This window comes from Bidens hawaiensis, unplaced genomic scaffold (assembly GCF_021521415.1).
Source record: "Bidens hawaiensis isolate Kalapana, Puna unplaced genomic scaffold, B.hawaiensis_p1.1 tig00018953_1, whole genome shotgun sequence".
NCBI lineage: Eukaryota > Viridiplantae > Streptophyta > Magnoliopsida > Asterales > Asteraceae > Bidens > Bidens hawaiensis.
Window position 1 is genome coordinate 87057 of NW_027492877.1, and position 72089 is coordinate 159145.

General features: G+C 36.1%; 2 protein-coding genes across 2 annotated transcripts; both read left to right on the plus strand.

Annotated features, from left to right (window-relative positions):
- Window positions 1–5891: 5891 nt before the first annotated feature.
- On the plus strand, window positions 5892–8229 carry LOC143557392 (serine/threonine-protein kinase STY13-like). Its single transcript, XM_077046476.1, has 3 exons — window positions 5892–5999; window positions 6293–7308; window positions 7544–8229. The coding sequence occupies exons 2-3, from the start codon at window positions 6404–6406 to the stop codon at window positions 7881–7883; spliced, it is 1245 nt and encodes a 414-aa protein (XP_076902591.1). The 5' UTR covers window positions 5892–5999; window positions 6293–6403; the 3' UTR covers window positions 7884–8229.
- A 14394-nt stretch (window positions 8230–22623) lies between these two features.
- Window positions 22624–51945, plus strand: LOC143557393 (lupeol synthase-like). Its single transcript, XM_077046477.1, has 19 exons — window positions 22624–22696; window positions 23033–23240; window positions 37806–37991; window positions 38099–38188; window positions 38279–38479; window positions 38608–38696; window positions 39534–39699; window positions 39789–39977; window positions 40057–40170; window positions 40266–40385; window positions 40468–40590; window positions 40676–40774; window positions 40873–40929; window positions 41039–41085; window positions 41187–41330; window positions 46350–46527; window positions 46609–46689; window positions 51054–51137; window positions 51247–51945. Exons 2-19 carry the CDS (start codon window positions 23040–23042, stop codon window positions 51355–51357), a joined length of 2280 nt encoding a protein of 759 aa, XP_076902592.1. The 5' UTR covers window positions 22624–22696; window positions 23033–23039; the 3' UTR covers window positions 51358–51945.
- Window positions 51946–72089: the final 20144 nt, after the last annotated feature.

Consider the following 72089-nt stretch of genomic DNA (forward strand, 5'->3'; position numbering starts at 1 on the left):
ATCATGTGTGCACCGTAAGGCAGAAAGTGAAGCCCGTAGGCTACGATTGGGTCTGACGGGAATTCTTATTTTCTTGGTTTTTCTTCCATATTTAAGCCCGTAAAACCTTAAAGTCGATCATCCTCCGTATTCTTTCATCTTGGGGCGATTTGGGAGCCGCCACACACCATCCTAACACCTACCAATCACCACAATCATCTATGATGTCATCCTCTCAAACAAGAATCAAGACATTCATGATGAGCATGCAAGGCTGCTCTCGTGGCCAACTCTAGGTGTAGGGTTGTCTTGTAATTTGGCTTTTTGGTATTTTAAACCTTATTACTGTATTTGAAATTGGTTAATCATTCGGTTAGTTGAATCTTTGCATTTGTTTGTGTGGTTAAACAATTTTTCGTAATCGAATGCATTGAGGTTTATCAGTTAATTGATTTGAGGTCATCAACTTTAAGGATTATGTTCTTAGAGTCATTGGCCTATCTATCTTTAACAATATTTATTTCATTTATCAAAACCTAAAACTAATAATCAATTAGATCATTATTTAGCTATGCCAATCGTTTGGATTAAGTTTTGACAATCAACATAGCCAAATATTTAGTTTTTTGGTTTATTTATTCAAACAAAGATATTTCCAATTAGGCTTAATCATTTGTCCAACATGCTTTACAACCCGGAGTTTGGTTATTTTTTCTCAATTGTTTTACAATCAAATTAATTTTCAAATTGCTTGGCATCGTCTGTTCTCTAGCATAATTATTTTTTTGGTATTGAATTTGATTAGAGCATTCCACTGATTTCATGAGGATTCGACACCTTACTTGCCATTGCTAGTAAAGGTATTCTATAAATGCTTTTGATTGAATTTGATTAGCACTTTCCACTGATTCTCTGTGAAAAATTAAATGTTTTTATTGACCTTTCGACATTGATCAGCGGCACCACCTATTCTAGGGTTTTGTGAGACTTCTATCTCGTATCGCGATGGGATGGTTTTTAGTCCATGGCGTAGCGCGATGATTCTAAAAAACCAAAATTTTCATTCCCAGTCTTTGTTCTTTTATAACTTGATTAAATTAGCCTGAAAGTTTTGAAATATTACATTCTCTCACCTTAGAATGAAACTCCTCCTCGAGATTTGTTAAAACAGGTGTGTGTATATCTTTCTCATTTATGACTCTAACTCCCATGTGTATTCTAGACCTTTTCATGAGTTCCATATTATTTTGACTAACTTCAGCTTTCCTCTTTTAAGTTTCTTTATTTTGAAATTTTCTATATGTGGAGGTTGTTCAACAATTTTATGATTTTAGTTGATTTTAACGTCTCTTAGAGGCATGGCTAAAGTTTCGTTTTCAGACATTTATACAGATTAGAAACATGAAATACACTGTGTATTCCATTCATCTCTTCTGGCAACAATAAACGATAGACTACTGTATTGATTCGTTCAAGAATTTCAAATGGTCTAACGAAACAAGGACTTAACTTTCCTTTTTTGTCGAATTGTACAACACCTTTCCAAGGCGATACTTTAAATAGCACTTTGTCGCCCACTTGAAATTCTAACGGCTTAAGATGAACGTCTGCATAACTCTTTTGTATATCGGTCTTAAGTCGCTCAAGAAGTTGTAATATTTTCTCTGTTGTTACTAGGACTATCACTAGTCCAGATATTTGATTATCTCATGTTTCAAACCAACATGCTGGTGTTTTGCACTTATGCCTGTATAATGCTTCGAATATTGTGGCCTGAATACTTTTCTAATAATGTTATTGTATGAGAATTCCATAAGAGGGAGATGGTTATCCCAACTTCCTCCTATGTCTATCACACATGCTCAGAGCATATCCTCTAGGGTTTGATTTGTTCTTTTGTTCTGCCCATCCGTTTGTGGATGATAAGCAGTCTTAAGGTTTAATTGCGTACCTAGAGCATTTTGGAAACTTTTCTAGAAATGAGACGTAAATCTACTCCCTCGATCGGATATGATAAATAGTGACACACCATGTAATGTTACAATATTGTCCATGTATATATGTCCATTTATCCATAGATAGCTTCATCTTTATATTAAAAATTAATATTAAATTAATTTTAAAAATCTATATTAAAAATCAATATTTATAACAAAAATAAAAGAATTAAAAAAACCTAGATAACAAGCCTTATTCATCACCTTCTCCCCCACCCTTTTAACCTGATCCAGCCACCACCGCTTTATTTCTAGCCGCCACAGTCGGCTTCTACCTCCAACCCATCGACTTTTTTCCTCCCAAAATCAAACAACCATCCCCTCTTTGTCACACCCCAACCTACGGCGAAAATACCGGGGCGTGGACTGATTAGTCACTGCTCGTAAGGTTACTATCATGCAAATATTTAAAATTCAAATATCTATTTATTTAATTCAAATAACACCATTATTCATTACAAAAAGAAATCCAAGTAAACAAAACATCAAAAAATTAAAATGAACATTTAAAGTCTCAAAATAAACTCTTCTAGCATAAGTCCTTAAACAGTTCTTCTAAGTCCACACTTCATATCAAACGGTGACCTGCATATGCGTTGAAAATAATATAGTTTGTCAACACGAGGTTGAGTGAGCAACACACCAGTTCAGTTATACATACAATATATGATAAAATACGTAGCTGCAACGCATCAAATGAGATTAACAAATCAACCAATGAGCAAATAAAATGAGATGTCGAAAAGCACAAGGCTAAATCGACTAGCGTATGATCATACTATTTTTTGAGATTACGCTGGACCTCTCCGAATGCGGTTCACATTGAGCACATAAAACATATAGCAAGTAAGGCATGAGATTAGTTAACACATAAGACAACCATTGCAGTTTTGTGTATAGATAAAGTGCGAAAATATACTAAGTTACGCATATGTCCCTAAAACAGTATGAAAACGAGAAAAATGGAGGGGAATGTGGTACTTACCTCAAGATGAACGAGGATGATTAAAGTAGCAGGAATGAGACAAAGAGGATCACGCGCGAACGTTAATGCCTAAGAGAGGGAGGATGTGATTAAAATAAGGATCTTAATTACGACGCTAGTTAAACAATAACTAATTAATATAATAATATTATATTTATAAGGGTTTATTATTAACTATTATTTTTTATTTAAGAAAACATAATAAAATATTATTTTTAGTTTTATAACGAAAACTACTTGATTTATACATATATATTTATTAAAATGTTAATTTTTAAGTTATAATCTTTTGTATAGATATATGTACCTTTATATATATATGAAAACGTGAATTAACGGGTATTGTAAGGTCGGTTTTTAAATGAAATAATCTTGTTTAATCGTTATTATTATTAATATACTTAGTTGTTAGTTAAAAAGAATAAAATGATGGATTTTCCAAAAATAACGGGGTGAAGGAGGGTCAAACTCGCGACCTCCGCCCCCAAACATACATGAGTTAACCAGCTGGCTGTCTAGCGACGTGCATCAAAATACCAGTTTCCATATTTAAATGCTAAAATAGTTTATCCCAAAAATGATTGAACAAACCCTAGAATCGGGTTTGATTCATTAAGATATAGTTGATCAAATTGATTATGGGGTTAATGATGAACATCAGTTCGCGATTCAAACCATATATTTAATTACCTTAAAACGCAAGCAGAAGAGGAGTAATGACGCTTACAGTGGCCGGCGGCTAACAGTTCATGGACGGGTAATCAAATGATGATTATAATGTAATTATATATGGGGCTTAGGACGGTTAGGGTGAGGGAATCATATCTTGTTAATTAATTGAAATAATATTGAGTATTTCGTGTTCAACAAGATCCACGAGTGTCGGTTTCGATAAAAATGGAAAATCAGATGTTGTTTAGGGTGTCGGTTAAGCCGCGATAGAGATATGTAAACGATTTCCTAGATCAAACTTGATTATAAAAGGATTTGTTAGCATTAATTTGGTGATTATTAGAGTCGGGTACAAGAAAACTTGAATGTGGGTCGGGTCTGGAAATGGATACCCACTATAAGAAATGGATTATAACAAAATTTACATACAGACCTCTCAAGTTTGAAGATGGATAAAGAAATGGAGAGAACTTTATATTTTGGGTTTAAAACGTCAAAGTTAAAAAAAATAATTAGATACTATAACTCAATAAGTGCGGGATTTTATTAATTTTAGAGCCCGGACCCGTAAATGGGTCGGGTAACGGTTACAAATGATAAAGTGAGAAAAAAACCCGAATTGTTACACTCTTCCTCCAAAGCTCCGACAGTACTATCAGAAATAAAAAAATAAAAGAAAAATTATTAAAAGAGAGAGAGATGGGAATGACACGTGGCCCTTCTCACACAAACCCGGTCACGCGTGACCGAATGAGTGGGGTGCTTCACGTAGCTCACAGAAGCCATCCCAGATTACCCCTTGGCAACGTCGGACGCCGTGTGAGAGCCCTTGAGCCACATCATTTAGCCTAATAACAGTGATGACACAATAAATAGATATCAGAGTTTTTTAATGGTGAGCGCTTTTAAGAAATCTGAAGTGTATTTTCTGAGATGATAGTTAACTTTTTTTTATAAAATCACTCAACTTTTATGAAGTGTTTCAATTTGATTTTTTTATATAAATGTTAAGAAAAGTTAAGATTAAGTGAAACAATTAAAATTTATATGAACCTTTATTATAGTTTATTAATTATTTTTCTTTAACTTGTCACACATAATAAAAAAAACAAACTTTTATAGAAGTTTATATAACTTAGAAAGTAACTAAAGTGAGTTTTTTTTATAATAATCTTAACAAAAATTATCATTACCTTGAGGGTGCAAACGAGCTGAGTTGCTCGCGAGTTAATTAAGATTAGCTCTTGAAAAAACTTGATCAAGCTGAGTTTAAAGAAGTGTAAGCTCAAGCTTAAGTTTAAAAGTAAGCTTGTTTGATAAACGAGCCTGAGCTGGCTCGGGATCCTAAGCGAGTCCGTCATTTATATAAATTTTAATATGTATATATAACAATAATTATATATTAATTAATTATGATTAAATAATATATACGATGATAAGAAAAATAACTTAATAATACATATATGTTTAATAAAAGTTTATATATATCAATCAATCATACCCAGTGAAGTCCCATCAACAGCAAAGCTATAGGTAGGGTCTGGGGAGGGTGGGATGTAGGCACACCGTACCTCTATCCAAAGGGATAAAGAGGTGGCTTCCAGAGAGACCCTCAACTCTAAAATACATATGTATGAAGCAATATAAAGAAAATCAAAGTTCAACAGTAATAATAATAATAGTAATGAAAATAATAATAATAATAATAATAATAATATATGGAAAGAATATACTAATATTATATATATGAGAAGAATAATACTAATAATAATACTAATACCTAAGAATAAAAGTTTATATAGCTGAAAAACATATAGAAATAATAATAAATATATCTGAAATAATTAATAAATATACGTGATAGTAAACTAGCCGAATCCGACCCAAGCTCAAACCTGAAAATTTACTCACGAATCAAATTCAAGATTTAAAAATATAGATGGAAACACGAAAAGCTCAAGACATTGTGTAAATTGAATTAGCGAGTCCAGCTCGGCTCGACTCGAACCATTTGCACGCTAGATTACTCCCATATACAAATGATATTTAATATCATGTGATTAATGTCTAATAATAATAATTGACACATAAGATTTTCATTTTTTCAGACAAGAAATTTGGTTAAATAAAAGTGAGAGAAGACCAATTCTTTGTTTCGTTACTCGTCTTCTCTCTGTCTCTCTCTCATTCATCTTATTATTATTATTATTATTATTATTATTATTACTTTCTCTCTCTCTCTATCCCGTCACCGTGTTTCGTCGGCGACAACACTAACCCTTCTCCACAATCCTCTCCGTACAGCCCCGTAATCGCAATCACAATCGCAGAAGCTACAAATACCCTCCCTTTATTGATCATCATCTGTAAGTCCTTTATTATTTCATGGCTCACTCTTTAAGTTCTAACTAGTAGCTCTTCACCTTTCAAATTTCATTCATTTTATCTGTTAAACTATTTAGCATCTGTTTAGGTTGTATCGGATAGCTTTAATTTGGGGATTTAGTGTTTTTCAGAGTTAATTGATGTAGTGATTGAATTGGAATGCGATTAAGGGTTAGATTAGCTCAAATTCATAATTAGGGTTTACTTGATACCTGATTTTGTTCCATTCGAATCGATTCAAAACTGGTAATAATATGATATGCTTTTGATGCAGCTATTCAATTTGAGGGCTTTGAATATTACGGTTCGTAATAAATGAAGCGTTAATATTGAAGGTGGTTCTATAATTCTATAGTTCTGTTGTTGTGACTTATTAGATAAAAAGATGTTGGAGGGTCAAAAGTTTCCGGGTATGATGGGCGGTGTAAATAATGGGAATGATAACTTTGTTGACCTTGGAAATGTCTTCTACCATAAGCTCGGTGAAGGCTCAAACATGTCAATCGACAGCTTCAACAGTTTGCAGATGAGCAATGGTGGCGGGTCGGTCGCAATGTCTGTTGACAATAGTAGTGTGGGTTCGAACGACTCACACACGCGCATATTAAACCACCAAGGTTTAAAGCGTGTAAAAACTAATTACATTGACGCGCAGAGTGTGAATAAGGTAAGAGTATCGCAAGGTTTAAGTGATGATGCGTTGGCTCAGGCTCTGTTAGATGCACGTTTCCCGACGCAAGGGCTTGAGAACTTTGATGAGTGGACGATTGATCTAAGGAAACTTAGCATGGGACCCGCGTTTGCACAGGGTGCGTTTGGTAAGCTTTATAAAGGTAGTTACAACGGTGTGGATGTTGCTATTAAGCTTTTGGAGAGACCGGAGAATGATTTAGAACGGGCCCACTTGATGGAGCAGCAGTTTCAGCAGGAGGTTATGATGCTTGCAACATTAAAGCATCCAAACATTGTTCGGTTTATTGGTGCATGTCGTAAGCCTATGGTGTGGTGTATTATAACAGAGTATGCGAAAGGTGGTTCTGTTAGGCAGTTTTTGACTAAAAGACAAAACAGATCCGTGCCTTTGAAATTGGCGGTTAAACAAGCGCTTGATGTTGCACGGGGAATGGAGTATGTGCATGGACTCGGGTTGATTCATAGGGATTTGAAGTCGGATAATCTTTTAATATCTGCTGATAGATCTATTAAGATTGCTGATTTTGGTGTTGCTAGGATTGAAGTGCAGACTGAAGGAATGACACCCGAGACCGGGACCTACCGTTGGATGGCCCCGTAAGTTTTCAGTTTAGCTGGAATGCAAGTTTTGTAACCAGAAAATTGCACAATTGGTTCCTGTGTTTGTTTGACTATATTACAAGTTTTGTTCCAAAATATAAAAAAGTTGCATGGTCTAAGTTTGCAAATTTTAAAATCCGGGGGTCAAATCTGCAATATGGTGAAACTACAGGGACCATTTGTGAAATTTTCTGTTTCATTAATGAAACTAATAGTGTTATTGCTACTGCAGGGAAATGATACAGCATAGGCCGTATACACAGAAGGTGGATGTTTATAGTTTTGGTATTGTTTTGTGGGAACTTATTACAGGGATGCTTCCATTCCAGAACATGACGGCTGTCCAGGCCGCGTTTGCAGTTGTTAATAAAGGAGTCCGACCCATTATCCCAAATGACTGTCTTCCGGTTCTGAGTGAAATAATGACTCGTTGCTGGGACGGGAACTCAGATGTCAGACCGTCGTTTACCGAGGTGGTCAGAATGCTTGAACATGCTGAGACTGAGGTCATGACCACGGTCCGTAAGGCTCGGTTTAGGTGCTGCATGAGCCAGCCAATGACTACTGATTGATGCGCGTGGAACCGTAAAAAGGCTAGAATTGGAACTGAAAAAGAGCGTGTATCTTCTACTATGGTAATATTTGAAGGGTGAAAAGAGGAAGAAAATTGTGATATGATATTAACTGCTGGTTTTGTTTGTTGGATTATCTTTGTTTTTATGGATTGTTTTGCTGAATTAGTAGTAATGGAGGAGATTTTATGTATTTATAATTGATATACCTATAAAATGCTTTTCCTATACTGGTCAAGTTCATTAGCACTTTTAGGGTATTTTGGTCATTTAAATGGTCTATTATTTTGTTGATTTTACCTACTGTAGAGTGGGGATGAATTTGGTATCGTGGTTGTTACAAAGTGCTTGTCTCAATATGATATTGGTAAAAAAAATACCGATACTAGATTTATGAAAAAAGTGAGTACGGTATCGCTACTTGGTATCAAATAATCATCCCTGGTGTAGAGAGGCTTATTGGCATTGAAAAACACGGATACCAAATTTCACGTAAAGTGGCCATTGGTACGGTACCGGTACTTGATACCAAATATCATTCGTGGTTGGTGACTTGGTGTAGAGAGGCCTGCTTAACGATTCAAAATGATTCAACCTAGATCTACGAGATCTCCTAGTTTAAAACCACTTATTGTAGACCAAAAGTCCAATAGATTAAACCTAATCCATGTAAGTACCATCTTGGCAAGCCCAAGTCGAAGGTGGTCCATTAGAGGCAAACCCATGGCCATCATATACCTGTTTTTCTCAACATTCAGCAGATTGTTTTCCTCCCAATACTTGTATATGTACTATTACATACATATAAACAAAGGCCGAAATACCATACTCACTTGAGTATCAAATGGTGGTCTAGAGACTTCGGTCTTTGACCCATTTGAACGAGTGCTTTGCGGTCTTGCAGATTTGAAACGAGACAGAGATGATGAGTGATGCTGCTACAATTGTTGTCTTGCTATGATTATTATGTTGTTTGAAATGATCATCTAGACGAGACTAGACTTTCTAGGAAGATGATTAAAATAACTGCAAAACTGGGAACATGCGTAAAGTGGGAAATGAAAATACACGAAATGATGAACTTGTTTGATGAAGAGGGAAGAGCAAGATTTTAGTGGCATATTATCAATAATAAATGGATTCATTAACTAATATATGTTGTATGGAACAATCTATCCATAAATTAAAGTGTTACTCTTTTCAATTTTTCATTTCAGCATCTGGCTACTTGGTAATCATTTTAGTGTAATTAATTATTTTGAATTTTAATTAAAATTCACGGGCAAGACCAAATATCACTACAAACAGGACAACTAGATCATGAACAAACATGTTTAGCTTCAAAAGTCAAAACCACATCAACTGTTTGTAAAGAATGCTAAAGAGAAAATGTGTAGTTTTGTGTACAGCATTCATTTGTTTGCAAGTATTCGTATGTTCAAAATAAGCATACTATTCATTTGTTTGCAGATATTCGTATGTTCAAAATAAGCATTACTAATTAAAAAATAACACCAACAAATGTCTCGTAACAAATGAGTGAATCGCTTTCGTTAGGTGTAGTTTCTATAAACACATTATTTCTTGTTTGGTGAGGGTCGCAGCTTTAATCAATGAGACTGTCGAGGGACTATTGTTGCAAAAGAGTAAACTTAGTCGGTATTTTGTAACTAACTATTTTTTTTTTGAAAGGCCAACGAGTCCTCTGAATGGCCACATCGGGATACACTCGTCTTTTGATCCAGGAAAAACCCTCGACTGCCTAAGGCCAACACCCGTGAACACCCGCCCGAAGGCACGATAGTGCAGTGAAATAAAACATGATCAGTTCTAGAACCAAACTAGTGAAAACCACCTACTCGTCTAGTCTCTCATCATCACTTTGATGCCTCTGAAACTAAATGCTGAGAACAAAAATCGAACCTGAATCACACAAAAAACACCAAATTCCTCCATTACCACTTCATCACTGACAAATGTTGAGTCGAATTGGAATGCTAGCCGCTTTTTATATTATTTTTATTATTTTTTACCAATTAGCTAGTTTCTCAGTACTTGCACTTATTTAACTTTGTTTTTAAGATTGTGGTTGGTTTCCCTTCATTTTTTTTAAGGCTCATGTCAAATTTTGGTTAGATTCTTAATTTATGTTACGGGAGCCAAAGAACTTGAAAATCTTGATGGAGTTTGTCTAAACTAACAGTTAACCAAGCCGTCAATGGATACATGAAAGAGGTTATGCAAGACACGCTTGGGTAAACGATTTTGTTCAGTCGATGAAGAACCGTCTTCATCTTCATTTAGTTTCATTTATGTCTACATCTTCATCAATCTATTGACATAAATTGTACGGCGGATATTATCGATTGACCATTTTTTAGAAGAACCATTTGTAGAATAATAATAAAGGGATGTGATCTTCATACACCACCCCAATTGTCATTGTACAGGCTTATATGCGTGACTGACAATTGTACGAAGGGAAAAAAATCTTTTTGCAGCCTATGCGGCCTGTATAGCATATACGAACCGTAAAAGACTTCAACAGCTCGAATAGAGTCTGACAAAAACGGACATAAACTGACACAACTAAGGTCTTATACGGCCCGTATAGCCTTATACGAGCCGTATAGATGAAAAGTGGTGTGCGAAGATCCATGGTGGTGTATGAATATCCTATGCTATAATAAAATACACTTTTTATTAACATGAAAAGAAATAAGCGGTGTATTACAATATTCGGAAAGAAAATTACAACTGAAATAAATAAGTACAAGGAAATATATAAAATAAATAGTAAATGGGGTTGAGGATTCGTGTTCAACACGGGTCCCTTAATACAAATTGCAGGTCTCCCAAGAGAATCCGTCTATTTCCCGGGATACAACAACCAAAGTAGTTAGTATTGTCTGGGAGGACCAATCACTCGAATTAGAACTTGCAACATAAAGAAAGGAGTAGAAAAAGGTTGAACACGTTCTAGTCCTTGTATTTTTCTTCAAGATGGTGTAGTGCCAAGTATTTTTATCAAGAATCGGGTAATAATCAATCTCCAGATCTATGTTTTTAATGTTCTTGATTATGGGGTTTTTTTGCACCTTATATGAAGTTACGGTTTCATCTAATGATCCAACTGTTACATATGTTTCATAGATCTAATCTTTTGGATGTTAAACACAAGTTTTGGACGCTAAAATTTGGATTTTGGGATGAAAACGGGGTTGTTTGATTTAAAGTCATTGAGAAACTAGGGTGCTTATCCTGCAAATAGGACGTTCATCCTACGAAACTATGATTTTTCTGCGAAACTTTTGCTAAGGTAACTGGGAATGAAATTACCCCTCGCGGATGCATTATTTCCCCTCCAAATCCCGACACTGGAGTGTGGATGGGTTTCAATCTTTCTTTATCTTCTTCGTCAAGCTGTGCAAAGCATTGTTCATACAAGCCACTCCTCGGGAGTTAGCTGTCCTCTAGATTTGGAACTACGTTGATGAGACCTTGCCATGTCAGAGTCACCTGAATCATCTTCCAGATCCAACATTGACCGCTTTCGGCGAGTTTCTTCCGTAATTCGTCTGATGATACCCAGATTTGAACCTTCTGGTGCCGAGCCACGTCCCATATATGTGGGAGTGGGACAGGTTGGTGTTGTAACATTCTCTAGGGTAAAACCCCCAGGTGTTACATTGGTGATTCTTGACCCCGGAGTTGTGACACGCTCAAGAGTACGGCCACTTGGAGTCGTAATACGTGCAAAAACACTAAGACCCGAAGGTGCTTCTGTGTTAGTTACATGTGAATCAGGTGCAAGGGTTTCCGTCGGCCCTTCAGGAAGTTTACTCATATCAAACGAACCAAAAAACCAACGAAAACTATTGCTGTTCTAAGACGTCCCACGGATGGCGCCAATGAAGAAACACAGATCCATTCCCCTAGTAAGAATCATGAACCTCCTTCTAGAGAGTACTTGAGTGGTGACAGCTGTCCCGCTGGCACTGTCTTCCGGATGTTTAAGCTAACAGATGTCTTTTCCTGCGGATGACTTTTGAGGATGCCAGGATGTTTCCGCGTGTGTTGTGAGGATGTTCCTCCTCAATCGCGATATGCGGGTGATCCATGTGTCCCGCGGGTGTCCTACAAGAGGATTTTTTATGACCCGCGGGTAGTACTTAAGAGTATTTGGTTCTTTTGGGTACCCTACCTCTACACATGCGAAATCATCTCTTATTCAAGCAAATTAGATGAAATGAACCATAGAATAGTTAATCTCTATCACCTTGAAACCATTTACCAAATTCAAATGAAATAAAAAATTACAGCAACCTCTGATCCATTTATTGATTCCTCCAAATCAACATAAGCCTCCCATCTCAGAGTCACCGATTCACTAAACCAAGAGGCCATCAACATCGGTGTTAAACTATCGATGAACAATTCAGAGTTAAGTTCAACAAGAAACATTGTAGTCAAGTGGTTCAGATGCATTGAAAGAGGTGTGTCTTGTCTGGGTCCCATCCCCTCCGACCAGTCCGGTTATGACAAGCTATGCTTCAAACTCCTGTTGGATTTGTGATATTAGTTACAATCAACATTAAAAATTATCAATTCGAAATGAAGGCTGATTCAAGCACGCTCTTTTCACTCACTTTCTCTATTTATTGTCGAAGCCATCATTAATTAATTCTGAAGTAAGAGTTTCAAATGCATTATTTAAGTTTCGTTTTCTTAAATCCCAAGAATTTACTTAATTTAGAAATTTATATAACTTTCCCATGTATAGTTAACTTTTATTAATTTTTTTTAACTTTCCCAAAAATGTCCTTCATTTTTGCGAGTTTTCATATTTGTCCCTAACCTATCTTGTCGCCGATGACGTGTTCGATATTCCTGACGACGTGTTAGACATTCCTGAAGACGTTTCAGCCATGAGTTTTGCCCCTTGGACCCTGCTACCAGGGGGCTTTGCCCCTTTGGAATCCCCGTAGCTTACGGGTTACTAACAGAATTATAAATTATAATAAGATCATATAATTATGCACCATGTACCCAACTTAAGTAGATTAATGTTACAGTTAACTTGATCAACAAATTAATCTACTACACTAAAATCTCTAATAGAAGGTCTTCTTAAACTTGTTTAGATTGAGTTTGGAAAATGCTTATTGGCTTACTAGTGATTTCAAAAAGCCAATAATATAAAATGTGTTTGGCATTCTCGAAAATCCTTTTTATTTTAGCTTTTTGAAATAGTTAAAAGACAATTTTCTAAAAGCACCAAATATTGGCTTTTCATTTTGAAAAAGCCAGTAAACAATAAACATTTTTCAAACTCAATCTCAAACATTAGTCTCTAGATTGTTGTGGTAGATTAGTAAAGGTTTTTGAGATATAAAAATTAGAAGGCAGTACTCCCTAATGATCAATTACTTAAAAAAAGTTTAATTTTAATGAACATCAAGCTCAATCTTTTGTAAATACCATTAAAACCATAAGTTTTTACACTTCAATATCACAAATTTTGTCTATAAAGGTTTGTGAGAAATAAAAAAAGAAATCAATTCTCCGTCATAATATAGTCGTAACAGTCACAACCTAGGTTTTAACTGATAAAGTTGCAAGTTCACATTCAAAGACAAGTTGAATCGCTTTAAGTAGAGATTGTGAACTTTAACTGCAACTAATTACTCTGTATTTTCTTCGTAACCTCCTGTTGACTTTTGTGACACATCCAATAATTGCTTCAAGAAAACCACCATCGACTTTCTTGCCCCTTGGTAAGGCTATGTCTTCTGGTCAAAAGTCCATGTTATGCCTGGATTCATCGTATCATATTGTGTCACATAACACCTACTGGATCTGGTCCTTCACCCGTGATTGCTAACGCCCTATTTTTACCTCTAAGTTACAACCTTGTGACTTATAGAAGTTTTTCACTCACGCATTAAACAATCTCAAACACCTTTTTAACTTTTCAATAAGTTATAAGTTATAAAGAGGCAAAAATAAAGAATCCCAAACACCCCTTCACTTGAGGCTATTGTGGTAAGTTAGCCACACACGCCCCTTAAACTCACCCATCACTCCCATTATAGCAACCATGAGCCCATTAGAGCCACCCACTCGCGCCCCTGTTATCGATCCTATGTTATGGTGTTTGTGATCTACGTAGCCTGCGCCACCCGTCAGCGCTCCCCAATATAGGCCAAAAACACATGTCTAATAAAAAACCAAAAAAAAAAACAAACAAAGAACAAGGAAAACCGGAAAGCTATCATCCTCGAAATATCAATCTCTCGCAAGAAACAATCGGAAATTTCTATTGCAAAAAAAAAAAACTATCAAAAGAATAAGCTTGTTCTCCAAATCGCCGCCTCGACTCGTTTTGATCTTTTGGTATCCATAATCGATTTTCGCCTGAAATACGGTTATGGTTATGCGACAAAGAAAGTATAACTCACCTACAAATCACCGAGAAGAAATCTGTTGTTTCGACTACCCTTGATCTCGGAGAGAAAAACAAGCCCTAGTGACATGCCTTCTGTAACATCCCCAAAATTTCGATCCAAATTTGACAACTTAGGAAAGTTGAGGGATCAAAAATAATATCAAGACAAGTCATGAGAAAATATTAAATAAGGAAATATAAGAAAAATAAGGAAATAAAAATATTTTCTAAGCTAAGTATTCTTACATAAAGGAAATAATAAAAAGGAAACTCCATCTCACATGGAAGGATGTAAGAAAGTGGAAGCACTTTACTTGAGTATAAATAAGGAATATAAATTTCATCCCACATGGAAAGTGGTAAAGAAATTGAAGCTCTTTATAAGGAAGAGATTTTCCATAGTACTATTCTTTTATGGATATCATGCACCAAGTGGTTCTAGCGGAGGGTGCGTAGCACCCGACGCGCACACGCTCGGGCTCGGGCGAGGTCGATGGCGATGGCGCACTTCGCACGCTCGCATCGCCGCGATCCGCTTTGAGAGCCGCCTTAGTATTTTTGGACAACGAGAGTTAGACCCAGATATGACAAGCTACTAAAACAAAGGAACCAAATGAAAAATAATATTCAGGGACCCATCGCGATACGCGATGAGTCCAAGAAAAAGGGCATCGCGTATCGCAATGACCCGTGATGACTCAGGGACACGTGTCACACCACCCAGGTGACACGTGGCATACGTGTCAGGCCACGTGGCGAGATCTTAGAAAAGTAGGCGTCGCGATACGCGACGCTGCTGAAGAAGGGGCCCATCGCGTATCGCGATGGGACCAGAAATCAGCTATAAATATGAGGGGCTACGACTCATTCTCACACACACTCCCATACCCTCTCTCTAGAATTTCACACTCTTTCTCTACCTCGTTTTACGTAACGAACACCGTTTTGCGTGCCACCGACCCGACAAATATTACCTCGTAATCCGTGCCAAAACCCGACGTTTCCTCGAAGTACGTGCACAACCCGGCAACCCCGGATTTCGCCTCGATTTGCGTGCCAGTCTCGTAGTACGTGCCAAGCTCCGAAGTTCTGACGGTTTATGCTTAATACGCGATATAGAGTAGAAGTGATGCCCGTATAAACTTAGGAATATCTAACTCCGAATACCCGTGCGAGGTAGAGGTCCTGCCTAAGTTATTATTTTATTATTGTAAATAGCTTAGACCATAATCGGGGGTATAGCCCGAACCTTGAATACGATTAAGAATAATATAACTTTTCTTAAGCAAATGTTATACTTAAAATAGTATTTCTTTATGATTAAGAAATATAATATTCTTATAAAAAGAACAAAGATAAACTAATGTTTCTTCTTGAAAGAAGAAACATAACATATAATTGGTAAATAAAAAAAGGGACTAAATGTCCAAATGTTTTATATAAACAAATGTTTTTATCAAGGTTAAAGCTATACAAAATGGACTAAATGCCTGAAGCTAGATCGATGATCTAGTTATTTATACAAAATGTTATTCTCGTACTATAGGTTCGAGGTAACAAAACAAGAAGCAGAATCAGAAAACAGGAATCAGTATCAGAAACTGATTATAAACAGAAAAGGTGAATACGCACAAAACCTTTTATATTGAGTCAGAATGTTTGCATAGGATTTACGAATCCTTAAAACTTTGTGTTACATTAATAAGAAACGGACACTTTGATTAAGAGTATACATGTGTCTGGATCCATTCATACATGGTGACTCGGCATTTCCCCGAGGCCATGCATATCATCAACATGACTCTGAAGGTCTACGGGGAATGTTCAGAGAAATGATATTGTGTATATAGTTAATTGTACATGGTACTTAGAGTAATTTGATCCCAATTTAGTTGGGTGCCTAATGAGTAGTCACAAAGGTATTATTGTTGGTTTCACAAAGGTATTGAAAAGATATTTTTAGAGTCAGCGTTATTCACCAGTTGTGTGCTGACGTATTTTCCAACCCATTTTACAGGAAAACAAGAAAGGTTAGAACAGACAAGAAGGAATAGAAGATTGGAGTTATAGTCATTAGATGCTATATGGTGGCTCAGATATTTTATTTCAATGTATTATAAAGAATTATGTTTTTCAAAGAAATGTATTTGAAATATCAAACGGGTATTTTAACCCGAGAGTTAAATAAGTTTTCAATATAATAATAATGTTTTAAAGACTTCCCCTATACACCGCAACTCTGATTTATTTACAAAACAAGTACCAACATGTGGTCACACGCCTAGGCCCTAAGATGGGGGTGTGACACCTTTCGAGTGTCGACCCACTTGACATTCTTGGTCGTCGATTGGAATTTCAGAACTATCAAATCTTGATCAACTGACTTGTTGATCACCTTAGTTTGATTGAATCGACGATTGAACTTGGCTCCGATGCAAATTCAAGTCCCAATCGCTAATCAAACACGAATTACAGAAGGAGAATATTTGGCACAACTTAACAATTTTATTAATCGAGAAAATAACTCAAAACTTGATTAATTCTCCATCAACCCTGATATGAATTATTTAGGGTTATATAGAGACTCGATTACAATTGAAAATGAATACAAACTCTTAGGTAGCATTTGGTATGCAAGAATGATAGGAGAATGGAATGATTTATTGCATGAGAATGAAAAAATGGTGTTTTGTTGCTCAATTGAATGGAATCATCTATTACACATTTTCATTCCATCAAAATCATTTCTTTCCACGTCCTTTTTTTTTCATTTCATTTCTTTTTCACCATACTTTCTCAACATCACCCGATAACAACAGCCACCACCATTACCATCGCCACCATCACCACATGATCGCCACCGTCGACACCACTACCAATTCTACCACCGCCGCCACTATTGTCGTCGTAACCACCGCAACCATTGTTACAGCTCCCGCTTAACCATCACTACCACCACCACCGCTATCTGACCACCACCACGTAACCGCCACTACCGTCGCTGTCACACCCCGACCAAAGATGACTGAACATGCCGGGGCGTAACGTGTTGATTGGACAGTAGCTCAAAAGACACTAATTAAAGCGACAATAATTAATTAATTTCATTAACATTAAACAAGTACACAAATTCAATAATCAGAACAAATACATCAAAATTTTGTATTTTAAAGTAAATATCCTAAGGTAAAACTAATGTCTTCGATCTTGAACAATATCAACTACTTGTACTTGTAACATGTATAAAAATATGGTTTGTCAACAATACATAAGTTTAGTTGAGATATATATAGATAAAAAAACACAATTCGTATGTCAATGATAGCATTACAATTTTTATGAAAAAGTAAACAATAAAATATATGTGCATCTGTTCCTATTGATACAGAACGAACGTACTTGGGTAAATGTATGATCATACTATATGAGGATGATAGACCAAACCACCAAACAATAAAATAAACATTTAAGCACATAGAGCATAATCATAGAGCATGCAACAATCACACATAAACATAAATTGAATTGTGTTTTGAATAGATGTGGAAGTAAAACTCGAATAATACATAAGATATACATGCTACCCCCAAAATATATAAAAGATGAAAAATGGGTATGTAAACTCACATGAAACATGTAGAGGGCGGTAACAAATGGTCGGTTTGAGCGAGTTGAGTGGTCACGTGGCAAATTCCAACGGATTGTCCTAAGTTAAAAATACGCTTGAAGTAAATATCTTACATTGATAAGAGTAAGAATGATACTAGGGGATTCTAGGGATTATACCGGATTTGGGATCGTTGGGGTTTTATGTAAAATTTAGTTGATTTCAACTTTTTATTAATAAAAATAATATAAGTAAATTAACCGGTTATTTTCTTGAAATAAAGAGGTACTTAGTTTAAGCTAAGAAGAAAAAAGAACATTTAGTGCCGAGATATTTATAATTAAAAGTTTTAGCGGTGTTTGGTTTAATAAAAAATGTCACAATTCTTATTAATAGTTGTAAGTTTATTAAGTTTATTATTATTATTATTATTATTATTAAAAAAGCCTAAATAAGAAGAAATAAACCGAGAATTAAAAACACAAAAATAAGCAACCCAGGGCGAACTCGGGTCCCTGGGAGGCTCACTGATTTAACACGACACACACAAGCCAACTAGGCTGATGTAATAACTTGATAATGGGATGAAACAAATAGTAATTAAACAAAAACTCCAATTAACCCCAAATCCGTAACAAACCCTAATCAAATGAAACCCAAATTGAAGATCGATTGTCCTCTGTCAATTGAAATTGACAGAGGGCTTTAATTACTGGTATAAAACCTATCAAGAACTGAGTATCAATTACCTGGTTTGATAGTGAAATGAACGAGTTCTGGAACTTAGAAATTTGGTCAAGAACACAGAATCAAAGTCGATACTACGCTGCTTCTGAGTCACAATTGAGACCCAGTTTAGCGTTGATGTAAAGAGTGTGCAGGTCCATTTAATTGCATTATAGTCATGCATTGATAGGGGTTTGAGGTTAATACCAGCTCGTGTATAGAGTTAACGAAAATTTATTTGATTCAAAGGAATTCTGTCAACTGATCAATCTTACCATATGGATGATTAACGTGTTGGACAAGACGCGAGTAAACAGGTCCAATTCCGTGTTTTACGAGACCTAGATTGTGGATCGTAATCAAGTTTTTTTTGTGTGTGGGTGTGGGGGGGGGGGGGGATGGGGGATATGCTGATGAGGATGGGGAGGATGGATAATTAAGTTATTTGCAATATTGGTCCTTGGGGTTTCTGCTGTGTTCAAAAGAGGGAAATAATATAGTTGAGGGGTGAATTTTGCACATTTTGATAGTTCTAATAATTTATTAAATAAACGAAACAAATAACGAATGTTACAGTCGCCTCCACCCTACCATCGCCATCACTATCAATGTTATCACCTCTTAACCACCGCCACTCCCACCACTGTCGCCACCGCCACCACCATTTTCATCGCCGAAGCTACCACCACCACTGTCGCAATTGCAAAAAAAAATGGTATTTTTTTTAGATTGGTGTGGTTTTATTATTTCTATTTTATTTATAATTTTTTTCATGAATACCAAACAACATAAAGTAATAATTCATTTTATTCTTGTAGGTTATCCAAACAAGATAAAGGAATTGCAATAATCCATTCCATTTCATTGTCCATTTAACTATCTCTTCATCTTATTACCTCCAACCAAACATACCCTTATTTCTCTATTAAAATAAAAATTCATATCTGTCTAATAAATAAAATAAATAATTATCTCTAATTACACTGATTGACTAATGAGATGGATCCATTAACTTGAATTGACACCACCTTCTCGATCATAAATCGGTGTCAAGAATTAACTCCAAAAGGCATTAATATATCTAGCGATTTGTATATATGATGAAAACAATATTTAACCGTTTTTCGTCGTATAAGAAATTGATGGGGTGCCAAAAGAAGCTAATACTTAACCAGAATAATGATCAAATACAAAAAGGTATCCCAACCCTACTCAACAATTATGTAATAAGGAAACGCATTACAAACTTTTCTATTCTACGTAGGTGTTTTTGTCAATTTTAAGTGATTCGTATATTAGTTATATTCATTATTATTTACATCAAAAAAATTTAGAAATGATGAGAAATGGAGAATGAGAATGATACGCATTTCAAAGGTTACAACTTAGAAGATGAAGAATGCATAGGCTTGTAAACGAACTAAGTGAACACAAATAAATATATGTTCATGTTCGTTCATTTAACTTTAAATGAACACTTAATCGAACATATACTTGGTGTTCATGTTCTTTTGCTTAAAAATGAATATGCCCGTGTTCGTTTATTTAAAATCTAAACGAACAATTCACGAATATAAACAAAAATAAATTAACATAATTGAACATAGTAAAACAAAAATAATTGAACATACTTAAATGAGCACAAATAAACATAAATGAACATATACGAACAAACATAAACGAACATGTATAAACGGACATATATGAACGTTACGAACAAAAATGAACAAACGAAACAGGGGGTCATGTTCGTTCGTTTAATTAAACAAACACAACCTTTTTTTCCATCTTCGTGCATTTATTAAATAAACGAACTTCGTGCCGAACGATTCACGAACAACTTACTGAACGTTCGATTCATTTACATACCTACGAATGCATATAGAATGATCTGATGCCGATATAAGATATGAAAAAATAGAGAATTGCGAGTATATTGAATAACCATATACAGTATAATATGTAATAGCATTAATTAAGGAGGCATATTTAATAATCATCCCAGCTATATTTTAAAAACCAAAGTCTGTGTCTTTTAAATTAGGGATATTGGATTTTAATAATTTAAAGTTTGACCTATTAGTCAATATTAATCATAATTTAAGAAATTTTTTTTACATTAATCTCATCTTTCACTCTATTTGCTTTCACTAAGTTTTTTTATTAACGGGAACTAATCTGGTTAATTTTAAAGCAAAATATATCATTTCTTCAAGTTGAGGGAGACAAAAAAATGCAATTAAACTTAAAAACTCACCACCGCCGCCGCCATCGACATCTCCACCACCATCGCCACCTCGACCTCCGCCGCCACCACGCGACCGCGGCCCCTAACACCGCCATCTCCACCGCTGCCACCACCACCACATCCGTAGCCGCCACCACCTGTTTTTGAAGTGAGGGTTTGAAAAGGTATATAATTATTATTGCCGACCAAAAGAACAAAGTTTGGATTATTAAAATCCAATATCCCATTTTCTAACTCTCCTTTCATAAAAAGGTGGTGGTGCTAGTGACAGAGGTGGTGGCGGGTAGCGGTGGTGGCAACGGTGTTAGTGGCGGCGGCGGCGGTGGTGGTGATGTTGGCAGCGACATCTTGGTGGCGGCGGCGGCAGTCGCGGTGTCGGCAGTGGCGGGGGCCGTGGTGGTGGTGGTGGCGGCAACCGTGGTTGTGAGTTTTTAAGTTAAATTAGATATTTCATTTGTCACCCTTAACTTGGAGAAATAACATATTTTGCTCTAAAACTAACTGGGTTAGTTCTCGCTAAGAAAAGCCTCAGTAAAAACTAATAAAGTGAAAATAGAGATTAATGTAGGAAATTTCTTAAGTCAGAATTAATATTGGCTAATAAACTAAATTTTAAATTATTAAAATTCAATATCTCTTTAAATTAATAATAACAAAATTTAATAATAATTATATAAAAGGATAAACTTTGATTATATAACCTCTCAATTGTTCCATAATCTCGTCTTCATATTGTAACAAAATTCCTCAAAAAATAATAACTCACCTTTTCAAATCCCCTATCTCTGTACTACATTTTTAGAGGAAAACAAACACATCGTTCACCCCCATATCTATTTTTTAAAATTGTGGGATGTGAACAAATGGGAAAGGAAAAAATAACTAAAAAAGAAATAAAAATGTATTGTTTAATTGAATATGAATAGAGGGTGAGATGAAAGATGTTTTTAATAAAATAAGAGATATATTAAAAAACCGACATGTTTTAATTAAAATATAGAGATGGGAAGGAGATGGACTATGAGTGCTCTTATGCGTTCGCAAACCATTGATCTCCATCGGAAACTAAATTTGATTCGCAACCCCCTCGAAAACCCATTGATCTTAAATGAAACTCACCCATAGCGGTTAGGGTTTTGGTTCGCAATGGACGACTGCTGGTGTTGCGATTTTCAGGGATTCGATTCTAGCAGTGGTGGTGGTAGTTTGGTTGCTAATTAAGGTGAGGTTGGGTAGGTGATGATTTGATGAAGATTATGAACTAGGGTTGGGCGTAATTGTTAAAAAACTATTTGGATAAAAGTCGTTAAAGTGAGCAAACCTTAGAGATGATTTTGACAATTTACTCTGTTTAAAAAATAATAAGTTATTCAACAAACTAAAAAGACGGGTTTACCCTTAAGTCAACGATAAAAGTTAACGAAGTTAACTATTTGAACGATATTGGCAACAACCGGGAAACCTTAAAAGTTCAAAAGTAATAAACAAATTGGCTATACCTCGTGAACGATTGACAAATCACTCTCTAATGATTCATATGTATTTAAAACACAAATGATTGTACATTAGTAATCAATAATCATCCCAACCATATATTAAATGCCGAAGTCCTCGCGTACGCCTTTTGAAAATATAATGATAAATATTAAACGTTTATATAAATTGATAAAACTTCAATGATATAAACCTTTCCTACATAACCCATTGCTTATATGTGTTTTCTATATAAACGGTGCATTCTGCCTTGCTCTCCACCATTCATATCAGAGCCCACTAAGTACTAGGTATTTTCCCAAAAGATACCTACCTACCAGTACCACTTAATTATTCTCCCTCAATGTATGTATTTATGGTTGTGCAAGTAATATCAGGGTATTTGCATGCAATAGGTTGACAATCAAGACAATCAAAGTGCATGTACCATCGATATCAAGATGTGTAGAAAATGTGTCATTTCTTATGTGATTGAGAGTTTGAGTCTAGTGGTAAACAAGAGACTAAATTTAGAAGTACAATTACCGAGTTCGCGTTAGCTATTCAAAAAAAATTATACGTGTAATAGGTTAAACAAATCGTTGTTTCTCTTCTATTGGTAACAAAACTGTTGATGAATTTTGAAGTAGGAACATGTGGAAGTTGAAGATAGCAGAAGGAGGTGGTGAAGAGTGGCTAACCACCACCAACAATCATGTCGGCCGCCAACACTGGGAGTTCGACCCGGATTCAGGAACTGAAGAGGAACTAGCTGAAATCGACAAGATTCGTAATAACTTCAAAACTAATCGGTTCGAGAACAAACAAAGCGCTGATCTGTTAATGCGGATGCAAGTAAGTTAATCATGGTAATTCATTTAAGCAAATCCGGCCACTAGATACGAATTACGAAAGTTAACATAAGTAGAGTAAATAGAAAGTCGATTATAAGGGGGAAAACAGTATATATTATTAAATTGTTGACATGATGTTACTGATGCATCTGCTTCACAGACCGATGGACGGTCTATTTAATGTGCGCTGACTAGGTGTACGAGTATGGTGCTTCATGATAAGAATATAAGTACTGTTGCAACCGTTTTATAGATCTTTATCTAATTCGTATATTTATTGCTTGAGCGATGGTAGTAGAGGACTAGGGATAAGGTTCCTTTTTGTCCTTAAAAGTAGTTACCAAATCAATCAATTGTATCCAGTGAAGTCCCATCAATATTAAAGTTATAAGTAGTTAAGGTCTGAAGAGGGTGGGATGTAGGCACACCATACCTTTATCCAATGGGATACAGAGGTGACTTCCAGAGACCTCCAGCTCTAAAAAATGTATGTATGAGAAAATATAAGAGGAAATTAAAGTTCAAATATATATATGTTTAAATATATAAATGTTTTACTTTATAAATGAATACAAACCATTTAGAACTAGTGTATTATACAAATTTATAAAACTACGAATTATATATAATAATGGTAAACTAGTTTTACTTTATAAATAAATACAAACCATTTAGAACTAGTGTAATATACAAATTTATAAAACTACGAATTATATATAATAATGATAAACTAGTTTTAAATAATCCCTACTATGTCATATTATAACAGTTTCAATTTGACACTTCGTTAGTGGTGGTCCAAACTAAATGTGTATTTGTTTTCAACGGCCCGCTACTAATATATAATTAACTTCATTAGTCTCTGATGCTTACGTGACACACTTTGTTGTCAAAAACTTGATTACATGGCATTTGTCTCACCACAACCAAAAACCACCATCACCACCCAACCTTCTTCTCCTACCACACCTTGTCGGAAAATCTGCATACCTGTACCACGGAGACGGACGACCAAGTGTAGAGTGGACTCTTATTAGATATTTTAGTCGGCAAAGTTCGGACATCTTCAAGTTTTTTATACCGGCAAAGATCAACCTCCGCTAGTCCGATGGGATTCCTTCCTTGTCTTGGATCTTGGCATTGACATTATTGATAGTGCCAGAGCTTTGGACCTTAAGATTTATGGTCTTGCTTGTTAGGCTTTTAACAAAGATTGCGTATGTTCAATTTCAAATCAAAACGGTTGTTAAGAACAAATTGATAGTATTTGACCACAAAATTAGACAACTACACATCAATCATGAAATTAAGATCAATAAACAAAAACGCCTAACTTTACAAATCAAACCCTAAACCTAATTTCAAGAATAGTATAATCCATCGATTTGTGAATTCAATAGGAAAATCTAATAAGAAACATTGAAATCCAGATCGATAAAACTGATAAAATAAAGATCAATAAACAGATTCGCCTCAATTAACGAATCAAATCCTATAACCTAATATCAACAGCTCTAGGTTCTACCGATTCACAAATTCGTTGAAATTAAAATTGAAAGAAGAATTATTCATCTAACACTTTGAATCAAAACAAAACACTATTGAAAAACGAGTGTGCTGATTATTAGGTCAAAACAAAACAAAACTGTAGGTCCCTTGACCGGATCTAACAACACACTAACTATTACTAGTTATCTTGGATCAACCTCTACACTAGTTGACGGAATCAGCTAGTTAGGACCGAGATCTTGGATCTTGTTTGTTGGTTATTTAGGCTGAGAACAAGAAGAAAGAAAGAGAGAGTTTATGGGTGTGAGATAATATTATGGCAAAAGGTTGTGTTATGTTTAAGATACACACACATTATATAGTGTGTGTATTCTCATGCACACATTTATTTATAATCGACCCAATGGGCTTTAAGTACATGTGGCCTTGTGCCCAAGCATACATAAGTAAACAAACATACAACATAAACGAAACATAAGTTACAAATACGAAAGATTTAACAAGAAAAGGGCCCAACAATCTCCCTCTAGTCTTTGATATTTGCTTTATTTACTTCCATCACCACTCGCACTCCGACTCGTAATCGAAGATATCGTCTGGCTCTTCAAATGGTTGCTTTTCAACAAGTAGATTGACGAACTTGTTGAATTTTCCGACGATCGCGTCTGTGTTGTCACGACGGATATCTTCTACAGTACAGAGAGGCGACTTCACAAGCTTCTTCAAGTCGCTGAGTCTAAAACCTGAAAGTTCATGCTCATCAAAGAAACACAGGTCGTGAGTACAGGTGCAATGAATGATGACCTCGCCATGCACGTTGTCAAACTCCCAGGCGATGAAGTCATAGATAAAGTCGTATTCGAAGGGCATCCCATGGAAGATTGGTTCACCATGATCTTCAGGCATTTTGTATCTTCTACCCTTGGACGGCTTGTTGGTGAAGGGGTTGATCTTCTTTGACTTGTACGATCTACCCGGATTGACCGCAAATTTCGGGTAGTACTTCCTCCACTCTCTCCTCAAGAACCTGTTCTTGAACCATGATTACGTGGTGTCTTTTCTATCGTCTCGAGCTATGGTCTTTCGAAAGTAGTTCATGTCGAGTACGGATAACGTGTGCATATATCTATATGTGAGATATGTCAGTTCCCCATTGGCACGTCGGATAGCCCAACTTTTGCTATCTTTGTGCCATTTTACGTATAGAATAGGATCAGAATCATGGTATGGCTTTGACCTCCATCTTAAGCTTCCCATCCTGCTCACACTGTAGTATTTGGTGCCATTTCTTGACTTTCTTCGAGCAGGATTAGCAGCTGGAGTGACAACTGGCTCTTCAGCAGCCGGCTCAACGTTCTCTCTGACCGGTGTGTCGGGGTCAGGGGAATAGTTGATGCCATCATCACTGTCTTCTTTATTTTATTCCACGGCTTTCTTAACTGAAGGTTTGGTACCTGCAAAAGAACACACGTTAAAATAAATAGGCGATTTCAGCCTCCACCGCAGCGTCCGTCTACTTAGTTTTCTCAGCATCTCCACTACCACTACCACTACCATCACCACTATCATCACCGTTTCCACCACGAGGTTCATCGTAACTGTCATACTCGTGGTCATCATCCTCGTCATCCTTCTTCTTATAACCATTATCATCATCATCATTATTCTCATCATCCGACTCATCATCGTTACCATCGTCATCACCATCATCACCGTCGTCACCTTGAGTTTCTTGTTGTGGACCAGCATAAAAAATCAAGGAATTTGTAACCATGGTACTTACTTGTGCACTAGTTGTGGGCGCAAAAAGTGGTGAGTTTGTAGAACTGTCCTGCCCAGATAAAGCAGCAGTAGTTACTACAGGCTTAGTACCCACGACGGTTCCAACAACAACTGCAGGCTCATTATCAGCAGCCTTAGCACCAGAACCTCCTTCACCTCCATCCTTTCTAGGTTCTCTTGTGTAGATGAAACCATGAATTTTTCCAAGAGCTCTGACCCTTTCAGCATCAAAGGCCAAACGAGCAAGAATGGGTTGTCGTCGGTTGACTTGCTCGGCCCTTGGCTCAGCTACACATAGAAACCCTCGAAAGGTTTCCATCAAGTGAACCCTCAGATTCTCAACATCTTCATCAGTCAACCACATAACCTCCATAACAACAAGGTATCAGTTGACCAAGGACTCGTTCACTTGTCCTTGCCTATCATGTTCTTCTTCCATCTTTTCTTCAAGCTGCTCAACTAAATCACGCAGTCGAACGCTTTCACCCATCAATCTACTCACATCCTTGCTCTCACTACCTTCCAACCACTTACTCTAGAGCCCAAACGCTCAAAATCAATCCACACTTTGTCAAGAGTGGAATCAAGTTCCCTTCTGAACTCACTTGCAAATGTAGAGGAGGAAGGAAGATCAGTTTCCAACTTTGTAACCCTCGACTCAAGCTTCTCTAACCCAACATGTTGATTAAAATTTTGTAATGTATTCTTGTTGATTAACTCTTGCTGATTGTTGATACGTTGCTGCAACAAGTTGATCCAATCCCTTTGACTAGCAATTTGAGCTTGATCAAGATCACGCCTTTCTTGTAGAATGGCCAATTGATCAGTGAGGGCGTCTCCTTGCCTAGTAGCTTCTTGGTTGATGGGTTGTTGATCTTTGAGAAATTTGATCAATATGAGCTCCCGCTTTGCACGGTTCTCATTGCCTCTTACAGTGCCTTAATCCTATCAAGGACAGGATCATTGAACACTGGAGACGTCTTCGATTTCGCACTTGATATGGGAGTGACAGCAATGAAAGGGCTTCTAAGGGTTGAGGGAAGTATGGTTGATATGGTTGAGTGTGGTGTGGTTGTTATGGATAAGGTTAGGGTTAAGGTAGGGAATGATGTGGTTATGGTTAAGGGTAGGCTGGTTGGTGTGGTTGTGGTTAGAGGTAGGCTAGTTGTGGTGGTTTGGGTTTAGCTAGATAATGTAAATGTAGAGGACCAGAACGAGGTATCTCTAATTGGTGAGGCGAATCGGTATGTAGGTGAGGTGACGGGTGCGGTGGTCATAGGGGATATGATGGTTTTGGCTTGGGTGGTTGTGGGAATGTTTTCAAATATGGACGTTATGGGTTCATCTAAGTGAGTTGGGGAGGTTTCAGGTGAGGTGATGGGTTCATCTAAGAGTGATGGTTTCTTAGGTTTGGGTTTGGTTTTAAGGATGATTCTAGGTTTGGTTTTGGATGGGACTTTGGGTGAGGTGAGTTTGGTTTTGGGCTTAGTTTTAGGTGAGATTGGGGTTTGGGTTTTGGTGAATTTAATCTGTTTGGCTTTAAGGGCTTCTATGGTTTTGGCTAATGAGGTTGGTGATCCTATGTGTGGGTCGGGTATGGTGGTGGTTTGTGGTGTGGTGGTTTGTGCTACTTGGTCACGCATCATCTCAGAAATCGAAGGAAAAAATACCTTAGATTGAGGCACCTTTGAATATGAGGACTTCTTGGAATCCATCGTCTTCTTTAAACGCTTGAGAGGACGCTCTGGCTCCTCGTCTTCCTCCTCTTCCTCAGCAGCAGAACTCTTAGAGGATTCTCCGGATTTCCTCTTTTTCTTGTCATGCTTCTTTTTGGATCATCAACAGGCTCATCCTCCTGTTTTTCCTCCTCTTGCTCATCACCTTCATCCTGACCATCATCAGGATCATCATCATCATCATCATCATCTCCTTCCTCTTCCTTAACCTCAGTTTCTTCACTATCAGTCTCAGTCTTCTCAAACTGACCAAACTTTTCACCTGGCTGTTTACCCTTGTACTTGTAAGAACTCCTCCTAGAGGGTGGTTTAAGGATAAACTTTAGAACAAACAGATTGTTTGACGAATTTTACGTGAAATGGCTTAACGAATTCAACTTTATTTCCCTCTTCATCAACCTCATCTGCATGCAAAGGTTTGGGTGTATCTGGGAGCAGGTGATCCAAAATTAATTGGATGAAACGAGGATACATCATTCTTCTTTCTTTGGCAAGTACATTTTGCTGTATATACTTGAAGAATAGCTGAGAGTAGTTGTACTTCCTCTTCCTCGTTAAACATAACATAACTCTCACCCAGTCGACATTTAACTTATCAAATCCGCCCTTCTGAGAAGATAGACAGTTAGCTACTATATGAAATAGTAGCCTCCAGTATACGGGCAAGTGATTCTTCTCACATGTTGACCACTTCACATCATAACCTATCTCATCCAAGTAATCGGTTATTTGTTCTTTTGTAAAGGTAGTGCATGGGTCATCTGCATTGTTATCTATTTGTAATGTCTGTCTAATAACCGTCTCATTCACAATCACCTTCAACCCATCAATCTCTGAGGTTATTTTAGAACTGCCTTTCCTTGTTATTTCCTTTGTCCAGAACTATTCTTGCCAAGAATAGTGAATTTTGGATCAACAGAGATTGCGTAGGATAGTGGACAAGTTTGTAATCCCTTAATCATAGATATGAAAACTTTAAACTTTTTCTTTCTTGGGATTTCCAAAGGGCAAGAACTATTATGACCCTATTAAGACACAAAAGAAGCATTAGTGTTGATAATTGAGTTGAAAGATAGCAAAAATAAACTATACAAAACTTATGTACAAAAGTTATACTCAACAGAAAATTTGTCTAAGTATAAAGCATTCGAATCAAAGCAAATATGAAAAGCTGATCGAAAGGTCTAAGGTATGGTCATTCGAATCGAATCATGATGTGTAACCCTTTGAGAGTGAAGTATAATCCAAACTGAATAGGTCTAGAAATATTATAAGTAAAGAATGTTCGAATCGAATGAACATCTATTCGAATCGAATGTTAATTTAATTCGAACACAATATTATTAGATTAACATAAGTTTCTCATTAGATTAGAAAACCATTTAAACTTTAGTGTCCCTGATTCATTGATCATAAGAGATTCGAATCATCATGACTTGCTCTTTCAGAAAGGATTTATCTTCCATTCGAATGCCTTGAACTTAACACATCTTTACACCACAACTTGTTCATTCGAATGAATGGTTTAGTTCATTTGAATACCATATGTCATTCGAATATAACTACATTAGAATACACGACACCTGTTAATTTTTGTTGTCATTCTGGTCATTCGAATGGAATGACCATTCGAATGCACTGTACTTTACCATATTATCACACAACAAGTCTCCCTATTCGAATACACATACATTCGAAAACATTTTACTTGATCAAATTTTAAAATCTCATAGCAAATATCAATTTGATTTGAATGATCATTCGAATCGAATGCCCATTTGATTTGAATGGTCATTCGAATGTTTTGACCTTAACATTTTTTCAGAGATTCAATCCTTAATCAATTTCCCATTCATAACCACAGAGCCATTCAATGCAAGCCTTTAAACTTAAAAACATCATAATCTCAACCCTTATATAGTTTTCTGGGTTCATCTTCATGCAATATGAAGATCTAGGCAGAGTATAAGCACACTTAAACACAAAACTGGGTTTATTATATCCAAAAGAACACAGAAAAGCCTAAAAATCAAAAACTGTATAAACAACCAAAAAAACTCAATTCAATCAACACATAGACTCTAAATGGTATCGACAATCATAATCTATCATCAATTTAGACAAAGAACAACAATAATATGACCAATTGGGCATGAACAGTTCCGACGGGAACTATTCATTGGCCCAGAAGCATAATAACATGGACAAAAGCTGTAAATCTTTACCACGGGAAATTTTTTCATGTTTATATGATGATTAACTGTAGCGATGAAGCAGATTCATGTGTATGTTTGAAGATCTTGAGCACTGATCTTGAAAATTATAGGCGATGGTGGCAGTGGAGTGTAGAGAAAAAAGTAAGAGAGAAAAAGGAGTGGATAAGGTTGTGAGTGGATAAAGTGAAAGAAATATTTGAATGACCTCTTTATAGGGTCAACCTATCTCGCGATGGGGTCAAAAATCTCGAGTTATAAACAATTTTACATTCTCGACCCCCGAACTCTGAAAATATGTACAAATTTAAACCCGCAAAATATTTACCCACCGAATCCAAGCATTTCAAGTATATACAAGATATATTTTTGTCGGGTCAACACTTAACAAACATTGCATAGAGGAACTTGTTGTAAAACATTAACCCATTTAACTAGACACATAAAAATAAAATTAAAAATTTAAAACGAAAACAAAAATATAATAAAATTTTAAAATTAAAATAAGGTTAAAAATAAAATAAAATAAAAAAAAACAACAACAAAGATAAAGTTTAAACATAAAATTAAAAGTAATTAGAAATAAAACAAATTAAAGGTAAACTAATACAAGTTAAATAAAAACTAAAAATATTAAAATTAAAGGTAAACTAATACAAGTTAATAAAACAACAACAAATTAAAGTTTAAACATGAAATTAAAAACTAAAAATAAATAAAATAAAAATGAAATTAAAATTAATACAAGTTAAACTAATTTTAACATGTAAATAAAAACTTAAAAATTAAGATTACAATTGAAATTTGAAGTAAAGATTAAATTAATATTACATTAATTATATTAGTTAATTAATATGAGGCATTCGCGGAAAAAAAAGTTAATTAATTTACATAATTAGATAGATACTAGTTTTTAGTGAGAAATATCACGACATGGAATCACATTATCTATGGTGTCCTAGATCACACTTCTATTTGGATATTATTATGCCAAGAACCCAAAGTCGATTGCAGATATATTTTGTTCACTGTAAACTTAACAAGTATTTAGATTTCACTGTGATACGTTAAGGTATGAATTAGGCTCAATACTTGTGTGGTCCCCTGTTAATCCGACATGTTACAAACTCCATACCTCAGGCATATTTTGTGTTCATCAGTATCACCCCGGATTGACTCCGTCCCCTTAATGATTGATCAAAACATTTTGAGCTTTTATAAACCTTTTGCAAACTTTTCTTTCAAACAATATTTAAAGGTTGAACCATGGACTTACTAGCCATACGGACTTACTCGCCTTCATATAAAGTGTTTAGGACTTACTTGTTTGCCTCACGTTACGTGGTTCTAATATAGCCCTTTTTGTTTGATAAATTATCAACATTTTTGTTGTTGATTTTTGAATACTTTTTGAGCATTTTGCAGTTTTTCTGCTTTTTCAATAAATTTTGATATTTTTCAATATTTGAAACCAACGAAAGAAATAATTTTTATTGTGACTAATCACTAACGGGCTCGTGTATGACTGACTATTAACATTTTTGACTTCATTGATATGACTTATTTGGAGTCGGTAACCGCTTCATAAGAGTGTAACCACTAGCATAGGAGAGTATTTAAGTTTATATCACTATGCTATTTACTCATTTGTCAAGTCTATCTACACGTCAATCAATGATCCTGTTGGCTTTTGATCTACTATTTTCATGTGCTAGGATCACTAAAGACAATCTCTTATCATTTTTCAAATGTCGGATCAATTTCTCAAAATTTTATAATTTTTATATCATCTGACTCCCTCTAAGCAGGAGCTCCCTCTAAACAAGAGAATACAATTGATCCATTTTAAGATTTTCTAAGCAAAATAGAAAGAGATAAAATATAAAATATTTTTGGCAAGTCAAATGATTTAATTTTCTGTTTTTCTTAAAGCCAAAGTGAAAATCTTTTTGGTGAGTCAAATTTAACTCATTTTATCCTCTAAAATTGTGACATATTTAAAAAAATATTTACAATTTTCTATTCAAAAGATGAAAAGTAAGATTAAAATTAAAAGATAGGAATATTTTATTTTAAATTTTAAAAAAAATTAAAAAGAATTTAAAACACTTTAAAATAAACTAGAAAAAAAACTTAAGAAGTAAAAATTAAAGAAAAAAATTAAAGTTTTTTTAAAAAATACTTAATTTTGAACAAAAGAGATCATGCCCAATGACTCAACTAAATACAAAAATCGGGCACGATCAAAGGCTTTTGTAAACAGGTCCGCAAAGTTGTAATCAGAATGAACCTGTTCAATTGTGACAAGTTTCCGGTAATAACAATCACGAATGAAATGCATTCGTATGTCAATGTGCTTTGTCTTAGAATACTGAACGGGGTTTTTAACAATACCCAGGAGATCAACCTATCACCCAGGAACTAACATCCTCCTGATGTTGACTTTTAATCAAGATTACATCCCCCATAATCGCTATCGGTGTAAGCATGCAGTACCATAGGGGAGTCTTTGGGATACCAAAGACCTAAGCAAGGTTTCCTTTAAGGTACCGAAAGATGCTCTTAACAGCGGTTAGGTGGGACTCTTTCGGATTACATTGATATCTGACACACTGACAGACAGGGGACATGTTGTCCGGCCTGCTGGCAGTGAGATATATCAGGGAGCCGATCATGGATCTGTAGAGATGTTGATTAACTGGAGTCCCTGACGGATTTGGAGCAAGCACAGACCTGGTAGCAATCGAAGTGATAAAAGGAGAGGAGTCTTTGAACCCAAACTTTTGGACAATGTCTCGAACATATTTTTCTTGATGAATTAAAATCCCGTCCTCCTTTTGTTCAACATGAAGACCTAGAAAGAAAGTCATCTCTCCTAACGAGCTCATCTCAAACCGGCTTTGCATGACCTCGGCAAACTCTCTACACAGTTTATCAGATGTAGATCCAAAAATGATGTCATCACTTGGACCAAGATCTGATCACCCTTTACATTCTTGATAAATAGTGTTTGATCGATAACTCCTATTCTATGCCGTTATTTAGCAAATGTCCTGCTAGCGTAGCATACCATGCACGAGGTGCTTGGTGCAGGCCACAAAAAGCTTTATCAAGATGGTAAACATGGTTTGGACGATCAGGATCTTCAAAACCTGGTGGTTGCTTCACGTAGATCTCCTCCTTTACTTTCCTATACAAGAAGGCAGCCTTCATGTCCATTTGGTACACTTTGAAATTCATGTACGAGGCATAGGCTAGAAAAAGACTAATTGCTTCAAGCCTAGACACATGTGCATAAGTTTCATCATAATCAAGGCCTTCACGCTGAGAGAAACCTTGTACAACCAATCTTGCCTTATTTCTTATAATAACCCCTTTGTCATCTTTCTTGTTTACGAAGACCCACTTTGTCCTAATTGGTTTCTTATTCGGTGACATCTTGACCAATCTCTAAACATGAAGCTTCTTGAATTGTAACAGTTCTTCTTACATAGCCTCAAACCTCGAGTTTTCTTTCAGGGCCACTCTGTGATCCTTCGGCTCAACCTGTGAAATAAAACATGCAAAAAGACATTTGTTAATGGCACCAAATTTGCTTCTCATTTGGATTCCGGCAGATGGAGAACCGATGATGTTCTCTGTGGGATGACATCGATGAATGGGCAACTGAGGAATGTCTTCGAAATGGTGACTGGCTCTGCTTGAATTTTTACAGAGAGATTCTCAATGGATGGAAGATGCGAGGAGTGCCTTTAAGAATGTCGATAGTTGAAAAAACAGAGTCAGGTTGATCAACTCTATTCTCTTGAGAAATTTGTTCTTCCCAGAGATCTTCTTCACCATATGGAACAACAATGGTATTTATAGGATTTGTTGCAGTGTGGTCAGAATCACCATAGCAGGTTCTTCAACAGGAGTAACTACTTGAACAATTTCATCAGCAGAGGGAGGTGTGGCAACAAATTCTACCACACTGGGAGCTATCTGAAGATCTGCTACAGGTTCACTCTGATGTTGTTCCATATTGTCAGCAGACTGGAATGAGTCATCTGAACCTGTGTCGGACACATCTTCGATAACAACTAATTCAGTTGAATCAGCAGCTTGAGGAGCAACTTGAGGAGCATGATTGTTAACAACTTGATTATTCTCTTGAGGTGGAGGTGGAGGTGGAATTGCAGGTGGTGCAGGTATTGCAGGCATAACAGAGAGATCGACCTCAGACAGTCTATTTATTAGTGTTTGCATCAACAAAGGTTCTTGTGAAGAAGATGGAACTTGAGTACTTGCAGGTGGTGGAATAGACATGCCGCGAAACTGGTTGAACAAGTAATCGCAATCAAACAACCAATCTGGTCCCGTGTGGGCGTCAGTAACATTTAGCTCTTGCCAGTCAACGTTGTAGGACTCCAAAATTAGCTTGGTCTTCTTTTTGTAGACTCGATAAGCGGTTTTATTGGATGCGTACCCAACGAAGTAACACTCATAAGCCTTTCAGCAAATTTGGGATCAGGCTGAGCACCGGTATGGAGCAAGGTGCAGGGACATCCAAAAGTCTTGAAGTAGTTGACTAGCAGCTTCGTCTTATAGTAGACTTCGTAAGGAGTCTTCTTCAGACGCTTGTTAACGAGTAAACGGTTTTGAATGAAGCAAGCCGTGTTGATTGCTTCACCCCAAAAGAACAGTGGAAGCTTGGAGTCTGATAACATTGTTCTTGCAGCTTCAATCAGTGTACGGTTTTGACGCTCAGCTACTTCATTTTGTTGCGGAGTATAAGGAGAACCGAAGTGACGTTCTATTCCGTTTGAACTGCAGAAGTTGTCTACTGTTCGGTTGCAAAATTAAGTTCCGTTGTCGCTTCGTATACACTTCACCTTCTTATCCGTCTGTCTCTCAACCAACGTAATGAACTTGATTAGAAATTGCGCGGTTTCATCCTTGTGCCCTAAAAGGAATGTCCAGCTGAAACGTGAAAGTCATCACGGGAAAGTCATCAATAATAACAAGACAATGGGCTTTTCTGCCGATTGCCATAGGATGGATAGGACCAAACAAATCCATATGTAACAGCTGAAGAATGGAATCTATTGAGTTGATCAACCTGGGTTTGTGAGGAAGCTTGTGTTGCTTGCATTTAGAGCATGAAATACATTTTTCAATGCAAGAAAAAGATTTAACAGGCAATCCCCTCACATGTTCTCCTTTAACCAATTTTTTTAGATTTTTAAAATTCACATGACCGAGACGTCTATGTCATAGAGATGAGTCGTTCTTCGAGGCCTTAGATAATAAACAGGAAGCGATCTTACGTGAGTAAGAGCTATTCATGTCTATTATGTAAGCATCATTACGCCTCGGAGTACGCATGAATTATTTCGGCCGAGAACAAGAAGAAAGAAAGAGAGAGTTTATGTGTGTGAGATAATATTATGGCAAAAGGTTGTGTTGTGTATGAGATACACACATTATATAGTGTGTGTATTCTCATGCACACATTCATTTATAATCGGCCCAATGGGCTCTAACTACATATGGCCTTGGGCCCAAACATACATAAGTAAACAAACATACAACATAGACGAAACATAAGTTACAAATACGAAAGACTTAACAAGAAAATTCTTTCGTATTTGTAACTTATGTTTCGTTTATGTTGTATGTTTGTTTACTTATGTATGTTTGGGCACAATGCCACATGTACTTAGAGCCCATTGGGCCGATTATAAATGAATGTGTGCATGAGAATACACACACTATATAATGCGTGTGTATCTCATACACAACACAACCTTTTGCCATAATATTATCTCACACCCATAAACTCTCTCTTTCTTTCTTATCAAAACAAAACACTATTGAAAAAACGAGTGTGTTATTATTAGGTCAAAACAAAACAAAACAAAGCACAACTGAATCTGTCTCCGCGGTAGATTATGTATGAGTTGCAGGTTTCCGACGTGGTGCGGCTGGAGAAGAAGATGGATAGGTGGTGATAGTTTCTAGTTGTGGTGAGACAGATGCTACGTAACCCGTCACATGATCAAATTTTTGACAACAAAGCGTGACAATCGAACTAACGAAGTTAACAATCCGTTAGTCATGGATTGTTGGAAACAAATAAACTTTTACTTAGAACCAGTGGCGGATCCAGAAATTTTTGCTACGGTGGGCAGAGAATGGATCTGGTAAAAAAATGGGTCGGGTCAAAGAGAACATGGTCGGCCAACCATTCCGGAAACCTAGAGCAGAATGATCTTTCACGACACATGAAAGAGTAAATTAGTATTTTTCTTTTTCACACACCATTTATAAATCAACATTACCATTATATTATATTATAATTATTTAACTTTTGTTAAAAATTATACCCAAAATCAAATAAAATAAATTATAAATAAAAACTATGAAATAAAATAAACAAAATGTTAAGTATTTAAACATTAAACCATATAAGTTACTAAAGTATAAAACAACTTAAATCTCTATTGGAATTCAATATAATAAAGTTTACCAACTCTTGTTGCAGGGCTAAGTGTATGTGGTCCGCAAGTTTTTTAAAAGTTAATAAAAAGAAATAAACATTTCAAAATAGTAACGACAAAATAATTAAATATATGTGTTTCATAACCTATCATCTTCCTTTTTGCCTTTTCACTTACCTTCCCCACCCATTACCAATTTACTCTGTCACAACTCGCTACAGTCACTTCCGGCTGTCGGAAAAAAACACGAAGCATCAATCTGAACCGACGGTGGGCAAGGGCTGAATGTTAGACTAATCATAAACTAACACATAGGTATAAAAACGGTACTCCGGTAGCCGGACGGTGGGCACAGGCCCACCGTCGCTAAGCCCTAAATCCGCCCATGCTTAGAACTATCACTAGCTAAGTGTTAAATTGAGATTGTTATTTGTTTTTATAGCTATCGGGCCTATTCTATTCATTACATGAGAAAGTCTTGTCAAAAAGACATAGTTGAAATTATTTAAAACCAATTTACCTTTAATAGTTAAATTGCTACAAATTGTAACTCAAAGCTGGTAAAGTTAAAGCCATACAAGTCACCACAAAAGTTGTTGAATGGTTTATTACTAGTCTTCATGCATGGTTTGGTTATCAAATTAGCCTTTACGTGTAGTTTGGTTATCAAATTAAACTCACACATTGCTGATGACACTGGATCCCGGTTCAACTGCATTGACCGACTAGTCCAGCCCGGATTTCAAAACATTGGCTATTACTTCGCCCACTATACTTTTCCCTCAAAAAAATTGTCATTTTTTTTAATCTTATTTTAATACTTTCTATTTGTTTGTGAACTCAGTTAAAAAAGGAGAACCAAGTTAAAGAAATACCAGAAGCAATAAAATTGGAAGAAACAGACGAAGTAACAAATGAAGCAGTCACAATTACACTCAGAACAGCCATTAGCTTCTACTCCACTATCCAGGCCCATGATGGCCACTGGCCTGCTGAATCCGCTGGCCCTTTGTTCTTCCTTCCTCCACTGGTAACTACGTTAGGATCATTAATCGTACACACTAATAATAATATGCATATGTTACCCAAGTATATAATATTTGTTTGATTTAGTAATATGTTTATATATATACACAGGTGATAGCACTATATGTGACAGGAGACATGACTGCAATTCTAACACCAGCACATCAACTGGAAATCAAACGCTACATATATAACCATCAGGTACTATATAGATTTTGTATATTTTTATAGTATATGTTATGATTTTATATTCCATTCGGTTTTGTTTTGATTTTGACTTTATGATCACAGAATGAAGATGGAGGTTGGGGATTACATATTGAGGGTCACAGCACAATGTTTGGATCAGTACTTAGTTACATTACCTTGAGATTGCTTGGAGAAGAAGCCGATAGTGGTGCAGAGAACATGGCAGTGGTTAAAGGTCGTAAATGGATCCTTGACCATGGTGGTGCAATTGGGACTCCTTCGTGGGGGAAGTTTTGGCTCACTGTCCGTTTCTTTGGCTTGTGATTCTTGCACATTTGTTTTCATTTCGCTTACATTAACATAGTTTATATATGTATGTCAACTGCAACGTTTTAGAAGATATATATCCAATATCTTTTGTGCCTTTGTAGGTACTTGGAGTATACGAGTGGTCAGGTTGTAACCCTATGCCACCTGAATTTTGGCTCCTCCCTAAATTTTTCCCGATTCATCCAGGTTAGTTTTTTTTACATCTAGCGACCTCTTTCTTGGATAATTTTTCTAATTGGTATTATGTAATCTGTTAAGAATATTAAGCATCATACCATTAGTTAAAGTAGCATTTGTGTGGTTTATTATTACCAAATATTGATAGTTAATTTTAATGTAATGGGTAATAAGATATTGATATATTACTATCATACATTAACATTAATTTCATATTATGTCGCAAGACCTCCAGAGCCTAGATTATTGTAAGCTAGTTTCTTGTTTCTTTATATTTTAATATAATATGGGGAAATATGGATTCAAACACTTAAGGTGACCGAATCATTTCAGTTTGTTTGAATAAGTACCGAACCTAAACTTTAAAGACCGGAACCATAAATACAACACTAGTCTGCAATGTAAAAGAAGACATATGAAGAATAATGGAGAGAAGAAAAGGGTGAAATCTCAATGCTAAGATCATTCACATTTTAGTCCCAGTTTGAGAGTCTACTTATCATGGTTGTTTTTTTTGTTGCACTCTTTTTTGTCAAGCTAAACATCTAATCTAAATCACGTTTAGCTTGATGGCATGCTAGAATATTAAGCGCATAATATTAATTGATAATTAGTATTTATGTAGTTTGTTATTATCATGTGGTAATTGTTAATTGTTAGTATAGCTAAAGGGCATGTGGTTGTCATTTATATGCATTGTCTTGTTATGTTTCGAGTGAGAAAATAAACATCATTTTCATACTATGTCTTCTCCCTGTGCTATATTAGTTAGGGTAGTTTCAGTTCTCTTTGTACTATATTTAATCTCAATAAAATTCAACTAATAATGCCATTAATGTAAAAACACAAGCAAAATGCTCTGTTATTGTCGCTTAGTTTACATGCCAATGTCATACTTATATGGCAAAAGATTTGTGGGAAGAATAACTAGTTTGGTTAAAGCGCTAAGGCAAGAGATTTATACAGAGCCGTATGAAGACATTATTTGGAATAACGCCCGAAATAGTTGTGCGAAGGTTTAATTTATCCTAAAAAGGCTCATATTTGTCATTTCAATATAACAAAATATGCAAAATATATATCATGTGGTGATGATGTATTTCAGGAAGATCTCTACTATCCGCATCCTCTTGTTCAGGATATGGTATGGGACGTTCTTCATAACGTTGCTGAACCGATCTTAGCACGTTGGCCCTTTTCGAAATTACGAGAAAGGGCCTTAAAAGTCACAATGGAGCATGTTCACTATGAAGATCAGAGTAGTAGATATCTTTGCATTGGATGTGTGGAAAAGGTTTTAATTTGTTTCCATAAGAAAAACATAACCTATTTCAGTTGTCCTAACTTTAACAGTAAAAAAATAATTTTTGAAGGTTGTATGCTTGATTGCGACTTGGGTGGAAGATCCAAACGGGGATGCTTATAAGCATCATCTTGCAAGAATACCTGACTATTTTTGGGTTGCCGAAGATGGAATGAAAATGCAGGTTTTTAGTAACTTGTTACCAAATTTTGGTCATTCATTCATGTGTTATTTTTAATTTTTTTTGTCAAGCGTACATGTTAAATGTTGATTTTTCAGAGTTTTGGCTGTCAAATGTGGGATGCAGCCTTTGCTATTCAGGCGATTATGTCAAGTAATCTAACAAAAGAATACGGACCAACTCTTAAAAAAGCGCATGACTTTGTAAAATCCTCACAGGTATGACAACAAGAAACCTTCTTAAAAAAATATGAAAAAGGTCATACAAATTAAACTGTATATACATATTAAATGTCTTCAGGTTCGCGATAACCCCCCTGGAGATTTCAGTAAAATGTACAGACACACTTCCAAAGGCGCTTGGACCTTTTCCATTCAAGACCACGGTTGGCAAGTTTCAGATTGTACAGCGGAAGGCTTGAAGGTTCTTGTTTAGTTGTAATAAGTACCAATGCTTTTTGATAATGATACCATAATCTATCTTCTTTAAATTGATGTTTGTTTTATAGGTTTCACTTTTATATTCAAAAATGAGCCAAGAACTTGTTGGTGAGAAACTTGAAACTGAGTGTCTCCACGACGCTGTCAATGTTATTCTTTCATTGCAGGTATGTCATCAACATTATTATGTTATATTGGCATTGTTCAATATGAATTCAACGTATGGGATATTACTCTGATGTAATGTTTTGTAAATTAAATGTAGAGTGAAAATGGAGGTTTTCCAGCTTGGGAACCACAGAGAGCATATTCTTGGCTTGAGGTTCTTAATGTTTCTTTATTTGAAACTATATATTTAGTGAAAACACAAAACAAAACTAGCATGCCAAAAATAAATCGTAACTACATTGTATGTTCATTGTGAATTACAGAAGTTCAATCCAACAGAGTTTTTTGAAGATGTGTTGATAGAAAGAGAGTATGATTCGAACCTAAATTATTTTGTGTTAATGCTCATCATGTTTAAATGGTTTTTGTTTCTCTAAGATAAAGAATTTACTAAATCTATTATTGTTGCAGGTATTTGGAATGCACATCATCTGCCATCCAAGGTTTGGCGCTCTTTAAGAAGTTGCACCCCAGGCATAGAACGAAGGAGATTGAAAATTGCATTTCAAGGGCTCTGAAGTACATTCATGACACACAAAACCCTGATGGTTCATGGTAAGCATGTCTTCTTTCAATTCGAGTAAGATGTAGAGTGGAAGCACAAAAGATAAACAAAAGCAATTTCTAAGGAAAAACGTAAATCTTTTAAATTTGACAAATTTTGCTAAATCATCGAAATTGAAAACATACTTAATTAATGAGATTAAATACATAAATAAACATGTAAATTAACTCAATTAGTGATATTCATGTCTCACATTAAATAAGGATAAAAATAGACATGACTTAAACCGGAGGCAAATCTTCAATGACATAATCGGAGCTGTAGATAATGGAATTTGAGTCTGATTGTTGCCAAACTGCTAATCGTCATTTGTTGTCCGGTGTTGGCCCAGACGAATCAACCAATCATATCAAACGAACGAACACATAAACAAACATGCGATATTGGAGTGACAACCCTCGACTCTTTTCATATAACCAAGCAAACTTAACAAACGAACATAACTACACGAACATACAAGAAGAAGTGACCTCTCTTGACTCTCTCTAATAAAACTAATAATCTATACCCTATATATAGACCCACTAAACTTGCTCTTCAAGACATACCTTTCCTAAACCTACTACAATTCAATCAGGTAAAATAAATATAACATAATAAACCCTTAACTTTATTAATATTCAAGATTAATCCTTCATTCACCCCCTTAATCTTGAATTGTATTTATTCTTGCATTTGTTCCACCTTTTCAACTGACTATAGCATACTTGCTTCACCGATTCTTCAAACTTAGCATTCGTTCCTTTCGTACTTAACTTTGAAACCACATTGCCATTTTCTTTCTCGAATCGCTTCTTCTCATTAACTCGTTCTTGATCAATACTCTCACGAACTCCAAATAAATCATTCGGGATCGTTCCAAACTGAATTTCCTTCACTTTCATAATCGGTTTCACATCATAACTTTATTTCTTTTCAACTTCAAAGTTATTAGGATTACAACATACATGAAGCTTGATGTTGTTCGTCATGTTCAGATTTCTCTGAACCTTCATCAACAATCTCTCTTTCTGATCATATAGCCTAAATGTCCCATTGGCTATTTCAATCTTACATCCTTCTTCATCTAACTTTCCCAAGCTAAGAAGATTGGTCTTCAACTTTGGGATATAGAAAACATCACAAAATGTTTTCTTTTTACCAGTCTTACTTACCACAGCCACATTACCTTTACCTTTAATTTCGATCTCGGACCCATCACCAAAATTCACTTGACCCAAAACTCGTTCATCCAAGGTAGTAAAAAACTCTTTCTTTCCTAACATATGATGGCTTGCACCATTGTCTAAGTACCATGTTCCTTCTTTCTTTTCATCTTTTTCAAAAACACCAGGGATAACCCTTTCTTTAGGGGTGAACACGGACCAAACCTGATCGGATGAGAGCATTTCCGTGTCCGTCCATTAAGCTTTTGACGGACAAACGGACGGTTCACGAATACACTACCGAACGAAAATTCATGTCCACCCATTATAAAAATTGAGTTTGTTCGTGTCCATCCGTTAATATTGTAAACGGACGTTAATGGACAATAATGGACAAACGAACACTAATGGATATTAACGGACAAACTAACATGTGAACATTAATGGACAATGAAAACTAATGGACAAATATAAACGGTTACATATTAATACCAAACATAAATCTAACAACTTCACCTAAAAATTTGGAATTACACCGTATAACATCCAAATATACTTAACACTAAATATATTAACATAAAGTGGATCACTGTAATTTAAAAAACATAAGACATGTGTAGTAATACAAAAATGTGATTAATAACACTAGAAATTCCACAATTAGTTTACAATACTAGATAGATCTAAACATTAACGATACCGGACGGACATTACAAGATGTAATCGGATGAACGTTACCGGACGTTCACGAACACTATCGAACGGACTTGGCCCTTGTCCGTGTCTGTCCGTTAATCTTATCGAACAGAATTTTTTGTCCATGTCCAGTTCGTTTATTAAACGGACGAACATAAAGGAACTTCTTTCCGAACAGACGACTAGACGTCCTTACAGCCCTACCATTCTTCATTCAAACTTACTTTCTTTATTGAACAAACTGCCATGAGCAAAGAAGGATCAACATCATCTTCTTTTTTTGTCAAATTCACTTCATCATTCCCTTTGCTTGGTTCTTTACATTCATTCGAGTAGTGCCCAATCTTATCACAGTCAGTTGTAGCACGTTACATACTTCCTTATATCTTCCCATTCTTCAGGGTTCTTTTTTCGGTATTCACCCCGATCATCATTTTTACGTTCACCATTCCATCTTGGGTTCCCTCTTCCTCGTCCATTGTATCTTCCACGACCTCTACCATGTCCTCGGTAGTTTTCAACTTTCTTTTCGGTTTGGATGAACATGAGCTGACTTTGTGGTGAACTTACATTCACATTCTTTAACTTGTTTCTTTCTTCATATGTCTTCAGACGTCAAACCACATCTTCAAACGCCATTGTTTCGATGTCTGCGAGTAGCTCCATCGAAGAAACAACAAGTAAATATTTTTCAGGCATAGAGTTCAAGAACTTTCTTACCAAAACCTCTTCTTCAAGTACTGCTCCCAAGTTGTTGTACTTTGACTGTACTTCACCCAACTTCGCTGCATAATCATCAATACTTTCTGTCTTCACCCAACAAACTGCCATGAGCAAAGAAGGATCAACATCATCTTCTTTTTTTGTCAAATTCACTTCATCATTCCCTTTGCTTGGTTCTTTACATTCATTCGAGTAGTGCCCAGTCTTATCACAGTCAGTTGTAGCACGTTACATACTTCCTTATATCTTCCCATTCTTCAGGGTTCTTTTTTCGGTATTCACCCCGATCATCATTCTTACGTTCACCATTCCATCTTGGGTTCCCTCTTCCTCGTCCATTGTATCTTCCACGACCTCTACCATGTCCTCGGTAGTTTTCAACTTTCTTTTCGGTTTGGATGAACATGAGCTGACTTTGTGGTGAACTTACATTCACATTCTTTAACTTGTTTCTTTCTTCATATGTCTTCAGACGTCAAACCACATCTTCAAACGCCATTGTTTCGATGTCTGCGAGTAGCTCCATCGAAGAAACAACAAGTAAATATTTTTCAGGCATAGAGTTCAAGAACTTTCTTACCAAAACCTCTTCTTAAAGTACTGCTCCCAAGTTGTTGTACTTTGACTGTACTTCACCCAACTTCGCTGCATAATCATCAATACTTTCTGTCTTCACCCAACAAACTGCCATGAGCAAAGAAGGATCAACATCATCTTCTTTCTTTGTCAAATTCACTTCATCATTCCCTTTGCTTGGTTCTTTACATTCATTCGAGTAGTGCCCAATCTTATCACAATCAGTTGTAGCACGTTACATACTTCCTTATATCTTCCCATTCTTCAGGGTTCTTTTTTCGGTATTCACCCCGATCATCATTCTTACGTTCACCATTCCATCTTGGGTTCCCTCTTCCTCGTCCATTGTATCTTCCACGACCTCTACCATGTTCTCGGTAGTTTTTAACTTTCTTTTCGGTTTGGATGAACATAAGCTGACTTTGTGGTGAACTTACATTCACATTCTTTAACTTGTTTCTTTCTTCATATGTCTTCAGACGTCAAACCACATCTTCAAACGCCATTGTTTCGATGTCTGCGAGTAGCTCCATCGAAGAAACAACAAGTAAATATTTATCTGGCATAGAGTTCAAGAACTTTCTTACCAAAACCTCTTCTTCAAGTACTACTCCCAAGTTGTTGTACTTTGACTGTACTTCACCCAACTTCGCTGCATAATCATCAATACTTTCTGTCTCCTTCATCTTCAATCCATCTAACTCGGTCCTTACCATTTGAACACGAGCTTTCTAAGTTCTTTCTACACCTAGATAACAAACTCTTAACGCTTCCCAAATATCTTTCGGTTCTTAATACTTGGCCTACTGAAGCATCACATCTTCAGGTATGGTTTGAAAGATAACACCCAAGGCCATAAACTTCTTTCTTTCTTCAATTCGAGTCCCCTTTTCCTTATCAATCACATCATGCAAACCATCCGCACCCAAGATAATTACCACCATAACCGACCATGAAGCGTAATTGGTCGAAGTTAACTTTGGTGCATGTAAAACAAAACCACCCATTGATCTTTCATTATTCCTGAGCTTTCTACTTCTTTATCACCAGCCATGACTCGATAATCAGACTACTCTTTCCGGCCAAAAAGTGGCTTTTCAATTTGTGATGTAGACGAGAGGTTGTAACTTGTTTCCTTTGAACAAACGATTCTTGCAACCCTCCGAAACGAACTTCTACGAACAACGAGCCTAAGCTTTGATACCAATTGTTGGCCCAGACGAATCAAACAATCATATCAAACGAACGAACAAAGAAACAAACATGCGATATTGGGGTGACAACCCTCGACTCTTTTTATATAACCAAACAAACTTAACAAACGAACATTACTTCACGAACATACAAGGAGAAGAAATATTTCTTGACTCTCTCTAATAAAACTAATAATCTAGACCCTATATATAGACCCACTAAACTTGCTCTCTAAGACATACATTTCCTAAACCATAACATCATAAACCCTTAACTTTATTAATAATCAAGATTAATCCTTCATCCGACTCCACAAGACCTTTTCGTCCACTACTTAAGGATTGATTTGTAACTCCACCGGTATCCCGATTTATGTATTTCTTTATGTTGGGGCGGTTTCTGCCCCGTTTATCATTGTCTAGATTGTCCAACTAGCGGTCGACTAACCCTTTGTTCAACTCTGTATCAAAGTATTTGACTATCCTTTACTCATGGAAGTACAAGAAGTAATTAGGCCATATAATCATATACGATATATTGTTTATGCATTGTGAGGTCGTTCGTATTGTTATGTTAGTTTATCAACCCTTAATTTTTAGCTCAGTTAAGATTGGAAACTAGTTTATTTGCACATGAAGTTTAACGTATTGACATGTAAGCTTGAAATCTGTTTAGGTATGGTTGTTGGGGAATATGTTACACCTATGGGACATGGTTCGCTGTAGATGCACTAGTAGCTTGTGGTGAGAACCTTAATAACAGTCTCACCCTTCGAAAAGCTTGTGAATTTCTGCTATCCAGACAACTTCCTAATGGTGGATGGGGAGAGAGTTATCTTTCGAGTGCAAATAAGGTAAGAATGGAATGATAGAAACTTGTAGGGTTTATTTAACAAATAGTTGGTCTAATGTTTTGTATCTCTTGTTTGATATAGGAATATACAAATTTGGATGGAAATCGATCGAATTTAGTACAAACATCATGGGCTTTAATATCACTTATAAAAGCAGGACAGGTTCGTTGCTTATTTTATAACCTCAACTCATCACAACTTGGCTACAAATCTAGATTTTTTTGGAGGGAATGTGTAGAAACTCTAGTTAATTTGATGTATATCTAGACATTTTGAAGTGGTTAACTTGCCTACCAGAACACTTAAAAGGAAGAAAAAACATTGGAAAGTCGTTACTGTACAATAAAAATCCTTTATAAACTTAAAATTAGAATATTGGGAAAATCAGTTAAAACAACCAAAACCACAACATATATAATGACGGACTTTAATGAAATTTTATTTTTAACTGAGTATAATGTACTAACTTGACTTTTCCATCAAAAAGGGTTCAAGTCAGCACAAGCCGTTTTAACACCTCGAAACCTGGGCATGTTATAATCTGGTTTACGGAAGGCGTTTAAAACCATCTCATAATTCGTCAGACCATTACAAATTTAAAACTTTACAAAAGAAAAAAACTGCGAATTTAATAAAAATACATTTAAGCAGCCCACTATTCGACAATGTCCTCTCTGGTCTTGTCAAATAGCTAGAGATGTATCAACACGGACTAGCTTACGCTGATAAGTTTAATATAAAATATAAAAGCTTTAAATTTCAATATTTATAATTCTTCAAAACCCTTCAATATACAACACTTTTCCATCACCAAACTAAGTCTGTAAATGAACCGAACAAACACAAACAAGGGTATGCTCATGTTTGTTCATCTAACTTCAAATGAACATGGACACACACACGGACACTTAATCTTACAAATATTTGGCGTTCATTTGTTTTAAAAATAAACATGTTCGTGTTTATTTATGTCTGTTTATTTAAAATCCAAACAAATAGTTCACAAACATAAAAGAACATAAATAAGTATAATTGAACATACATGAACATGTTTAAATGAACACATACAAACATGATAGAACACAAAGAATCATAAAAGAACATAAATGAACATATGTGAACATACATAAGCGAACATAAATAAAAAACATATACGAGCGTTCACGAACTTAAATGAACGAACGGAACCTTTGTTCATATTGGTTCATTTATTAAATAAACGAACTTTATTCCGAACAGTTCACTGAACATTCGGTTCGATTATAGGTCTACATCAAACTAAACACCTAGCATTTTTAATTCAACATGAGATAAAAACCACCCAAGTTATTACCAGTAATTCCTATTACATACCCTTTCTTATCCTCTTATCAAAGCCTATCCATTTAAAGAATTGTGAACCTATATCATTCATATAACTTCTTTCATTTTACAAAGCTCTTTTCAGCTCCAGTTAGACATGCCAAAAGAAGTTAGTTTAAATTTCTATCATTTAGGTTACTCATTTTTGTCCTACACATATATATGATTAACCAAAATGCCTTCCTAACTTACGACATATGAGAAGCCCATACTATTATTCATGAAGGCAGTGGCGAAGCTTTGGCTAAATCATATGGTTGACTGATGGGAATGAGCTATGAAAGAAAAGTAATATGCACGCATTCTCAAGGGGGTAAAGGGAAAATATTACAAGTTGCTAAAGTGTAATACATGGGACAGTATAACTAATAGATGGATGATAAAGCTTGTGAGGGTTAGGATTGAATTTGTTTATATCATTAAGGCTTCTGTGTGATGCATGAAGAGAGGGCATAGCCCTAGATTATCTTGTAACTTTCCCTTTACGTTTCATTAATACAATCGTTTGGTCTATTTTGCTCCTATTATCTTCCCTATATCCAATCTATCACAATCAATACATATCAATTCCTGTCATTGGTTCGACCTGCTCTTGACCTACCGAGATCATGGTGAATCACAATTCTCGATTGGATTCTCATGAACAATAGATTCAACAATTACAATCTCATGCTTCTGAGACTAAAAGCTACACTAAAAGCATTAGAGGTTGATCGTGGTAAATCTAGCGAATTTCTAACGTGATGATGAATTGGATGATACAACTAGAGCAGAAGGCTGGTTCGGGAGGTAATTCCGGTGAGGTACTTCCCTATTCTTGTCCCAAATATGTTTCCGATAGGGATTCTGATCCAATATCGACTTCCGACGGGGATTTTCTTGGTGGTCTTCGTCTCTAGTATCTCAACTAGAGGCGCACGTTTCCAGATCTAAAGAGCGCTTGCACAGCTATGGACGTTTGACGTCGATTAATCATACATATTCACCTTCTTCAAGTTATGATTATAAACTTCCGACTCCAGGTACTCTAGCTGCTTTTGTCATATCTCCGTTAGATCAATTGAAGGCTATAATCTCAAGATCTGGCTCCGGTATGACTGTTTAATCATTCCACGGCAGGTAGAGAGGGGGGGGGGAGATATAGGGATGCCATTCTGATCCTAGTGCTTCTAGCTGTACTTCCCTATGTTGATTTAGGGTTGCTATGAAAGTCAGATTTATTTAAGGCCGTGCCCACCCAATTTGCTGGTCGACTCGGGGTTCCAAGAACTTCTTAATCATTGTAATTATGTTTTAGCAACCAACATCGTTGGCAAAACAACTTCTGTTGGAAACCGTGGTGTTTATGTACAAAATCAGCGATCGACGCATGCGTTGCAAACGAGGTACTACATCCAACATCTTGAATCTGGATCCCACATATCACAAAACTCCTATAAATATATATGATAGACTTGTTCTTTCAGTTTGGGTATCATCTTCTATACCCTTCATTCTCTTTGTGATTGTGTCCCAACTAATAAACTAGGGTTCTATTACAACTATGGCACTCTGTAATTTGATTTTGGGGCTACATCTAACTGTTACATCCTCCATAATGAGATATTCTAGACCCCTTATGATTATGGTTGGTTACATTCCACCTTTTAGAGTAGGGTTTAAAGGAATAGCACACTGTTTGGTTGTTAATTCAATCCTCATCGCCAGCCTTTACTGTTATACCCTGATTCTGGTCAATGTTCGTATTTTTACGGGCCCGATTATATGATTTTTTTCTTTTTCCCATGGTTCAATTGCATGTTCTTGTACACCACTTCCCTTGTCATTCAAAATCATGGCCACTTCCCTCCTAAGTTATTTGTTTTTGCATTGTGAGCCAAACCACCATATCCTTACATGCCTCAAACTTCATATCCTATCCAAACTCTTCAGCTAGTTTCCCTTCTTAAAGTGACCTTGGGAACAAAGGGGACCTCCACATGGACTTGTAGAGTCAATTACCTCATCCTAATCTTGAGGACAAGACTGTTTTTAATGGAGTAGTAGTGATGAGAATGAGCTATAATGGAAAAGTAACTTATATGTATTCTCAAGGGGGGAAAGGGAAAATAATACAAGTGGCTAAAGTATAATATTGTGGTAGTATAACTAATACATGAATGTAAAGGATTGTGAGAGTTAGAATTGAGTTTGTTTATATCATTAAGGCTCATGTGTGATGCATGGAGAGAGGGCATAGTCCAGGATTATCTTGTAACTTTCCTTTTACACTTCAGTAATACAATCGTTCTGTATATTTTGTTCGTATTATCTTCCCTAAATCCAATCTATCATAATCAACCCATATCAATTCCTATCAGTGACCAAAGTCAATAAGGGGTCAATAAGGGGTGACCGGGCTCAATAACTAAAAAATATCCGGACAAAATACTGAAAATTTGCCCGACGAAGCGAAAAAACGGCGTAACCGGGGACACTCTACCCCATGTTAAGCAACACCCCTATGTGAAGGCCTTTCTATCTTACGAGGAATTCTCCATACCATATTACCCGACTGAAGGCCCTTTAGTAATTTTAAAAGAATACTTTAAACAAATAGTTACATATAATTTTTAATACAATTAATATACATTAACAACTTTTAATCAAATACTTGTGTATTACTACCTACAATTACTCTATAACCATGGCATTAGACTCAACGTCATCAAGATATCTTTTTCTAGAATTTGGTTAATAATTTTTTTTCCGTCAAAAATATGTTAGAAAGTATCACTTGGCCGACGGAGTGGCGTTGATACTTGGTGGAGTGGCATAGACGTGTAGTAGGAGGCAAGGTTGTTATTTTTTTATTTACTGTTGAACAGTTCCTAAACTACACATGTTAAATATACTGAAAGCCCCTATTGTGGGGATTGAATCCTCATCCCTTAATACAAAGGTGGTACTTGTATCATTAGGCTAGATCCCTTTGGTTATTGTAAGATTTGGTACGAGTCTGTTGTAATTTTGATTTGTAAGGTTATTGTGCGCCTTCATAAAAACTGAATATTAAAGAGATATCCAATTCATATATAAGAATTGAATTTTTGGGTTTGATTGTTTTATTCTCTCTTTCGTTATAATTGAAACCAAATACAATCAGTTTTATTTATTTTGGCTAGGCTAAAGTTGATCATACACCTATAAAACGTGGAATCCGGCTCCTCATAAATTCGCAAATGGAAGATGGGGACTTCCCTCAGCAGGTTTATCAATTGTGTTTTTTAGTTATTCCTCAATTTTGAAATATTTTTCAATTGATCATATGCCTAAATATCATTTTATGATTCTTTAACATCTTTCTTTGAGTTACAGGAAATCACAGGTGTTTTTATGAAGAATTGCACCCTCAATTACTCATCATTTCGAAACATATTCCCAATATGGGCTCTAGGGGAATACCGCCACATTGTCAAGCGTGCATGAAACTCTTTATATTACTTATGTTTTCTTTTTATGGCCATTGATGTTGTATTTGATGTCACTTTATGAATAAGACTATCATACATGTAAAAATAATGAGATTAAGAGCAACACTTTAAAAGTGTATATGGTTTGAATATTTGAATAATATCATTAACTCAAAAAAACCCTAATATATAAGGTAAATAGTACAGCTAATGGGCCAACAATAAAGGCCTCAGATGAATACAAAAACATAAAATCTACACAAATATATTTTAATAATCTTCCGTAGTTCGAGTGGTAGTAGGACAAACATTGAAACTAGATATGAAGTCTTGGAACAATTGGTGATAGAGCCATTTAGTAAGGATATTTGCATATTGAGAGGTAGATGGTACATGAAGAACCCAACATGGTCAATATACGCGTTTTCACGAATACAATGGATGCGCATCTCGACATGCTGGATCCACCGATCTTCAAATCTCTTCTTTGAAGGTACACTTCAAACATGTTATCGTCCATACTAAATAATGGTAGCTTTGAAAATGGGAACAAAAGGCTCAAGGAGTAGATTATGTGATCAATTAGCTTCAGTGACCGCATTTTAAAAAACAATAAAACTCAACCATAATAATATTAATCATAACGTAAGAAGCTTAGCCTCGACGGGCCAAAAGAAAGGCATCGACACATGGTTGGCACTAGCACATGGTTTAATTATACTTTTTGACACTCAACAAATGATGAAACGCTTTGGAACTGTTGAAACTCGATCAATATAATGTGAGGTGAGGAGTGGAATCGATGAGAACTTAGGAAATGATATCCTCTATTATTGAAAATTTAAGTCAAGCATGGCCTACCAACATGTAGGCACGGTCATGCCATTATCTATGTTCGAATAGATTATTGTACGACATGACAGTTTCTTTCAGCACAAGTGTACCTTTCTTCGAGCACGAGCGTGACTTCCAATAATCGTGTCGGCCCAACCATGAAAATGCAAAGGCACAGACATCCATGTTTTATAATTGTTTCGACTAAGTCAAGCTCTTGGTCGACACAATTGTGCATTCCTGAAATCATGTTGTTCAAACCATGCTCCTATGTCATCACAGTTGTGTTAATCTGTTTGGTCAATGTTTTGATAACGCACAACTCGTGTTTCGGTTCCTGTATCTTGGAGTAGCATGAGTGATTAATGTCGAAGGGTTAATCAAAAATATTTATAAAATACATTTACCCGTAAGGGCAAGTAAGGTGTCGAATCTACAAGGAATCAGTTGAAAGTATAAAGAACAATTGTTTACTAATTACTCAACTAAGGGTATTACAAACAATGTCAAACATTTTAATGATTTGATTATGAGAATACTTTGAGCAAAATCGTTAATGTAACTTGTGAAATCAATAAGAGAACTAGTGACCACAATTGAGGTTCAATTTATGCATGAACTAACTAATTATAACTTTTACTAATTGGAAAATCACATAGACATGACTTGTTCGTTAGAATTAATATATAATCACCAAACGTTGTAATTTGGCTATGATGATTCACATAACTTAATCCGATGGATTGACACAACTGAACTTGGTTTACCTAATTACTAGCACTTTGTATAAAACCTAACAACTATCAATGGTTAATGATAAACGGTTCAATGACGAAAAGAACCTAATCATAAATGTTGATGAACTCAAAACAAATAACTGATGACAGTTATAAATACCAGAAAAATAGCTAATAAACATAGATTCAAATAACTAGAAGCCTAATCAAAACATAATCCAAATGCATGTAGAAATCACAAAATAATCAATTCTTAGCACAAACCCCACACCCTAGGTGGTCACAAATGATTTAGCCTTGCCTTTGCATCACCATAAGCTCGATTGCTGGTTGGAATCTTGGAATCATGGAAGAACTGATTATTGGGAAGTGTAAAAATAATGAAGAATTGATCCAAAATTGTCCCTGATGGCAGAGGTAACAAGAGCATACTACCTAATGTGAAAACATGCTAAATCTTGAAAATCATGAAAATCATATTGTGCGCGTCCAGAAGGCCGTAAGCTATGGCCCGGCCGTAGCTTACGTTGGTTAGCTCTGCCTTACAACCATCACAGTCTACCGTACAGCCTTCTTTTATGCCCAATCAGGGTCGTAAGCTACTAGCCAGTAGTCAAATGTCCCGTTTTTCATTTTCTTGATGCTCGTGAGTCGTTCCAATCCGTCGGTTGCTTTCCCTTATCTATAACTTGATTAATCAACATCTTGAACGATCCAAATTAGCTCATTTAAAATCCAAACACCTATACACATAAAACCAATCAAAGTAATCATGTTCGATATAAATAAACAACTAAAATACACGATATCAAAACTAAAAACATAGTCTTTTAAGCACTTATCACATCACCACACTTAACCTTTTTCGTCCCAAAAAGAATTGCAATGGAAGAATAATCGTATATTAGCTTTCAAAACATTTAGGTTACTTGATTAATAACATATTAACATAAAAACTGTGATTAGCGGTATCTTTTTCCAATTAACCCCTGCCACTAATTTATCAAGCCCCAATTGCATTAGCATTTAAGCATTGACTGGATCATTAAATCTATGTGTCTCACACTTAAAAAGTCATAGCTCCCCTAAACCCATCTCACGTATGTCTCAGCTAGGATCAAAGCAGACTACCTCAACCTATCACTTTAAGCCAAGAACTCTTGAATGGTATGAACCAATTGCACTTTCGTGGTTTTAGGATGAATGAATGATAATATGAAGGTGTCACACCCTGTCGTGGGGGTCTGGGAATTTCATGGACAAATTGTTACCAAATGTAAGCAGCAGAATATTATTGATGAAATTAAGTTACAGCACATTATGTACATAATACAAGGTGTAACTACACAACTATTTAATCTCTGACACTGCTTCGATCTCGTGTTAGGCTCTACTAATCTTCTTGGCACCTAATCTCCATTGTTCATGTTCGACATAAGCCTCTATCCATATGCGTATGCATTACAAATCTAATCGAATTTTCTATCTATATAAGGTATCTGATTACATGCAAAAAAAAAGTGTCAACTAAAAAGTTGGTGAGTTCGTGAGTTTTGCTTACATACACATAATGTAGTTAAATTATAAAAGCGTAAAAGTTGTGTGTGTATAAGTATAAAGCATGGTGCACATTAATCAAGTCCACAATCAATCCTGCATCTGGTCCTAAGCCCCCCTATAACTACAATCGAACGTCACCCGCCCCCGATTATTACTGTAACATCCTACTTTCGATAAGAAATAATAAAATAAATTTCGTTATTTTATAGTGTGTCGTTTATCAGTTTAGATAATAAATTGTAAAAGGTTGGGCTTGGACTTTAGAAGATGAAATAAGAGATGGAATGAGCCTTAAGTCCATGGGCTTAAGGGAGTATAAATACCCCTTAAACCTTAGTCCTTTCCATTTTTTTCAATCTCCACACCATAGCCTACACCATCAAAAACACACACTAACACCATCCTATATCCCGAGACAAGATCCGAAGGTGAAAACCCGAGCTTGTTGGTGCTGGAACATCGTAACGAGCCAAACCTACATCAAGACTAGCTCGAGTTCGTAAACCGACTCGTTTAAGGTACGTTTATAACGAGAACTTGTTCATTTAGGTTCGGATTCATTTAGAAATCATAGATCTGTTTAAGTATGGTGAAAACGAATCTAATGCAACAAACCTTATGGAAATTCGTTAATATTTGATGGGTTAATCGATTGATTAAGGAGCCGAATGTATATATGTGTAAATCGCACCATGTAAAACCTAATATTTGGATGATTGGTGGATTGGGGTTTGTAGGCGAGGTGAATCCGAGTTCAATGGTACCAAAATCATGTTGTTTCATCATGATTTGAAGGGTTAATTGCAGATCTGACGAGCGCTGACTGTTCTTGTTCTTATCGATTTTGACTTTGACCCCTTGAGTCAAAGATTTGGATAAGACTGATTCTTACGCCCATTTGTTATGATTAAGATAACGAATTTGGTTATTCGTTACTCGCCAATTTGTTATGATTAAGATAACAAATTAGGGTATTCGTTACTCGCCAATTCGTTATGATTAAGATAACGAATCAGGTGATTCGTTAATCACCAATTCGTTATGATTAAGATAATGAATCAGGTGATTGGTTACTCACCATTTCTCTAAGATAAGATAACAAATCATGCCATGTTCAGGTAAGGAACTAGGCCATGTTCAGATAACGAATTAGGTTGTGTTCAGGTAATGAAAGAGGCTTAATTCGTTATAACCCCAGCTAGGGGCTCTGCCCCTTGGACCCCTCTAGGGCCTGCCGCCCCTAGAACCCCGCTGCCAGGGGCGCTGCCCCCGGACCTCCATCCGTCGAGGGTTATAATTAAACTAGAAATACGATATGAGTAGTGATAGTTAATTGATACATGTAATTATTATACAGTTAGCCATGCACAACTAAAGAAAGGTATTACCATTAACTCTGAACGTAACCACATTCAGGTGAGTTTCTAGCCCCATTCCTTGTTATGTTTTCGGGGCTGTGTGCATACTCGATGTGATTAGTTAATACACTTACCTTAAGTGGTAAGTGTATGTCTTATATGATTTATGTATGAATGAATGCTTGATGATGCATGAACAATCTTTGGATATTGCATGTACAATCAAGGGATAGTTTAAAGATATGATTGATATACATATATATATGACATATAAATGATGTATGTACGTATGGAAGTTATAATTATGAATGTATAGAAAGGTATGGAAGGTATGGTTAGAAAGGGAGCGTGCCCTAATAATATCTGCAAATGTAGGGAACAGACCCTAATAATATTTGCGAATGTAGGGAACGGACCCTAATAATATCGGCGAATGTAGGGAACGGACCCTAATAATATCCGCGAATGTAGGGAACAGACCCTAATAATATATACGAATGTTTTAGGACGAGGTATATGTAAATGTGTATGTGTAAAAGGAAAGAAGGAAAGTATGATAGTATGAACGTACGAAGAAAGGTAAAGAACTTTGTATGTATATGTACCTTCCGGTGCGTATACAAGAATGTGTATGGATGTATTGTATGTTAATTTCCTAGAACTCACTTAGCGTAGCTGACTTTTAGTATGCACGCAGGTGAGTAGGATGAGGCAGCTCGCTTGATGAGGACACATGGCATGAAATTGAAGATACTGGCATCTCAAGGAAATGTTATGATGTTTTTAAAGACTATGTTTTATATTTAAATAACGATGAATGTTTGATAAGACAAGTTTTGAAAGTTATGTAATGTATATTATGGTTGAAGTTTTATATTCCGCGAAAGTTTGAATTAACTATGATATTTAGAACTGTGTTTATGAGTACATCCAACGTCTAATGTAGGGCACCGGTAACGAGGCCTTACAATTACCCTGTCAAACAATAATAAAATGTTTAGGTTATATGTTGTAACTGTACGTAGACCTAAGTGTGATTTAACCCAACTTTGGGTCATTGTGCGTGGGGTCTCCAAAATAGTACTACCTATACGAGCCTTAGGCTCACTCCAGAGTTAATGATTGTGTAATTTAAAGTGGCACAAAATCATGGCAGAAAACAGTTCTTAATAAACATCACACCATAAGTAAAACAGTTAAAAGCATGTATTCAACCCAAAAAGTTTAACTAAAAAGGGCAACATGAAACTCACCTCAGTTCGTATGCAATATGTGTAAATGAAAGACAATCTATGAGCTTGTAACTACGCTAAGAACCACCAAGTACGCCTAATATATATATATATATATATATATATATATATATATATAAATATATATATATATATATGTTTAAGTTCTAGAAAGAAGTCAAATTATTGCAAGAAGTGTGAGAAGTCAATCCAGCCAATAAGAATTTTTCTTTTGTTTTTTATTTTTAATTAAATATAGGGGTAGGATGGTAAAGTTTCATAACATGTTTATTTGGAAACTGTTAAACTTGTTTTGGAAATTTTGTATATAGAAAGTATTAAAGTTTTTGAGTTTCACTATAATTCTTTTATTATTTAATTTATGTGTATTTATTATAAAAGTACATTGATCATTTCTATAGTATGAGCACTGTGCAAATCAATTCTAAGCTCACATTTTATTCTTTTTTTTCCTAACATATTTAGTTTTAATTAAATTAAAAATATAAAGGTATTTGGTATCTCATCATCCTACATTCAGATCAAGCAAATGTTCTTTTATTGATCATATTTTTTTAATCTAGGTCTTGTATTTTTTTTAAATGTTATCTATATCGTATCCGTATCTGGAAATCATGTTTTTCATTTTATTATAGTAGTTTTAATCATTTTTATTATTAAAAAGTTACAAATCATTTTTATGTTTGAATTATTTTCTTATTTTATTTTAATTGTTAATCGATTTCTTATTGAAAAGCTACAAATAGATGTTTTTTTATATATTTTATTAATTTTTTTAACCAATCTCTAATGTGTTGTTAAATAGTGTTGTGTGTAGGTGTATATTAATTATAGACGAATATGAATTGTGTGTAGGTCAATGTTAGTTACGTGTTGATAAAAATAAATGTAACTAACAATCTGTGTAGGCGAATATGAGTTGTGTGTACGTCAATGTTAGTTACGTGTTGATAAAAATAAATGTAACTAACAGTATGTGTAGGTAAAAATAAGTTTTGTGTACTAGAAAAAAAAAATAATTCGTATAAGTGAATATGACTTATGTGTAAATGACTTGTGTAGGTCATTTTTTATCATTAACCTACATATAAATTTTTAAATAATAAATTTAGGAAAGAAAAATACTATGGATTTTAAATTTTAAATAACATATATAATAAATTTTGAAAGACTACTTGTACAGGCGTAAAAAAAATTAATAATATGAAATGTTTCATCATTCTAAGTGATGACCCTAAATTAAATTAATTATGTAGGTTAGAAAACTTAAAAAAATAATTCAAATTTGACGTTATTCTAATTTTAGATTAACAACATTTAATGATGCTATAATCAATTACAATAAAGGTTCCAAAATACCCTTTTCTTACTAAAATCATTTAAATAAAAGTATTATTAATTACAAGTATGCCATTTTAATTAATAACCATAGATCAAACACAATCAAGGGTCAAGATTTATTTATCGCACATCTCGCAATAATATGATTTCTCTCTTGAACCATCCCCTATATATATATATATATATATATATATATATATTAAAACAAAGTTACTGGACAACAATGTAAAATGTATGCGTATTGTGTACTAGTTAATTCTATGTGCTAGCCAATGTGTTGGGTTCGCGGTGACTAAAGTTTTCTTTTATTGAATGTTTACACTTAAATAATTTTATAATACTGGTGTTGTCTGTTTAGGTATTATAGTTCAACTTTTGAGAGTTTTAGTTAGCTCAATTAAGTTGTTGGTTTCGATAAAGTTTCCATTTTTGAAAATTTCGGGCCTTCGATTGGATTTTGGGTTACCATATGACCATCAAAGCTATACAATTTATTTATTCTTTTAAATAAAAATACCGCATTCTTCTCCAAAATACCTTTGAAAATGAATCCTAGAAACCATTCATGGGTTTCGGGCAATACCATGCCCCGCAAAACCTACAAATCAACTCCCCGAACACCCGGAACAAACTGAAACTGAATTATCCATGGCTCGGTTTGGGGCAACACCCTACTCCGCAAAACCAACAAACCAACTTCAAGAACACTGAAAACCAACCGAACCTAAGCTACCCATTTCCTTTCTTCGACCCGAAGTTAAGCATGTACACCAAATTTCTCAACCCCCAAAACCCTATGCCGGTGTTAAGGTCTAGCCAACCTGAGCTAGAGCCGGTATAACATTTGTTAATTTTTAATCCCGAAAACCCGACCTGTTTTAAATTTTTGAATTTTTGTTTATCAATAAAGTTGAATATTTGTTGAGTATATATGCATGTTATGTTTTGGGAATGTTATGTAATTATTTACAGGTTGAAACTAAGTTCAGGGACGCATCATGTAGCGCGACATCGAAATCTCAATGGATACATTTGGGTCGTTCTACACGACGGAGCCACCCCGGCTCATCGCGATACGCGACCAAAGTCGCTTTTAGGAATTTTTGTTTGAAAACGAGCATTCAATCAAATTCATGGCCAGTTTAAAATGTTCTAATTTGATTGCATTTGTTATGAGTCCATTAACACCCATTGATCATGTCTTATTTGTTACAGTTACAAAGTGATGATTACATTCAATTTTTTTTTAAACTTTTAATCCAATTTAATTCCTTGACCAACTTAATCTAGTTGAAACGTCTTGGCTCGTTTTTTATGATAAATTGAGCTCATTATGTGCCTCTTACCTTGCTACATCCCCAATTACTAAATTTTCGGGTTCTTGAGCTCAATTTGGTGTTTTGCATAAGTTTGACTTCAAAAAGTCAAACCGACCCAAGTTTTAAGTTTTATCTTTGTCTTGTGTTCGCTCCTCGAGTTAGTATGTTTATTTTTTCTACAAGTTTAATTTGTTTAGGGCATTATGACATTTTAAAATATTCGTCAACGACATTCTTCCAACGGAAAGCGAACTCAACTCGCTTATGTTTATAATTTATTTAGAACAAAGTTTTGTTTTTTTCTACATTTAACTTTTAAAGAATAAACCACTAAATTTTAACCAAAGAATAACATTCTTATCTTGGAGGAAACGAACCCGACATAAAAACCGGGTTCGGGTCCAACTAAAAACGAACCACTCGCTTAAACCGATTTCTTACTTTTTAGGCCCGTTTGATTTATTGAGCGGCCGAACTCATAAAATCTGACTAATAAATATCGCAACTCAATTCTTCAGTAAAATTTACCACTCGGTTGTCGAGAATGGTGGTATCATTATATTCGTGACAGGTAACTCGATAAACGTTTCACAAACACACACACGCATATATATATATTCATAAAACTTATGAAAGCTCACCAACATCTGTAGTTGTAAAAAAAATAGTATTTTAAACGTATTGTAGGTTGAATTCAATGATGTGCTAAGGACGAAGATCATTAGTTGAAAATAAAGAATAAAACTTGTTTTATTACGATGTAATAATATTTGTCTTATTATCAAACTATTTGTGTTCTTGCGAATTTATGAAATAAAAAAAATTATCTTGTCACTATTAATATTGTTACGAGCTTACATGCAATATGTACGTTGCACCCGGGTGCATTCTGCATAAAGAATGAGTGATACAGCCGGAGACGGTGCCGGAGACTCAATCGGTGTGGGCCTCCGGTTCAAACTGAAAGGGGGCCGTAAACACAAAAAGAAGGAGCCAGTGGCGCCACGTGACTACATACCATGGACGGCGGGGGAGGAACTATATTTTACATGAGCTTGGATCACCATTTTAGAGGATCCAAAGGTGTAAGCTATTAATATTAAGTACTTCTTTAATTTGATTTAGTATTTATTTAAAAGAATATTAATTGTAAAAATAATTTTAATTGTAGCAAACTTTCAATCCGCCGAAATATTTTGGAAGAAAATGTTTGAATCTTGGGTTCAGATCTCGGGCAAACCGGGTGATTGCCGGGGTAAAGAAGGGGTTCTAGCCCATTGAAATGTCATAAACAAAGGTTGCCAAAAATATAATGGGATATACAACCGAGCGAAGCAAACTGGTTGGAGTAGTGGCAAAAATGACGCTAACATCCAAGCTCAAGCGTTAGCCGACTATCGAACTCAAGGGCAATAGGAAGGGCGGCAAGGGAAGACATTTAAGTATTTAACTTATTGGGAGAGACTTCGGCTTTGCCCAAACTGGAATGGGGAACCCACCGTTCTGGTCGCTCAACGATCTAACGCATCATCTTGGGCTCCAAAATGGTCGAAGACCTCATGTTTGACAAATCCGAGCACACATGCAACACTCTCCGATGCTCATAACTTCCACCTCGCTAACAAAGACAAGGAATGCTAAGTTAATTTAGGGAACAGAGAAATACAAGAGTTTCCTCGACCCTCAGGAGTTCAAGAAAAAAAATGGAAAAAAAATATGGAGGGTTCATCGTCATAAGAGCCAATGTGGGGGGCTCACGAAGAATTGGACCGACTAAACGACATGCTCGGTCGTTTTGAAACCCAAAACGCGAAACGTTTAGCTAACCTTTGTGCTACCACCGAAGCCAACGATCGGTTTACCATTGTATATGAATTGCGGCCAATGGAACAAGACTACGATTACCTCAACTAAAAGAGGCTTATTAAAGAGGCTGCATTATTGAAAAAACGCCGATTACAAAAAATACGCGAAGTTTACAACATATGAAAGTAATTTTAGTATTATGTTTTTGTTTGTTGTATTTTTTCTATTTCGTTATTTTATTTTTTAATTTTAATGTATATTTTTAATTTATTTAATTTAATGAGTTTTTATTATTTTAATTTAATTATAAAAAAATAAAAAAATTATGTGGCGTTGTGATGTGCTACAATAACACTACACCTCTAAAATAAAAATTGTCCCCCTTCTAACGTGACGCCATGTGTCGATAACCCTTCCCATTTTATAGCCCCCCCCACCCCACCCCACCCCACCCCACATAGTCTAACTCTACACGAGTTAATTAGTTAGTTATAAAATAGACTTTGTACTTGGACATGTTTTTAAATGCTAGTTCTATAGAAGTTTCTTTTACTATGTTAAAGTAGAAGCCAAAATCATTGTACAAGAGGCGTCTTAGAGCATCTTCAATAAGAGATTACTTAACCATCTCATGTCCTAATTGGAAGAGAGAGGAAGTTCACATGGAAGAGAGATGGGCCAAGTGCAACTAGATTTGTAATTATATACAAACTGTTGCAATTGGTAGCCCCACTATTTTTTTTTCTATAACAACTGCAACTAGATTTGTTCTAAACCCAAAATAGAAAGTTACTAGTTTCAGAAGACATCCAAATTTAGTGATAGTGATTGTACCTTATTTCAAGAGGCTAAGAGCATTCCTAACATATCATTCATATTATTGTGAATGAGTTATCTATATTATATATAGTAGTTATAAGAGCATCAACAACGATGGATGAGTAAAAAGCAACTTAACGCGGCACATCAGCTACCACAACAGATTTCCACTCATCCACTTTTAAACACCAAAAAATCTCTTTTTTTCTCAAGAACTACGTCTATTTTTAAACAACTCTATATTCCACATAATCACCTACTACTATGTTTTATTTCTATAAACTCAAATAATAATATTTTTTTATTAAAAATGTTTACTATTGAAAGTAAAAACAAACAAAAAGAAATTCTTTTTTAATTTAAACGGAAAGATTGTTAATGCACGGTTTTGTTTCTTGAGTCTTTGTAATTATCGTTAACGTATTTGTTTTATATTTAATGTAGTAATTAGTTTATTTATTGTCTAGTTCGTTATATGTAAGGTCTAGTTCGCTAGGGGATGTTAGCGAACTAAGACTTAAGTTTATTCCCTCCTGATTCGTTAGGGGATGTTAACGAATCAGGGGGTGATTCGTTAAGCTATTTACATTGTTATGTATGTAACGAAGTGGACCCTAGTTCGTTAGGGGATGTTAACGAACTAGGTCCGTCTTCTATTTATACGTGAACACTGTTCACGCTTAATTTAAGTTTTGAGTTAATTAACGAACCCCTATCCTGATTCTCTCTCAATTCTTCATCCTAACATTATAACATTATACTGATAATACGTAAACATAGATATAACACTGAATCTAAGGTAAGTATGAGCTAGATCTATAGTTAAGGTATTGATTGATTATTCACAGATCTGAGATCTGTTATTGTTATTAGATTGATATTATCGGGTTCCAACAAGTGGTAGCTCTGATACCACTTGTTGGTGTTTAATTAGTTTTTGATATTGTTTATATTCTGTTTGAGTGAATTTGAATCAATTTTGAGATGAATTGATTGAATTATGGACGAATTGGATTGAATCTGAGTTGGTTAATGTATTGGAATGGTTTTGTGAATTGGAATTGCGTTTTGAATTGATTTTGGATTGTTTTGGTATTGGTTTTGGTTTAAGGCCGAAACAGGGGTATATTTTGGTCTAATCGAGTTGGTTTTCGGAGATAATCGGTTACGAGGATCAGTGTGTTGGGTTCGCGATCGAATTGCGAGTGTTTTGATTAGTTATTTGTTTGATTTGGTTTAGTAACGAGTTAGTATTACAAATTTTCAGTGTCTGGGTTTCTGGGTTGATGTTCATCATTTCCAGATTTCTGGAAATTATCTGTTGAAGATTTGAAGATGAATGTGTTTCGCTATCATCTTTCTGATGATTCGTTATATTATTCACTTTGATTAGTTATCGAATTTAGTCAATTCGTCATAACCTTCTAGTGATTCGCTAGCCAGTTCGTATCATTTGTTAATTCGTGTCAACTGATTCGTTATTTGGATTAACTGATTTGTGTGACACGCGTCCGCTTTGGGATTTGTGTCATAACAACCTTTACCACGTGGCATAAGGTGTCAGAGTTTGTTACAAACGGTTCTAACAACCTGATTCGCTATAATTGATTCGCTAATCAACTGTAGCTGATTCGTTATCTATTTCGCTAAGTTTTTCTTAGTGATTCGCTACTGAATACTTTCTAATTCGTTAAGTTTTTCTTATTAATTAGTTAGCCAGTTCGTTAGTTTGATTTTCTAGTTCGTTAACTTTCTGATTCGTTAGTTTGATTTGTTAACTCAATTGTGATTCGTTATCTGATCAATCTTAGCTTCGTTAAGATTTGATTCGTTAATTCACTGTTTACAGTTCGCTACAACTGTTTACAGTTCGTTACAATCCTCATTCGTTAATCTTATTCGCTGATTGATTCGTTACACCCTTGAAGTTTTTGAAACTTGTCAAAAATGGCCGGTATGTATGCATTAGCGTCTCAAAACGTGTTGATGCAAAAAATGTTACAACTTGATACCTAGATAGGTTCACATTCGAAATGTCCAAGATTGATGAAGTTTAGTGACTTTGCCAATTGGGAACCTAGGTTTCATGCTCATCTAGGTTCAGTTCATCCTGACTGTTCATACTGTTTAGATGAAGTTTATACCGTTCCTATGATTGGAGATGAGACTATTGGTTATACAACAAAGGCTATCTCACAATACTCAGTTGAAGAAAAGAAAGCATTAGAGATAGAGACAAAAGCTTATTCTACTCTAACTATGGCTTTGCCTGAGAATATTTTTCATCAAGTGGGTAGCATAAAAATATGTGTTTCTTTGTTTCAACATATCCGAATGAGGAGTATGGGAAACACTACTGAAAGCAAGAAGGTGATGCTTAAGTTTCAATTCAGAAACTTTAATTTACTCAAAGGTGAGACAGTTGAAGAAATGACAACGAGATTCAATCACTTAATATCTGAAATGGACAAGATGAGTTTAGAAGTTTCTGAGAGGAATAAAATTGACACTATTAAGAGTGTACTCCCAAGTTCTTATTCCACATTTTTAATGGTTCTCAAGGAGAATAATTATTTCTTGAATGAAGATTTGACTGCTATTGAATTCTTACAAAAGATTGAAGCTAGGGAATATGATCTTAAGTGCCAGAAATCTTCTAAGGAAAGTCAAGATCCTTCTTTCTATGGTGGTAGTATGCCTCTAAGTTCAACTATATCTCCACTGACTGCTTTCCTTACTCAAGCTGCAAGTGAGAATGCTACTACAATGTATAGTGATCCACGTGCCTGTTTCTACACAGCTGGAAATACTGGATCTTCTGGTATCTCTGGTTCATCTGGAGGATCGGGAACTTCATCATCTACAAGTCAATTATCATCTCAAACTAATGTAAACATAAAGGAGGCTGAACAAAACTTTGCATTTTTGTCTGCCTTTATGTCGTCTTACGAGAATTTGGTGAGTAGTAAGATTGCAACTAGTGATTTAACCGATGAAGATTATGATCAAATTGATCCCGATGATCTCGAGCTCATGGAATTAATGTGGAACATGGCAATTGATTGTTCGTAAGGTAAAAATATTTATGCAAAGAACTGGAAAAGATCTTCCTTCCCTGATTAAGAAGTTGGGTTTTGACAAGTTGAAGGTAAAATGTTATAACTGTCAAGAATTCGGGCACTTTGCAAAAGAATGTGACAAGCCAAAGAAGGAGTATACTGGTCCTCATGGTCAAAATTAAAATTCCTCCACACCACGGGTCAATGATGCTGAAAAGAAATCGTCTACTTCTGGGTCACATGCAGTGTTAGCTAATGGAAGTGATTGGTCACAACGACTATTGTGCAATGATAATCAAGCTAATCTAGCTATGTTTCGGTTTCCTGAATACGTTCAAGATATAAGTGGAAGTGAAGTTTCTTCTGATGCTGAAACTGATTCTGAATCTGATAATTCAAGTGAAAAGCTTCCAACTAGCTTTGCTTGTATGGTGAAGATCAGTGATTCTACCACATCTGCTTGCATGGTCAAACAAAGCGAGGTTAGTAATTCTAAATCTAAGTTATCATGTGTCACACCCCCGTCTAGGGCCTAGGAGCGTGACCCAACAGTTGGTATCGTAGTTGTAATTAAATCAGAGTTGCGTTTAGTTTGCGGAAGACTTATAAACTTTAAGGATCGAAAGTGTAATTTACATATATACAAAATACGGTGTTTAAAACATCCGTTAAGTAGTTACAAAATATTTATGTGTTTATAATTACAAAACCACCATACATATATTAAGTTCACAAAAAGAATCTGAGCCATCGGATAATCAAAGCACTTCGTCACTCCAAGTGCTAAACTTGTTCACCTGCAAAATGTTAGAAAATACGTCAGCAACAAATGCTGGTGAACATGCTGACGCAAAACAACTTCTTTTACTTAATTACCCCTCGAGACTACGCCTGCCTCGGCCCAACGTGGCTTAGGAATAATCAAGTCAAATAACACATTATAAACTAGAGCCTCTACACTAGGTCACCTCATGAACACCGCAGCGTTCGACTTAGTTAAGTACCCGTAAATATACACATACGGTCGTACTCTCTGCAGAAGAGCGTCCTACGACCAAGGGTGGTGCGATCATGCCCATACATCGCATAGTACCACCTAGTAAGGATCCAGACATACGTATACCACAGCCTGAGGGCTAGGTTTATACCCATAGTTATAACGGTTTTAGGAACACATAGTTTATTGTAAACAATTTCACATAACAAGTTTGACTCATTTTGAAAACAAGTTTAAAAGTTTGGGGGCGTATTCACCTTATCTCTTTAGGATCGGCTTCACTCACCGTTCAAGGGTCTTTCCCTTTCTTTATCTCGAACCTATAGTTACGAGTATAAATATTTGTTAGTCGGATACACGATCCGGCTTAAGACCTTTAGTCTTATATCTCAATCCTCGATTGAACCTTTAGTTCAATTCTTATTTACTTGAAAACCTCTTGTTTAAAAGTAAATTATAAACCTTTAGTTTATATGAAAACCCGACGTTTCTTCTTCTCCAAGAAACGTAATCTTTTCTTTTATTATTTAAGAATATTCTTTATTCATTAAATAATATTTCATAACAAAGAATATAATAATATATACTTACACACATATATATGTATCATAATATTCAACAATCAAACTTTTCATTTATTTCTTTGTTTTGTTTTTTTTCTTTTATCGAGGTATCGAGTATAACCTCGACTTAAGGCTTAAGCCTTGAATATAATATTGAATTATATTGAATTCGTTATTACGCCTAACCTTAATGACGTACCGAAATCCTAGGGACTTGAGCAGCTCTCCGACGCCGCTTCACTTCTCGATTGTCAAACGAGTACACCAAACTTCAATACTCGTTGATACGCTTATCGAGATTCTTTGCCATAAAAACAACACCTTCTTGGTATGTGGGTGGAGGGTGGCACGCACTTCTAGGAAACGTTGTAAAAGAACAAGGGTTTGGATACGCAAATCGAGGAAATAAGGTACGTTTATCGAGGCAAATCGAGTATACAATTGTGGTATTGTAGAGAGATGTTAGAGAGAGACTTAAGTGTGTGAAATGTGGTGTGGATTGTGAGAACCCGTAACCCACATATTTATAGCCAAATTCGGATCCCATCGCGGTACGCGATGGGTCCTTTGGGCACCTAACGCGTACCGCGATATAGGTGTCATGAGTCACCACGTGGCGACACGTGGCAAAACATAATGCCACCGTGTGCCACATGGCACACGTGTCAATATGTGTCAGGTACCCCATCGCGGTACGCGATGGGGTTCTCCTTTGACTCATCACGTAGCGCGATGGGTCAGGAAATCAGAATTTTCAATTTAAACCCTCAAGTTTGGATTTTGGCAAATTTTAGTCCCTAGACTTTGGAAAGTTGATATTTTGAACTCGAAATTTTTACGGTGTTACATCCTCCCCACCTTGAAACAAATCTCGTCCTCGAGATTGCTTTATTCAAACAAGTGTGGGTATTTTCTTTTCATTTCCGATTCGAGTTCCCAAGTATATTCGGGCCCTCTACGCGAGTCCCATTTAACTTTCACAATTTTCAAAGTTCTTCTTTTCAATTTCTTTGTTTTCGAATCTTCAATTTTAATCGTACGTTCTACTAATTTTAAGTTTTCGTTTATTTCTACGTCTTTCAATGGCATAACCAAAGATTCATCAGTTAAACACTTACGCAGATTCGAAACATGGAATACATCATGTATTCCATGCATTTCCTCGGGCAATCGCAAACGGTATGCAACATTGCCGATTCGTTCGAGTACCTCAAAAGGTCCAACGAATCGAGGACTTAACTTTCCTTTCTTACCGAAACGAACGACGCCTTTCCAAGGCGAGACTTTCAACTTTGACACCGACATTAAATTCTAACGGCTTACGCCAGACATCAGCATTACTCTTTTGACGATCACATGCCGTCTTAAGTCGTTCTCGGATTTGTAAAATCTTGTCGGTGGTTTCTTGGACAATCTCGGGTCCAGATAATTGGTTGTCTCCGGTTTCAGACCAGCACACGGGCGTTCTACACTTTTGACCATATAACGCCTCGAATGGTGTGGCTTGAATACTTGTGTGATAGCTATTATTGTATGATAATTCCATTAGGGGTAACTGGTCATCCCAACTTCCACCTAAATCGATCACACAAGCGCGGAGCATATCTTCCAATGTTTGAATCGTTCTTTCACTTTGCCCATCGGTTTGCGGATGATAGGCAGTGCTCAGGTTTAACTTTGTACCAAGAGATTGTTGGAAGCTTTTCCAGAAATGAGACGTAAAACGACTGTCTCGATCAGATATTATAGACATCGGTACTCCATGTAAGGAAACAATGTTGTTTACATAAATACGCGCTAGTCTATCCATTGAGTATGACTCATTGATGGGTATGAAGTGTGCGGACTTCGTTAATCGATCCACAATAACCCTAATAGCATTGTGTTGTCGAGTCGTCTTTGGGAGTTTGGTTATGAAATCCATGGTTATTAACTCCCACTTCCATACGGGAAGTTCGGGTTGCTGAAGCAATCCCGAAGGCTTTTGGTGTTCAGCCTTGACTTTCAAACACGTCAAACATTTCGCAACGTGCGAAGCGACATCCCTTTTCATTCCATTCCACCAATAGTTGGCTTTGAGGTTGTGGTACATCTTATCACTTCCGGGATGCATCATGTATTTCGACTTATGAGCTTCGTTCAAGATTTTCTCACGCAATCCTCCAACGATTGGTACCCAAATCCGGTTTCCCATTCTAAGGATACCACCATTACCTTTGACTATAGAGTTAATGGTGCCATTACATTTTTCGTCGAAGATTTGGTTTTCATTGATTGCTTGAGTTTGAGCGGATTTGATTTGCTCAATGAGATCTATCTGGAGTTCTAGGCGCAACGCTCGGACTCTTTTGGGCTTCTCATGCTCCTTACGACTTAAGGCATCGACCACAACGTTGGCCTTACCTTCATGATAAACAATCTCGCAATCGTAGTCATTGAGCGTTTCCATCCATCGCCGTTGGCGCATGTTCAACTCTTTTTGGTCGAAAATATGTTTCAAGTTCTTATGATCGGTGTACACGGTAAATCTTACTCCATAGAGATAGTGCCTCCATATCTTAAGTGCAAAGATTATGGCGCCTAACTCTAGATCGTGAGTTGTGTAGTTCTTCTCGTGTACTTTGAGTTGACGAGAGGCATAAGCGATTACTTTCTTGCGTTGCATTAGTACGCATCCCAAACCTGAGTGAGACGCGTCACTAAAGACAACAAAATCCTCAGTACCTTCTGGCAAAGCCAAGATAGGTGCTTGGGTGAGTTTTTGTTTAAGTATATCAAATGCCTCTTGTTGCTTCGTTCCCCATTCATACTTGATATTCTTACGAGTCAAGGAAGTTAAGGGAACGGCGATTCGAGAAAAGTTCTCGATGAATCTACGGTAATAGCCAGCCAAACCTAAGAAACTTTGGATCTCGGTTGGTGATTTCGGGACCTCCCATTTAGAGATAGCTTCAATCTTAGCGGGGTCCACTTGAATACCGTTAACGTTAATGATGTGACCAAGAAATTGCACCTCGTGCAACCAGAACTCGCATTTCGAGAACTTAGCGTACAACTTTTCGGTTCTAAGAATTTCAAGCAACGTTCGAAGATGAATTTCATGATCGGCCTTGGACTTAGAATAAATAAGTATATTGTCGATGAATACGATAACAAACTTATCCAAGTAGGGCTTACAGATTCGGTTCATCATATCCATGAACGCAGCTGGGGCATTAGTGAGTCCAAACGGCATAACCGTGAACTCATAATGTCCATCCCTTGTTCGAAATGCGGTTTTCGGAATATCTTCGGTTTGGACTTTGAGTTGATGATATCCGGAACGAAGATCGATTTTTGAGAAATAGCTAGCACCTTGAAGTTGGTCGAAAAGATCATCGATACGAGGGAGTGGATATCGGTTTTTGATTGTGACTCTGTTTAACGCACGATAATCGATACACATTCTCATGGAACCATCTTTCTTCTTGATGAATAAGATTGGTGCTCCCCAAGGCGACGAACTTGGTCGAATGAAACCTTTCTCTAATAACTCGTCGAGTTGTTTCTTTAACTCCTTCATTTCAGTTGGCGCTAAGAGATACGGTGCTTTGGCGATTGGAGCAGTACCGGGAATAAGATCGATCCTAAACTCTACTTCAAGATCGGGAGGGATTCTAGGAAGTTCATTAGGAAAGACACCAGAAAAGTCAGAAACGATAAGAACATCTTTGATTTCTTTTGGCTTAGACTCTTCAGTGACGTAGGCCATGAATGCGAAGCATCCTTGATTTAAACACTTGTTAGCTCTAATCATGGAGATTATGCTAACTTGGCCAGCGTCTTTGTCCCCTTCAATTCGAATTGTTCGTTTATCGGGGGCTTGAAGTTCAACAGTTTTGCTATTGCAGATAATACGGGCATGGTTATCGGATAACCAATCCATACCAAGTACAATATCAAAACCAGCCAAACTCATAGGTAACAAAGAAATATGCAAAATATAACCAGCTAAAAGGATTTTTCCGTTTTCAAGGGCTTCGGAGGTCTTAACGATTTCGCCACTAGCAGTCTCGACGCTTAGAATTTTATCTAATTTTGTTAATGGTTCGTTTAATAGACTACAGAAACTATAATCTATAAAACTTAAATTGGCACCAGAATCAAATAAAACTCTAGCATAGGTGTCGTTGACTAGAAACGTACCGGTGATGGTTTCCGGCAAGTCAGCGGCCCTTTTTGTGTCGAGTACAAAGACTCGAGAGTTTCCCTTTTTATTTTGGCCACTTCCACCAGCACCACCAGCAGCAGGCTTGTTCTTTGGGCACTCGAAACTCAAATGGCCCATCTCCTTGCAGTTAAAGCAAGTCATCTTCTTATTCCAACAATTAGCGGCATCGTGTCCCGTACGATTACCGGACTCACAGACTTTAGGAGACGGGGCGAAATTGCATCTGCCCTTATGATACCTCCTACAAGTCTTGCATGGCGTAGAGTTATTTCGATTTACGCTCTTGCCTCTAAAGTTGGAACCTCCTCCAGTCCTTCCTTGAGCAGTCGCTGGAGTCACCTTCTTGTCCTCTTCCTTGTTGCGGACCATGCCACCCATCAAGTACCCAGCCAACTCCATCGCAGAATCGGTGGTTTGAGGCAAATGTGACCTCACCATGTCTCGGATTTCCTGCGGCAATCCCCATATGTAACGTGTAACTTTGCTGGACTTAGGGTTAACCAGCTGGAGAACAAGGCGACAATACTCAAGAAACTTTGTGTTGTACTCTCGAAAATTTGTCCCCACGACCTTATGATTAAGAAACTTTGTTTGGACTTGGTCGGTTTCGTGCATGGGACAAAACTTCGCCATCACCATGGCTTTGAACTCTTCCCAACTTAGACTATACATCTTGTCTCTTCCCTTGCTCATTAACAGAGCATTCCACCATTCGTGTGCTTCACCCTTGAACATCAGGGCAGAGTACTGAATCTTCTCCTCCTCGGAGCACTTTCTTGTCATAACTAGAGTCTCCATCTCCTCGAGCCACCTCACAGTTGTGATGGCTCCCTTGTCACCATGGAACTCTTTCGGTCCATAGTACTTAAAATCTTTGAACGTACAACCACTC

What these genes read in the sequence shown, in the direction of transcription:
- LOC143557393 (XM_077046477.1), top strand. Translation starts at nt 23,040, where the DNA reads ATGTGGAAGTTGAAGATAGCAGAAGGAGGTGGTGAAGAGTGGCTAACC. An exon ending in AAGATGGAATGAAAATGCAG is followed by an intron (nt 40,171 to 40,265) that starts GTTTTTAGTAAC and finishes TTGATTTTTCAG; the next exon opens with AGTTTTGGCTGTCAAATGTG. An exon ending in ATGTTATTCTTTCATTGCAG is followed by an intron (nt 40,775 to 40,872) that starts GTATGTCATCAA and finishes AATTAAATGTAG; the next exon opens with AGTGAAAATGGAGGTTTTCC.
- LOC143557392 (XM_077046476.1), top strand. Translation starts at nt 6,404, where the DNA reads ATGTTGGAGGGTCAAAAGTTTCCGGGTATGATGGGCGGTGTAAATAAT. An exon ending in ACCTACCGTTGGATGGCCCC is followed by an intron (nt 7,309 to 7,543) that starts GTAAGTTTTCAG and finishes TTGCTACTGCAG; the next exon opens with GGAAATGATACAGCATAGGC.